The sequence below is a fragment of the Ochlerotatus camptorhynchus genome, unplaced genomic scaffold (assembly GCF_037179485.1).
Source record: "Ochlerotatus camptorhynchus isolate MF236.1 unplaced genomic scaffold, CSIRO-AGI_Acam_v1.1 ptg000303l, whole genome shotgun sequence".
In the NCBI taxonomy this organism is placed as follows: domain Eukaryota; kingdom Metazoa; phylum Arthropoda; class Insecta; order Diptera; family Culicidae; genus Ochlerotatus; species Ochlerotatus camptorhynchus.
Window position 1 is genome coordinate 377,755 of NW_027040791.1, and position 72,089 is coordinate 449,843.

Below are 72,089 nucleotides of genomic sequence, written 5' to 3' on the forward strand. Positions count from 1 at the left end.
CATGTGTCTCAGGGCACGGAAATTTACATGACTTTTTGGTAGTGTGTACCGTATCAGTTTTTGAATCTAGAAGAAATAAAAATCCACTGAGAAAACGAACGTCACGTGTTTACTAATTTTTTATCAATTCAGAAAAAAAAATCTGTATATTACTGGTGATGTAAACACGAAGTAGCGCTCTACCCTATTTCTTTTCACGCAAAATAGCAACTAGAAATATTCCATGAAACGACTCATAACTTTACACGATATTTAATGTGAAGTTATATGCTTCATATTGAACAGAAATTTACACTACTTTTTGGAACTGTGAACACTACAGGATTTAAATCATTGTTGGAGCATAAATCAGATCTACGGGACCGCTATAAAACCTAGATTGTTACTTGGGAGTGCATCGAAACGAAGTGATACAGCATCGTAAACGCGGTATCTAAACTCATAATTTTGTCAGAGTATATTTGTGAAAAATAATAATTCAAACTTACCGATCAGCATAGCTTCCCCAAAATGGAGCAGAAAGAAACTCAACGAATGGCCTGGTGCCAATCAGCAACCCACACTGGCCTGGATTCATTCCCATTTGCTTGAAGTAAACTCCCATCAGTGGAAACAGGGATCCGAAAGCAGCATAGAAGAAGAAATAGAACGTTTTCACTGGCAGTAGCTCTTGGTCTACGGACCCACAAAGCATTTCCAAGATGTCAGATTTGCCTCGGATTTTGTGCGTTGATTCTTTAGCCTGGGGGTAACTGTCATAAGAAGAAGAAAAAATAATTTAATCAATATATTTAAACCATTGCTATCTTTCTTTCCCACAAAGTAGATATGTAAGTACTTACAGAGTAGGATCAACTTCTCCCGCCGCCTCCGGGTCAACCATTGGTCTGGCGACGCCTTGCGGTTGCATCGGAATTTGCTGCTGTTGTGGATCATAATTTCCATATTCATTCCCACCATAGTCGTTGTTCGAGAATGGCTGCATTTTGATTGATGCCTATCAATACTTTAAGCACTCAGATATTCCCCTAATAATTAGCTTAAAGACGAGTTTATTCGCTTCGAAACACTTTAACTTCTAAATTTACGATTGACTAGTACAACCTTTATTTCATTCTGAATGAAAGACTAATTTTTTGCAGCACGCTCATTGATAAAAAAATACACTTTCATTCAGTTCCATTCACCAAAATGACATAACATATGCAGATTCCTCCGGAGCACTTAATTACTGTCACTATAGCATCGAATTCGAGCTCCCGAAATGTTCCTTGTAATCGCAATTATCTTCCTAGAAAACTGAATTACCCGTTTCGATGTACTCGATGGCGTTTAGCACCAGTTTTTTAAACTGTAGCGAATTTATTCCAGGCGAGTGAAAAATTGAGCTTCACTACATACGAGGCTACAGGATCAATAAGCACAATATTTGAAAAAGCTTCCCGTAATCGATAAAATCCTAGCGAATATATCGTTTTCTATGCGCATGCTTCGGAATTGGCCCGCCGTTGAGGTTTTTGGTGACAGTGCGTCCTGGGAGTGATACTTTGCCGCTTCTTCGGTTGATTTGAACAATGGGATTGAAATGAATGTTGGCAGTTGAATTGTTTGACTACAGTATATAGTTTGCGATGAGATTAATTTTAGAACTAGTTACATTAAACCCATACAGGATGCAATTTAATATATGTTCTCAATGTTTACGACACCAGGCTGATAAGGGTAAAACATTCGACCATTTTAGATGACTCCGGTAAACAATCGGAACAAAAATAAATGTCCATTTTTGAATCAAATTAGCTTTCAAAAACTGAATCATTGGCGATCAAATGTGTGATTTAATTTAAAAAAAATAATTATACATGAAATAATGAGTTTCAACACTTTGGATTATTTTTTAACTACTTACATGCTTCTCAACCGCAGTATTTGGTAAAAAATTTAAAAACAAATATTTTTTTTTATTCCAAATTTTAAATGTGTTGGTAACTATATCAATTTTAAAATTTGCTAAAATCCAAGACTGTTGCAAATATAAGAAACCGCTAAATTCAGGAAATTATTGCACCTCAAAGATTTCAAATGTTCCCTAAATCTCAGGGTTTTAAAATATTCTGAGGGGCTGGTCATAAACTCTTTCTGTCCCTACATGGAAACCATGAAATATCTTTAAATCTCTACACGGAAAACAACACGCATGAACATCAAATGTAAGAACCACTCCGTTTGCTTGGGACCAATAGGCTACTAAAGTGGTGAGCCAATTTAAAATCGTTAGTTTCGTATTGATTGTTGGTAGTACCATAGAGGTAACTCTAAGACTAGAAGGTCCCGAAATAACGTGCTCAACTTTTTGGCTCAGCTCTGGTACTCTCTTCGGTCCCAAGCTAATCGATTCACCCCTCGAAACATAGGAAAAACCAATAGCCCCTCATTTTATCTGTCAAACTTTCATAGCGAATCAAAACAAACATTGCGTAGTACTAGAATTTCGACTAGAATGGGGTACGTTAATCGTTTGCTTGGGACCAATAGGCTAGTCAAGTAGTGAGCCAATTTAAAATCGTTAGTTTCGTATTGATTGTTGGTAGTACTGACCCGGTGAGGGTCACACGAAACCAGAGGGTGGGACGCTTTTGATGAATATATCAAAATATTTTTTGATATTTTAATTTTTTTGACTAAGAATTAAAAACAAAAGTATCCGTAAACAAATATTTTACAGCACAAAAAGGTGTAGTTCGAGTGGGGTAAAAGTTCGTTTATAGGTTTTCGACACCTACACAGCAAAAAATAAATTTTAATATCACATCCAAGAGGATGCACTTCATTCATGTCGAAAATCTCATGTAATTTTTATGTTCACAAAAATAAACAAATGCAGTAAAAGCACCGTAATGTCAGTTCATGCACTGTATTAATGATAATTTTGTCCTTTTCGGGAAGTAATATTACCAACAATCAATACGAAACTAACGATTTTAAATTGGCTCACTACTTGACTAGCCTATTGGTCCCAAGCAAACGATTAACGTATCCCATTCTAGTCGAAATTCTAGTACTACGCAATGTTTGTTTTGATTTGCTATGAAAGTTTGACAGATAAAATGAGGGGTTATTGGTTTTTCCTATGTTTCGAGGGGTGAATCGATTAGCTTGGGACCGAAGATAGTACCAGAGCTGAGCCAAAAAGTTGAGCACGTTATTTCGGGACCTTCTAGTCTTAGAGTTACCTCTATGATATTACACCATATTTTCGCATAATTAAAGTGCATACACTTTGATGTGATATTAAACGAATTTTTTTGCTGTGTATGCAAAAAAAAACTCATTGTTTTGGCAATTATCTGGAAAGTCGTTTAGAGTCAGACTTTCCCTAAAAAAATTACATATATTGTCGGTGTTTTCGAAGAATTATAGGCAAAAGCAGGGGTTATGCCCTTCGGGCTTCATGTGATTTGTTGAATCGAATGTAAGGTTTTGAGTTCTCTAGGGTAAACAGTGCCCAATGCATTGTGGTCCTGAGCACTCAACATAATCGCCAATGGTATTGTTTTGAACATTCATGTGACTTAATGTGTCGCATAAAGGATCTGTCAAAACGGCTTGGGCGTTACTGGGCTAAGACATTGAAGTGTCGTTATACTGTTCACCCCAGGGGTTAAGACATGTCTTCATTTTGAAGACCTTTGGAATCCTGTGAAGATATTTTTCTACAGCAACGTCATCCAACTTACATATTTTTTTATACTCTCAAGATTTTAGAACATCTATAAACTTCCTCAAAAATACGGGAAGACCCTTAACCTTTTCTACTAATAGGTCTGAACATCTGGATAGGTCCATGCAATCAAACAAAATTCTCTAAACTTCTAGGAGGTTCTTTTGAAGTATGATCTTTTGGAGTAAGATCTCTGATTCATTGATTTTAAATAGAAATCCTTGATATTCAAAGAAAAGGTTGCTATTTTACAGCAAGGTTTGATTAAATTCTGCAAATATCACTGAATATTTACAAAATTCACTAAACTTCTATACAGTTCTCACCACTTCTACGGAGTTCGCTGGATTTTTAATTTTTTTTTATCTATACTTCTTCAGAATTTGCAATTTAAGAAAGTTTCCTGAAACGATATTTTCTGAATTTCTACGAGCTTACTTGATGTTCCGAAATGATCTATGAAGTTCCTTGAATTTTCATTTTTTTTCCCTGAAGTTACTGAACTACTACAAAGGTTCCTGAAATAAAAACGGTGATTCCTTGACCTAAGAAGTACCCTGTTCTGTAAGTCTAAAATATTAAGCAGCCACACCCTTTCGCAAATTTTTAAGTAGCGTTGAAAACACACACAATAAAAATTACTGCTTCTTCTTGGTAATCCAGTTCAATGAGTCACACGATGGATTTTAGTTTTATATATTTTTTTAAATTCACTGTAAATAAAATACAATATTGTCAAAGTAGTTGACTACATTGGATTCAATTTTGCATTGTTTTATTTTTGCCCCCTGATTTTTTGAGCCGATTTCGAGGCGGGGGGACAAAAACTTGATAAAAATTTGCAAAAGTGTTTTATTAGCTCAAACGGGTAAAATAAAAATAAATAAACAAAAACTTTTTATGTTATGTTATGTCTTGCCGTCCCACAACAAATGACGAATCGATTTTGTTTTTCCCTCTACAAATTCCTTGAAACTACGCAGTTTATTTAATTTTTAACGATAATTTGTGATTCTTTCTCAGTGTTTTTTTTTTTCTGAAAAGGCAATCCAGTTTCCTACAACTTTGTACCAGACGTAGTTTTGAATAAATTAGCCGTTTTCATGCTATGATTGATGGAATTTTTATTTAATTTTTCGGACGATGAAGTATTTTCTTCGGACAGATTTTTTCATCAACTTTCCCCAATTTCTTCTAACTTTCTTCAGGAGTGCTTGTAGCTATCTCCGGATGTTTCTTTTGATTTCCTTTAAAATATTGTTCAGACATCCACGGAAGATTTTTATTTTTATTTCCTCCGTGAGATTCTTCCAACTTATCCTGAAAGTTTTTTGTGTTCTCTTGAGAACGGCTGTCCAAGGTGACTATATATAGGTGTTCTAATGTGTCAAATTCATGATTCAGCCATGTTGGATTTTTGTATGGGACAGCGACCGAGTTTGTTTACAATTTGCTCTAAAACCGCACTCAACCCCCCCCCCCCCCCGCGACCTCCTCGCCTATATAGTGCAAAGCTGTATCACCATTTATATACCTACCATGCGGCTGTCCGCATTTCTCACAAAAAATTATTTTCACTTTTCTTGGAAATTGACAAGCAACTTTCATCCATGTTTCCGCGGAAACTTTTCCAGTTTTTATAGAGTGTGTTTACTTTCCTTTGGAAGGTTTCTCCGATTTCCTCTGGAAGATTCATTTGACTTCCACCGGAAGATTCCTCGGAAGATTAATACATTTTCTCTTGGAAGTTTAATCCTGTACACTTAGAAATAACTACTTTTACACGAGACGTAATCCATATTTGATGTAAATCATGGAACGTAAACAAACATCTCATGTAAAATTAAGTCAAGCTGAACATTGCATTAGGTCCTAAGTAACATTGACAGATTCTCTTCGCCGACTTTCTCTTTGTATTCCTACGGCCATGTAAAGACATTCCCAGGTATTTTCAGCACACATATCGATTAAAGAAGCTTTTATCTAGCATCTAATACGACAAACACAACACGAAACCTCGATGAACATTTCAAATGGTCCTATCTGCTTTGATCGATTCTCTTCATCGACTTTCTCTTTCGTCAATAACTCAGCTGCAAAACTTTTCCCTGTTGTATTTGACGTTTTGGACGCTAGATAAGAACCTCCTTTATCAAACTATGTGGTAGAATTAGCGCGAAATCTGTTTGCATAGCAGTGGTTATGAAAAGAGAAAGTCGATGAAGAGAATCGATCAAAGCAGATAGGACCATTTGAAATATTCATCGAGAAACCGTTATGTGCTCAAGTTATTAACGAAAGAGAAAGTCGACGAAGAGAATCGATCAATGTTACTTAGGACCTAATGCAATGTTCAGCTTGAAGTATTCTCAAACCGAAACATAAGCAACTCGACGAAGAGAACGTTTCGACAGTGAGCATGCATAAGGGCCTATACGCGATGATCGATTCTCTTAGTCGATATTCTCTTTTGTTAATAACTCGCTAGATTTAACGGTTCTCGGTGCGTTTGCTGTTGCTTTTGATAGCCAATACAACCTGTTATTAGTCTGCATTGAACAAATTCTAGAAAATTGTTTCGCTTAGCTGTAGCAATGCAAAGAGAAAATCGATGAAGAGAATCGATCATCGCGTATTCGCCCTTATGCATGCTCACTTTCGGTTTGATTGAATTGATTTCCTCGTTTCTTTCAACTGATTCTTATGTCAAAAGGGCCGTTTACATGTGTCAGTGGCAGGGAACCGAAATTTACATTGCTTTTTCGTAGTGTGTGTTTTCTTAAGTGCTTCTGGCTTCCTCCTGTAGTTTCTAACGACATCATGGGAGTTTTATCCACACTTAAAGTTCCTTCTGACTGACACCGTTCAATCTTACGATTTCTCCTCTTCTTCTCAATTCCCCAAAAGTCCTGCTGGCTTGCCTCAGAATTGTGTGCCGAGGAAGTTTCAATAAACTTTTTCTGAAAGTTTCTTCCGATATGCCCCGGAAATTGCTTCCGACTTTTCCTGGATGATTACCTCCCGACAAAGTTGGTCAGCTTCCAAAGAAAGTATCTTAAAGCTTTCTCCGGGAGTTTTTTTTTCTGACTCATCTGAAAGTTTTTTCTAACCTCTCCAAAAAGTTTGGTATATTCTGGTGATGTCGATTTGAAAGCATGACATAAAGGAATAAGATAGGGGAAAAGTTGGCTTCGGCAATACCTTAACCTATTATCGTCAGGGGGTAAACAACGTCCTTGAGAGCTCAATTTTGGCATGTGGATACATTGTGTTTCAGACAGCCCAGTGGCAGGCGCGTAGGCAACATGTTATACAGTGACAGCGGGCCCAGCACAGCAAAATAAATGATTTGAGCCCGGGACATGCTGCCTACTGTCAAACGCTGCTGTTGGTATAGACCTTGTCACTGGCCTGGTTTCAGAGCAACTATTGGCCAAATTTGAGTGCTCTAGGACTTTGTTTACCCCCTGACGATAATAGCATAGAGGTAACTCTAAGACCACTGGGTCCCGAAGAAAATCATTATTATTTTTGGCTCACTCAGTACCAGAACAACGGTCCCAAGCAGTCCCAAGCTATTTCACTCACCCCTGCATGTTCTGCATGAATCCACACACCCCTGATGTTATCTGTCAAACTTTCATAGCGAATCAAAACAAACATAGTGTAGTAATAGAATTTCAACTAGAATAGGGTACGTTAATCGTTTGCTTGGGACCAATAGGCTACTAAAGTGGTGAGCCAATTTAAAATCGTTAGTTTCGTATTGATTGTTGATAATAGGCTAAGGTATTGCCGAAGCCGACATTTCCCCTACATATTTTGGGTATCTCGAAAATCACGAGCGATTCTAGTGACTAAATTTTCTTATTTCAAGTTTCACAATCCATAACTTTGAAACATCACCTTGATAAATTTTGTTGAAATTTCCACCAGTAGCTCGTCAAAATGCTGTCAAAAATTTAAGGATGCAATTTCTAAGGACGCAATGGTGCATTGAAACTATCGTCCAGATTTAATTTGAACAAGGCTTTAATGGTTAGTCACAAATACATCAATAAGCGACCCGAACATGCAGCGGGAGCTGTCTAGGATATGGCGAAATTTGTCAATGGATCCTGTTGAATTTCTACAAAATACTTCTTGCAAAGCGAGTTAGTGCCACTTTATTCACCTTAGTCCAACACCCCACGCAGAAATGCCAACTGGTATATTCGGATCGCCGCCACGCGCCACCAGTAATCCAGGTTCCCATGCTCGGTAATGGCGACCTGTTTGTATGAATAAATGTACACGGTGCTTTTTAACACTAACTGGAGGGCGTATGTTGTTTCATTTTCTTCTGTTCCTGTGAGAGGGAAAGGGAGGGGTCAAAATCCGAACCTCCAGATAGCACAGTGAAGGATACATTTATTCATATAAACAGGCCACCATTACCGAGCATGGAAAGCTGGATAGTAGACTACAGAGTTATAACATGTTATAACGCTATCTTGATGGTGATTTCTGTGTTGTAATTATTTGACAACCGTTATAACATGAACAGCGCTTAAGATTATAATTACGGCATACTGGACGCAAGGATACACGATTAGATTTGACGCTGCAGGGCTGACAATGCTATTCTGCTCCCTGAGCAAGGAAGGGTGTCCCCTTAGGGGAACTGTGAGTAAGACGGACAGTGGGGGTAATACGGACAGTGGGGGTAATACGGACAGTGGGGGTAATACGGACAGTGGGGGTAATACGGACAGTGGGGGTAATACGGACAGTGGGGGTTGATTCTTTGGCGGCTCAGCTATTGAATTATATGATTTTATCACATCGACTATTATTTATTTAATTTAATAAATTTCAGAATACACAACTTGGTACGGGAGCTGCCAAATGTAAAAATATAAACAAAAAAAAATGGCGATGTGATGTAAATTTCGATGTGCAGTTCCTAAGGTTCTACGGCATTAAAACACGGAGAACAAATTCGTTAAGTTAAGATAACAATCCTAATAGTTACTTTCACATGGAAAAATATTGTTGTTTGAAAGAAACCTATAGTTATTCGAACATTAATTTGACCGTCAACTCAATCATATCTACCTAGTAGATTCAACTGTTCATCTTATACTCAATTCAAATATAACTTTGATCAATTATAACAACCGTCAAATGTAATTTATTTATATAATTTGGTTTCAAATGATCATCATAAATCCACATACTTTTAACTTGTGATGCGTAGAGCAGGCGATAAGATAGCTGGTTCTCACGCAGATGAACACGGTTCAAATCTAAGTTGAAAGTTCTTGTTCACTTTTTTTATGATTTTGCAGTTGTGTTTTTGAGATCGATAAAGAAGCAAAACAAACTTCCTTAATATGTCGATAATGAAGAGCAGTTCGTTTAATAAACATTGTAAAATTTTGCTTTTCTAACAATAGTTTTCTTGAATCAACTAAAGAATAGTTGTATTTTGAAGATTGACGTTTGTTCATCTACTGGAAAATATAGTTGAGCCAACCGAGGAGCCAACTATGGACTATAGTTGTTGCCCTCTATATATAGTCAAATCAACTATAGTTTCGGGTTATCTCTAAAACAATTGAACAATATAGTTATTTTGACCGGAAAAATAATTGCGTCTGCTATAATTTGTTCTCCGTGAACAGTGAAATACTTACAAAAATGTTTACGATCCTGTTCCTGGTTCATTTCTAGATTGATTGTTCAAATAAGAAATCAAATATTGTTTTTACACAGGGGCGTAGAGGCGGTTTGCTAAAAAGATTATCATGGTGAGTTTCGAATCAGACTCTGGTATCCGGGACATATTCCGATGTGACCAATGTATTCTTGGATCCTCATTATAATCTACAATAATCACACAGTCAGTTCAATTGTTTTTATAATATAGAAAGATTTAATTTTGAAGACTGTTCATCTTACCCCAGCATACAAAAATTGTGAATTTTTTGACCATTTATGATTAAAAAAAAGGTGTTATTTATTAAGATATGTCACAAATCTGTATACGTAGTTTCATTAAGCATTGATTTTACATTTTTTTTGCTGTGTGTAGAACGACGCACACACTTGCCTCGAATTTCTCCAGCAGAAAAGGCATACGAAGTCGAGTATGAGAGGAAATGAGCACCTCTTGTTTGCTTTTATGCTCAGAAGCATGGAGAGAGCAGTGGAGAAAGCACAGATCTAATAATCGCAACGCGTGGTTCCGAGCGAGGAGGGGGCCACTCTATCTACGATGCAGGAAAAATGTGTTTCGTTGTGGACGCACGCTGAGTAGATAGAAAGAAGATTAATGACGATTCTGAAGATTTGCTGCAAAAAGATGATGTGCAATGCAAGTAGATACGAAAAATGATGGAAGATTTTTCAAAGATTGATTCGCTAGTGTGAGATTTGTTGAGCATCTAGATTTGAAATTTAGATGTGTCGCCCCCCTCGGTTCCGAGTCCTTTAGTCCGGAAACCTTTTTTTTCGACATGATTTAATTTCACATTTTTCATTTTCCATTTTCTTGCATTTGACTGCAGCTAGGTATATCGTATCCTCGGTTCAAGCGGTCTCCACTAACATCCTCTGATGATGAATCCCACGTAATTGTAAGCGAATCTTACATCCCCCGGTTGGGTGCACTTCCAGGTTTGAAAATATTCTTTTCAAGCCTAGCGCGTATTTAGTTTAATTTTAATATTTAATTTATAAAGAATAATTGGCCCGGTCTCACCATGTTCCACTGGTCTGCTGCCGTTGATTTATTCTTTTGAAAGTCCTTGGACTTTTTCTCTAACGCTTCGTATTTCATTCCGTGCTTCACTGGAAATTTTCTTCCGTAAATCGTCCTTGTTCGGTTCTGAAATGATTCCGCCTTTTCCGGGGTTTTCTTGTTTTCCGAGGGAGATAAATCCTTTCCTGGTTCGATGTTGACTCCTTCCTCGCTGGTTGGTGTGGTCGGTTTCATGTCCACCATCTGTCACTGTATTGCCATGGTCATCTGGGACGAGGCTCACGTCCAAAGTTGCTGGTCCACCGAGCACTCGGAATGAGCGCTCCGTACATCATTGTGCGAACAGAGAATGAAAGAAGTACGAAAGGGATCAGTTTCAAGAAGTGACAGTTTCATCAGATTGCCCAACTAATCATACTCAAGCAAAGTAAGTATAATACAAACTATATGGTTACTTGGGTACTCATATGGCCGTCAGAATGGTTCATCGGTTGCGAAGTGAAGTATTTCTGAAGGTGATGCGTTATATTTCTCAATATTGTGATTTTATCCTAACGTTACCTCAATGTTATATAACAGACAAACAGACACAACACATTGAACATTTCTCATTGTAAACCCTACCGCCATCTGTCGTATACACTGCGATGGGCAATACACTCAACAGATGACTGTGGTGTGTATACGCAGTACTGGTGGTACTACCAACTAAGAAACATTTAAATTGACCATTAAAAGCGATTTCGATGAACATTTTAAGAGTGTCATGTCTGCTTGTCTGTGATCATACCTTCCCTTTTGCAATTTCGGGTAATCCTTGAAAGTACTTGCATTTTTCTCAGGCACTTTTGATCTAACTGCAATCACTCTCTCATACTCGAAATGTGCCACGACCAAATTGGCACAACGACGCCCTATACGCTCTCTGACCAAAGCACTGGGTCTCCAAGTCTCCCGTGGGCCCGGATACAACGCATACTTCGTTTAATTTAACATAGCATTTGCAATGCAAAATTAGACTAGTTAATGTTCCTTCGGATACAACGTAAAAATGAAATCGGAACCGACAATATGACAGATATGATATACAAGGCGATGGCGCGTGAACAGTAATGAAGGTAACCCAAATAAACTTCAATCATTGCGACACAGCACAACAACTGTTGTGACATTCGACAACGGAAACATGGTGCGAACTTGCAATCATTGCAGAGCGGTATGAAGTGACCAATAAAAAAGGACTGGCGTAAGAGAAAGAAGAAGAACGATCAAAACACTATTCATTGAATTAATTCAAGCATAACTTTTCAAAAGGACGTAAGTCGCAAAAATAAACAAATCGATATTTTGCATCTAACCGAATATAAAATACATGCTTTTCCTACGAAATAATGAAAAACAAAGTTTGGAGTTGTAATACATTATGGAAAATATATTTAATGAACGCCCTATGTGACATTCTTTGATTGTTTTTAAAATGGTGTTGATACACCCTTTTATTGTCAACATGACTTAACTGTTAAAATTTGATGATAACACAAAAACTGCAGATACGCTCACAGTGAAGCGTCGTTCGTATGTGAAAAAACAAAGCAACCACTATCAATCAGCAAATGCGTCAAGATTGTATGTTTGTGTTTGTATTTCTGGGAGCAACATGTTTATTATTTCAAAAGTATTCTAATAAAATTGCACTTTAATCTTGACTTTAATATTGAACTTCACATACCAATCTGACCAGCGCTTTCTTAATACGAAAAACACAAAACGTATAACATCTGACAGCAGATAATGCGGTGACCTCTCATCTCCGCTTTTAACATTGATTATATCACAACTCTGGGTAGTTATGTAAATAAATCAAACAACCGACAATTCCTCAATGCTTTTCGAGCAGCCGACGTATCTTCACTGCAAAACAAAAACCGGTGTATCTGACGTATGTGAAAACCCTTCTGTCAAATAGACGAATCATACAGGGTGTATGTAACAATCAAGGTGTGATACCGATGAATCAATCAGGGTGTATGTGAGTAGTACACAAGTATATGGTGTATAATTTTGTTTTATCAAAAGTATTGTCCGTGTTTGCAAAACTCGAAATTTTTCACAATTCCCTTAAACGCAATCCCTTTATCCAACTAATAGCACAAACAGATTTAAAAAAATAGCATTAACTTTTAAATAGCATTTAATAATTTCATATAGACATTGCTATCCGATGTTTCTAATTTACTATCCAATTTTACATACGTCCTTTTGAAAAGTTATGCTTGAATTGTCTTATGGGAAAATCTGTCATCACATGCAATACATGTTCATATTTCGAAATGTTTATTTCCTTTTTTTTTTTTTAAAGGCTATAAAACTATAAACAAATATTTTAATGCCAAAAATACGTTGGAGATATAAAATCTAGCTTCACTCATATCTTAAAATCTATATAGTCTAGAAAAGGTGTCTTTAAATCTCGTTCAGTCGGATATACTATTGATTTTTTTTAGTACTTTGTAACGTATTATTGTTTTTTTTATTAGCTTTGCATTACGTATAGTCTATTTTTATGAGTTTTTTTTTTGTATTAGTACACAAACTACATTGACATTTATTTCAACAGTAGATATAACTTATTGCTTGCTACAGTTATAAACTGGTTTCTATGGCATTAGTTCTGGAACTAAAATCGCTTATTCTTTTGAATGCGGGAATGGCTCATGGTGAGTGGGTACTATTAAAAAATAAATGTGATCAGTAGCTGTTTGATTGAATTATTGCATCATTATAGAAATCTTTGTAGCTGTGTTTCAAGACATTGCACATGTGATACATAGGAAATAGATACTTTGATGAATGAAAACCTATATTTATCAGGAGCAAAAAGCAGTTATGTGAGGCTTTTTCTTGTCACTTAAGTGAGTCGATGTTCTTTTTGGGGCAAAACAATTAGTGATGAGAGAAATTTCTGCTAAGGTTAGAGTTGTTTGTTTCATTATCAACAAACATAACTTATTATCTCCTACATACGCTGACATCACAGTAAATTCAAAGCCCTGATTTGGAAACAGGCAGTCAGTTTAAAATTATTAAACGCTGTATTTTTTGTTTGGGTATTACCATCGTAGTGATGCTGTTCTGTTTATAAAGTTTCTTCTCAATCAAAACATGTTTCAAACTAAAATGATTATGAATGTGGAATAGGAACTTTCCAAAATAGAAAAAATAAAATATATGTAAAAGCATTTTTTTCATATGGTTACAAAGCTAGCACTGAAGTCTTATTTTAAATATATGAATCATTGCATACAGCACGCCATCCATATGTATGGCACTTGATTGGATATTGCCTTTTCCAGTGCAATGTTGTGATTCGCGGTTTGTTTTAAAAATAAATAGGAAAGGTCGAATTATATTATTTTCTCTGCACCTCAGTTGGCAGATGTTAAGCATAAGTCTTATTTATTTGCAGTGCGTGGATGGAATAGCACCTTACCTAATCTTAGATTGTGACAAAGTCAACTCTATGCGATAACTTTCTTTTGATTGACGTGTTTTTATAGATTTTCTAACAATATTATTCAATGGATCTGAACTCTGAGTCAAGTTGTGTTGCAATTAAGATTTATGCTTTTTTTGGGGTGAAAAAAAGATGATATTCGTGTTCTATTCGGTAAGTACTTTAGATATCAGCGGTTCTGGTTGGATTAAATCTAGATTTACGATTGTCTACACTGCCCCTGCTTTCTTATTAGCAGCCCGCTGCTTCTCCCATTTGTTGACCATGTTCAATGGATAACACAGGACGGCTGAAATAGTTATCAATGCTCCACTTATGTAAAATGATACATTGTAACTGCCTGTTAGATCAGTGAAGTAACCTGTGAAAAAGATATACAGAATAGCAATTTTTCGAATCGTTTCTCATAATTGAATAATACTTTACCAGCAATAGGAGCACCGATAACTGCCGCCATTCCTTGGAATAGACAAAGAATACCGAATGCATTGGTGAGTTTCTCCAGGCCCATCAAATCCACAACCAGAATCGAACGTAATGCTGAGAAGCATGCTGTAAAGAAATCAAGGTATATGCTTAAATAACATAAATGGAGTTTTCGGTGACCTCTCAATAGCCTAGTCAGTCAAGATGTGGGATAGAATGCCAGAAGCGGCACTTCGATTCCCAATCCTATCCACTGTTTTACTGATTTGAATTGTTATTTGACTCTCCTGGCCGTCATGTATAACCTCTCAATTATTTAACAAGTGCTATTATTATTATTCAAGAGAGAAAATCTGCACAGATGGGGACTTTCGGGAATTTTTAATAATTTCTTGTACAATTTGTTGTCAGAAAAGGAAATGAACCTTTCCCTTGGACAACTGACAACTTCCAGAATTAGTTACATGGGCCTGCTCCAAGGCTCATGCCTCAGCCCTCTTCTTTATAACTTTTATGTTAAAGATATCGACAACTGTTTGGCAGAACAATGCACGCTAATACCCCGTACAGACTATGACTTGCATCATGTAATATAGGCTGTCTTGCAATGAGCACTCATACATAAGATTTCCAGTGAAAACTAGATGTATGAGTGCTCATTGCAAGACAGCCTATATTACATGATATAAGCTATAGTCTGTACGGGGTATAAGACAACTTACAGATGACGGTGTGGTTTCCGTAAGAGGTCCACATGCCGTGGACTTGCAAGGATCTAAGGAACTAAGGATAACTTGTTGATGATGATGATGATGATGGTCCCACCTCTTACCCCTACAAAGGTTTGAGCTGGACGAGTTATCTTTAAGATAATTAAATATAAACATTTTAACCAGGTTTGCAAACAAAATCGAGCTGGTTACAATTACAGATATAAATGTCCTGTTAAATATGCTATAGGCATCAACCAAAAACATTCAAAGGTGTAACTAGTTATCAAAAGTCCAAGTATAGTCCTCGACAATACTTCCATTTACACGTGACCTGGGATTTACACGTTTAAGCTTCCGCAGTGCCAGGACTATATCCAAGGAAACGACTTCCAGCCAACCCTTTACTAATTCAAGGCTTTTGCCACAATTTCCACTTGTCTTGTCTTCTTGGGCTAGGAATCTAGGGATCGAATTCTCGCCGCAGAAAACTGAACTGGTAGTGTTTAATCGAAAACGGTACCCAGCCCAAATGCAACTTAATCTTTTGGGCAGAAACATTACTCAATCATTGTCTTTCAAGTACCTTGGGGTCTGGTTTGATTCAAAGTGCACTTGGAATACCCATATGACGTATTTGAAGCAAAAATGTCAGCTTCGGCAATACCTTTACCTATTATCGTCAGGGGGTAAACAAAGTCCTAGAGCACTTAAATTTGGCCAATAGATGCACTGATGCTTTTTGTACACTTCAAGTGCGCCTTTGGTTTTCGAGACCTTATTTTGCATTCTTCAACACTTCGTCTTGCAGCTATTGAATAGAAGCATCGCTCCAAACGTTTGTTTGACACGTTTACGCCGAAATCATAGATATATTTGATACTTTGTGCTCGATAGGCCGGAAATGGGCGATTAGGCCTAATTAGAGTATCCTTTCGAGTTGGCAAACCGATTGAGACACTGGAAATCGTGGACGGTGGTAACATTCTTCGAGAGCGTGATTTAAAGGCTTGGGCTTAAGTCGTGATTTCATTCGCGTGGTTAGTAGACTTATGCGCATCTCCGTAGAATAAATCTTGTTAACAGCAACATCTGTCGATGTGGAAACAGTTAGGATTACATCGATCACTCAGTTTGGCAATGTACGGATAATGACGCCGCCAGAGAGCCACGAGGCCCAAGGAAGACAACCCTACATCCCTATCAGATACGTGTTGTTTACCCGCGATCTCTGCTATATGCAGTCGATTTATGTGTTTCTGCAAATGTGTAGCATAAGCATTTAATTCGTTTGTCTTTTGTATCTCTTTATTAGTGTTTGTTTGTCTTTTCCCCCGCCTCGATGAGTCTCATCGTCGCCCACTGGTCACCATAGCCAGTCGAACTCAAGACGAATCTAGAACCGCACTACCGTTCATACTGGCGACATCGCTCAGTTGAGACAACAAACCCCTACCCCAAAGCTCCTCCCATTATCCTATCCTTCGAAAATGTACCCCTCTAACCTCGGATAAGCCGCGAGTATTCGGCCCAATTCCTACTAGACATAGAATTAAGTGAATTCTTTTACAAACAATGAACAATGAAATATAGGCTCCGTAAAACTAACGCGATTGAGCCTTCCAAATAGCGGAACTAGATAAAAAATATTATTCAAGAGATTTACAGCCAATGTACAGTGCACAGCCCAAGTGACATTGCAATTTTTATTGAATTTTTAAATCAGTCTACAAGTCTAAATCTAAAATAACATAACATGGTCTATTTAGGAGTAGTGGCTAGAGTAGTGGTTTAGACGTTTGGTATCTTTGGTGAAGTTTTTGTGTTTGAAAATGCGTTCTTTTGGTGGTTGTGTGGCCCTTAACTTAATCAAAATTCAAAAACTACATTTTTATTTTTTCTAAATAAAGACATATGTTGTTAAACAACGTTTTACATAGCTGAGTTAATTTCGCGAAACTCCGCGAGATTGGTTGAAAATGATAAAAGTCCAAGAACTCTTTTCTTTGGAAACAATGTTTTTTTTTTATGAATAAGGAGTATGTTGAGTTTGGTCTTAGTTATTCTATGATCGATCTTATATAACAATATATTAGGGTAAGTGAGCCAGTTATAGCACTAGTGCTCCAGTTTTTGGGCCTAGGGCCTAACTCAAATTTAAAATAAATTATACATATTGCAAAATGTGTTTTCTAACCTTGCATGGAAATACATTTGGTAAAGAATGAAAAATATTGAAATTAAGATAGGGCCCATTAGGGATCTGGTTCCCTTTTCCTATTGCCATTAATATTTTTATGATAAATTGTCAAAAAAGTGCGTGTGTCATTTGGGACTACAACTACAGTGCTTGGAATATGCAGCATTATGAAACCATTGGCGTTGAAGTTGTGGTTTTTGGATCAATGAAAGATTATATTTACTGTCACTCGAACTTTAAAAATACAATAACATTTTGGTCGGTTTGGTTTGGTTTTGGTCGTTGACACTAGTAATCCTATATACAGAGATTCGCGGAAATATTATCAGACGATTTGGCAACGTGATTTATTTTTTGTTTACAAAAGCAGCCAACACTTGCCACGGAGCAAAAGGTTTCATCTTTGTGCGTGACTTTATCGTTGTCTACGCTACAAGTTTGTTTGTATACGTTGTTTGAATTCTCAGCAAACTGGTGAACTATTTTTGTCAAGTTTTACGCTAACCGCGGTCGTGGAAGTAGGGAAATGTAACAATGTAGCAATGAAGTATAACAATGTAACGGTTTCCAAAAAACCTTTTCATCAACCGACAACACTCTTCGGACACTTTCAGAAGAAAATAGAAATGTAAGTCCTATAAATAATCTCTCAAAAACTTTTTCGTCTTCTCAACAGAATGCGACTGAAATCCTGGTGTATTGCCAAAATTTCAATCGCATTAAAAGCTCAGCCAAAATGAAAGAAATTCAACAAAAAATGTTATCTTCATCTTTCAATGTTATTCTTGGAATTGAAACTAGCTGGGACGAAAGCGTAAGAAGCGAAGCAATTTTTGTAAACAATTTTAATGTATTCCGGCACGACCGAAATCTACATCTTTGTAAGAAAAAGTTTGGAGGTGGTGTTCTCATTGCCTTCAATGCAGACTTTACTTCCGAAGAAATACAAACTAATAAGAACACAACATTTGAACATGTATGGGCCAAAGCACTTATTGCTGGTGAAACACACATTTTTACTTCTGTGTATTTTCCACCTGAACATGCGAACAAACATTCTTTTATATTATTTTTCCAAATTGTCAAAACTGTCATGTCAAATATGGAACCAGAAGTAAAACTGCATATTTATGGTGACTTCAACCAACGCAACGCAGACTTTATCACAGACATTGAAAACGAATCATTTTTACTTCCAATCGTAGGTGAAGACGAAACATTACAATTTCTTTTTGACAAAATCTCATATTTAGGTCTACTAATTTGATGTGAAACGTGAAAAATCAGCAAAATGCATATTTAGACCTTTTATTTACAAACTGTACTGAAGACTTCTGTGTGTATGCATCATTATCACCTTTATGGGAAAATGAAGTGTTTCACTCAGCAATTGAATATTCAATCTTCATACAAAATACTTCTTCTCCCAGCGACTGGGAGTACGAAGAAGTGCCGGAATATCATAAAGCAAATTACGAAGAAGCCAAACGTAGACTATGTACAATAAATTGGCAAAATATAATAAGTATTGAAGGAAATGTTGACAATGAAGTTGGCAGATTTCATTCAATTATTCGTAACATAATTTCAGAAACCGTATCAATAAAAAGAAAAAGGCGAACACAAAACAATAAACTGCCAGTGTGGTTCAATTCACAACTAAAACATTTGAAGAACAAAAAGCAGAAAGCACACAAATTATACAAAAAGGAAAGCACTAGCACAAATTTACAACACTATCATAACATATGCAATCAACTCAACACAGCCATTAACACTGCACATGAAGAATATAATCGTAAAGTCGAAAATGAAGTCAAATCATATCCTAAGAACTTTTTCAATTATGTAAAAACGAAATTGAAAAGTAATAATTTTCCGTCACGAATACATTTTGATGGAAATCTAGGTGAAAATCCTTCTGAAATCTGCAATCTCTTTGCAAATTTCTTCAGGATGTATACACCACATTTTCTGATAAAGACCGCGACCTCGACTTCTTTGCATTCATTCCCGAAGTATCTAACAACATATCTGTCAATCAAATATGTCAACATGAAGTCCTCAATGCACTAAAAAATGTGGACGCATCCAAAGGACCAGACGGAATTGCACCTGTGTAGTTATCGGAGACGAGCCAGCCAACGGCTGAAAGTCTCCTTAATAAAGATATATAAAAAAAATGCACCTGTATTCTTGAAGAATCTTTCAGAACAACTTACCCTTCCTTTAGAACGCCTTTTCAATATGTCTCTGAAAAATGGAAAATTCCCTGAAATTTGGAAATCGTCTCATTTGGTGCCTATTTTCAAATCAGGTAAGAAATCTGACATCCGTAATTATCGTGGAATTGCCATTATCTCTTGCATCCCAAAACTTTTTGAATCAATCGTAAACGACAAAAATTTTCAGCAAGTAAAAAATCAAATTACAAACAAACAGCACGGCTTTTTTAAAGGTCGTTCAGCTACCTCTAATCTTCTTGAATTTTCATTCTTAACGCAATGGAAAATGGCAAGCACGTGGAAGCTCTTTATACTGACTTCAGTAAAGCATTTGACCGAATCAACATACCATTATTACTCTTTAAATTGCAAAAAATAGGAATGGAATCTAGAGTTCTGAATTGGCTCCAATCATACTTAACGCAACGCAAACAAATAGTTCGATTTCAGAATAAACTTTCAGAACCTATTTCGGAGACCTCTGGGGTGCCCGAGGGCTCTCATTTAGGCCCAATTCTTTTTATTTTGTACGTAAACGACATTTCCTACATACTTAAAAAAAATAAAAGTTCTTATATATGCAGACGACATGAAGCTCTTCATGGAAATAAGTAATTCTAGCGACACAGAAGAATTCCAGAATGAAATCAACTTATTCAACACTTGGTGTAGTAAAAGTCTACTCCAACTCAATGTAAAAAAATGCAACGCAATTGTATTTAGCAGAAAAATAGAAACACCTCTTTTTGAAATATTTTTAGGCAAACAAAAAGTAGAAAAATGTAAAATTGTAAGGGACCTAGGTGTGATCCTAGACTCCAAACTCACTTTTGTAGAACATTATAATACAATCATAACGAAAGCAAATAGTATGTTGGGCTTCATTAAGTGGTTCAGCTATAATTTTCAAGACCCATACACTATCAAATTATTATATATTACATACGTAAGACCTATTCTGGAATCCGTACATTGCCATACACGAGGAACGCATAGAATCGGTCCAAAAACAATTCCTTTTATATGCCCTTCTGAAATTGAATTGGACCGCATTTCCGCTTCCATCATATGAAGCACGCTGTATGCTCATAAACTTTGACGCCGCGAATTTGCAATGCTTTTCTTCATCAATGACATTATTTCACATCGCATAGAATCATCAGAAATACTTTCACAATTAAACTTCTACACACCCTTTCGGCATCTAAGAACACGAAAATTATTCTCAAAAAAATCACACCGAACAAGTTACGCAAAAAATGGCCCCTTCAATCTAATGATGCGACAGTATAATCTACACTGTGAAGTCATTAGCATCACTGACATAGTGATTTTGACATAAAAGAAGAAATTAAAACCCAACTAAAACATTATAGAAATATTGCATAGTATGTAAGTAAAACATTGTAACCATTGTATGTAGTCTACTTTGCTTGACGAAATAAATAAAAAAAAAACATATTGCCGAACTCGACCGTGCAAATCTCGGTAAAAATGGCCGAGCTAGCGAAATCGTTCATTATTCAATTCCAACCTGGAATAGATATCAAGATTTGGTCTACTTGTTTTCTGACAAACATCCAAACTACCACAGATTGAGGTTCGCACTGACAAAAAGTTCGGTTTCACAGTGGGCTGGAAGTGTGTACCTAGGAGTCTGCTGCTGTCCAACAAAGAAGAAAACTCACCAATAGCGATACCAAAAATTCCCGCATAGGTAAACTGGAAGGCTTCTGTGATGTACAGACCACTGAGCATTGTAGCGATTCCGCCCATGGTAATTGCAACGTTGTTAATGTGAAGAGCGTTGACACTTTTGAACGAACTCAGGAAACCACACACAATCCTAGCAATGGTGTTTGAGATACCTAAAACATATGTACAATATAGTTATGAATTAATGTATGAAATTATCAATGTACCATACCAATAGCAGACACAATGAACAGCGAAACATTTTGGTCCATTCCCCCGGATGTAGCTCTCTGGGTGATGTAGATGAACGGTACGAAGAATCCCATCATGGTGAAGAATCCACTAATGGCTAACAGCATAAACGACGGCGATCTAAGCAAAGTCATATCCAACATGGTAGCCAAAGTGCGCCTCACGGCCTCTGGACATATTTTGCATGATGATTCCTCAATTTCTTCGACATCGGCTTGGGTTGGTAGACGTGTGACAGACATATGGTATCCAAGGGAAGTCTGTGATTGGTACTGAGGGATACGAACCAATGATCCAGTGAAAAAGATATCGTCTCTGTACATGGGACGTGTAGCATCAGTCAGCGTACCACGGCGACTTCCTTGACGAGATCCGGATTCATTTGGTCTGCGACCAGATACGGTATGGCTTCGCTGTCTAGTTGATGCCGTTGTGATAACAGGTGTGGGCTTCTCTTCTCCAGTCAGTAGTGTTCCATTTTCCGTCTCTTCTTCTTCAGCGGCTTCTCCTACTGTGACCAGCTCGTGATGTGGAATCGGGAACCGTGGCGCATGAATAGTATCCTCGGGAGTAATTTGTCCTGAGAGCCTCTTCTGATTTTTTGATAATTGCTCTAGTTTCTTCGTCGTGTGTTGAATATTTTCATTTGTCAGCAAACCAGAGTGGTTGGATGGTCTTCTTTCAAGGTTGTGTCCACTACCCCGGAAAACCTCGGCAGCAGTTGGATATTGAGTGTTAGGACTTACGCCCATCCACGTGCTGTGGGAACTGTTTGGTACTGAATAGGCAAATCGGCCTTCTGGTAGTGGTTTAGTGTAAACTATTGGTAGCCCTTCACCAAGCAATGTTCCCTTTTCAGCGGGGGTATCTTCGTCCTTAGTGATCGTAACCTGAATCGGTTGAATGGGTCGGAAAAAGCATCCGAAAATTGCACATAAAAGGATAATTGCAGATTGAGCTAGTAGGGCTCCTCTCCATCCAAATTTCTCGATAAGCATTGCACTAAGCGGAGCGAACACGAATGTTCCCACACCTGAACCGCAAAGAGCTATTCCAGTGGCCAGAGCACGCCATTTTTCGAAATAATATCCAACCGTTATCACTGATGGCACATAAATGAAACAGAACCCAATTCCACCAACTACACCATACGTAATGTACAAATATTCCAAACTAGTTCCATAGTAAGAAAGAGCAAATCCAATAGAAGCTATCACCGCGCCCATGATCGTGACGGTTCTGAAGCCCCACCGATTGGCAAGAGCACTGACAAATGGACCAGTGAGCAGATAAAACCCACTGAGTAACGAGCTCACTAAGGCAACCTGAAATCGAGAACCACGTTTTAGTACATATTAATCATTAATAGTGCAACCGTAGACAAAATACCAACCTCGGCTTTCCCAACGCCAAAGTCCAACCGAATGGGGTCTTGGAACATACCGGCACTGAACACGATACCGTCAACTACCGTGTTGCAGAGAAATGAAGCGATCATCACCAGCCATCCCCAGCCTCCGTCCGGTGGAACGATGACCGATGTCGTTGGCGGTTCTTCCTTCATCATCTGAAGCTTGTTTGTGTTACCATTTTGAACCTTTTTGGTGCCGTTTTCAGCATCCGGTTTCGTATTCATCTCGAGTGAGTTTTGTGGAGGCATCTGCAAAAATTGAACATATGGAAAAGAATTAATGGTTTAAAAGCGTGTCATCAGCACGCGCTGCTCATACAGCCATGATTTTATGTGTGAATCACGAGATTTCCAGTTTATCGAGATATCACTGAAAAAATGTTGTGCTAATTGGTACTTCAAATATAATTAAATTGGTAATGAAATTCCAGTGAATTTGGTTATATATTGAAAAGAGATTAGTGTAAAAATGTTTTGAAGTAGAAGTAATGCAAAAATAATCAGGAAACTACAGACTACAGAGTTATGTTATAATAATTATCTACAGAAAAAATGTCATCAAGATACGCTTACAACATTTGTATCTGCTCAGTCTGGTCAGTGTTTAAATGATTTCACGGAATTACTCTCTCCTCTGATCTCGTCACTCTTTTTTGTAGAAGCAAAAAGTAGGTGGCTCCAGAGCAATTTTCACACTGTTTAGATGCAACCGTGTCGCAATGTCTTCCCATTTTTGGTAATGCTTTGTTCAGACTGCAGAGTTATAACATGTACCGTTTCTGACTGTTCTGGGTTAGGGCTACCGACCGAAGCGTCGTTCCGGATATATTATGATCTTTACCATGAGACACATCACATCGTGACCTATCGATGGATGGATCGAGTGATGTGCGTTGTCGGAGTTCCGGGGACACTCTCGAGTCCCGTCGAATCTAGAAGAGGTTTACGGGAAGGTGATGGGCTTTCGTATCTGCTGTTAAAGATAACTTTGGAAGTTATAATTCGAAGAGCGGGATAGACACGAGTGTACGTTTTTCAGGAAGTCTGTCCAGCATCTTGCCTTTGCCGATAAATTCGGCATCATGGCACGGATAGACGATGACGGAAATGTACATCAGATTAAAGGCTAAGCCAATCGGATAGAACTTGTCATTAATGCTTATTATGCCCAAGTAACAATTATGGTTTTATTAGCGTTCTGTAGACTATGATTTAGACTTATAGAATGCTTTAAAACCAAGATAAAACTAGCAATGTTACTTGGGTGGTTCAATAGAAGATAGTGTTAGCCTCCATCCCACCACGAGTACCACTAGTACGGATTGACAGCGATAAAATCAAGGTCGTTAACGAGTGCGTGTATTTGGGCTCACTGGGTGACAGTCGCGCTGATAAAGGCCCCCACTTTGTTTCGGTCACAATAACTACTCGGTGAGGTATGGGAGTGAAATCTTTAAATACTTAGTTCTATTTCTCAAGCAAAGCTCTTCATGAGTTACTTGAGAGACTTATTATATTACATATACAATTTTTTTTTCTAAATATTCGCAGAAAGTGGTTAACATCTGTAGGTTTTGAATTGAATCAACGAAAAAGTAATAAAATGTTTTTTTGAGAAATAGGGGAAATGGATGTAATGTTGGCCTAAATGCCCCTAATTTGGGCCCATAGATAATTTCAGTAATCGACTAAATTTTCAATAGCGACCAAAATATCCATTAGTACCGTCCCAATGACGCATTCATCTAGATAAAATTGATAAATAGCAGAAATATGCTTTGCATGAGATAGAAGTAAAATGTTTTCTATTCTGTATTATTGTTAGGTCGTTAGGTAGTGGTTCCGTTTTAAGGTTGTAGAGACCGACATTACATAAAGGTATTGAGAAGAAGAAGAAGAAGAAGAAGAAGAAAAATTAGGCTATACCCACAAAAAGGGAATACCTGTGTTCCACCCCGGGAGATCAAGCAACAACGAAGTATACATAAAGTTTCTTAGCTTTGTCACTCGCAACGATATATCTAATATTAAATTATTATTAACAATTCAACAACAAAATAATTTTTAATATTACATCCAAGAGAATGCACTTCAATCATGTCGAAAATCTCAAATAACTTTTATGGCCACATCAATAAACAAATGCAATAAAAGCACCGTAATGTCAGTTAATGCACTGTATTAATGATAATTTTGTCCTTTTTGGCAAGTATTCTTACACCATATTTTCGACACGATTGAAGTGCATCCACTTTGATGTGATATTAAAATTATTATTTTTTTGCTGTGCATATATTACCGTTCTATGCATAATTGCCCCATGTACTATGCAATCCTTATGGACCGAGGGACATTTATGTGTATAAAGGCAGTATACGGAACTGTTGGTACGGGATGTCCTTGCTTTATGATTTCCTATGGATAAAATGTAAACTACTGTATGTATATTGAAAAGTATTCGACAATGCACACATTGCAATCTATAAAATTTTATAAACGCTACACAGTAGGCCTGATCGCTTTAGTACTTGTGTTAAATTTCTAGAACACCATGAGAAAAGAGCGTTTGTGCCAAATGCAAACAATGGATTAATGTATATTCAGGTTAACAGCAGCACACGCTACCCATTATTGGGTTAAAAAAAACGCTATTTTGAAGAAAAGTGGCTTATCTAATTGTTGAGTAATTTTATTACCCATTAATAAGTATTTGATATCCATTCATGAGTAACTGTCATTCATTAATGGGGTAATAGTAGCTCATTAATGGGTAACAGATACTCATTAATGGGTAAAAAATTTACTCATCAATGAGTTATGCCACTTTTCTTCAAAATGTTTTTTTTATTCATTAATGAGTACTTTCAAGTCTGCGTGCATTCAATAGAGAAAGTTTGCTGTAACCAATGTTGAAGTTAGATTGTGTGGGCGTTCTGTGCTTCGTGTGTAATTGTCGTTTATACTTTTTTATACTGACACGAAAAATGATGGATGTATTTCTATAATTTTCCAGGCTTCATGTATGTGTAGACCAGACTAGAAGTATTCAAAGATTTCACTCCCATACCTAGCCGTATTAGACCTATGTATCCGCGTCCTTTGTTTAGTGTCCATAGAAGTATTTCAGTACTATGAAAGAGCAATGAGGTATTTGTTTTCGATGCGGGTATCACACATACTTGCGCTCATTCAATTGTGATACTTCGTAAAATTCTAAAAGTTCTGGGACCTCTAAATACGCGCCTGCTCATCAATCAAAATAGGTGTCCTTAGTGACAAAACAAGCGATGGCCGATGATACTGATATTTGACAGTTCCTCGGAGACAAGAATAGCTTATGGCCATAGTTCGATGTGGTAGATCTTACACCAGTAACGCACCACGCGAAAGGTGATCAACCCACGCTGCGGCTTACTTTGTACTCCGACGGACGCTCCGGTGAAATTGCTGGTCATGCCCATGAAATGGACTATGCTCGAGGAAGACAAAAGCGCACTAGGTGTTTTTAATGGAGTGCAGATGGAAAACGGAACGTGGAGGAGGCGAATGAAGCGCGAATTACACCAGCTGCTGGGAGAATCACCACCGTCGTCCACAACGCAAAAAAATAGGGGGCCATGGTGGGCACACGCAAAACAAAAATTTATTGCAATATACCATTTATTATCATCCTCTGTTCATGAACATCGCAGCGAATGTTAGAAGTTGACCTTGCAGACGATGCAATGATTGTTAATCTTTTTTTTATTTCGTGTTATGTATATGCTATTGTATAACATGGTAGAACGACGTACGCACTTGCCTCTTTTCTCTCCATAGCATAAAAGCAAACGAAGTCGAGTATGGGAGGAAACGAGCCTATACATATTCCGAAGCATGGAAAGAGCATTGTAGAAAGCATAGTTCTGATAATCGCAACTTTCGTGGTTCGAGTCCCCCAGTCGGCACTTTTTTTCGACATGATTAATTTCACTAATACACTCCACAGTTTCCTTTCTAAATTTTCTTGCATTGGACTGCAGCTCGGTATATCACATCTTCGTTTCATGCGGTCTCCACTAACATCCACTTATGATGAATCCCACTTAATTGTAAGCGAATCTTACATCCCCAGCACTGTAGAACTTTGTTGATATGTATATTATCATATAATGTTCAGTTACTGGTAATATTGTTGTGCAATTTTCTATGCAAATCTTATGTAACGTGGGACATTAATGCGTATAATGCTAGTGAAAACTAGTAGATATATTCAATATTGATGCATAAAATTCTTTGCTCGCAAATTTAACTAGGGCTGACGTAAAACAACTTCAATCAGGGCTATCCTAAGACCAATTTAATTGGAGTATACCAAAGGGAAGGGAAGTATATGAATAAGTGCAAATTATTAAATTTATCAGAGATTCTATAAGTCCTTTATACAAAACTATAAAGGAATGTTATACCCCGTTCACATTAAAACTTATGTTCCGTAACATAGCCTATCTTAATATCAAAATCCATGCATCGAGTTTTCACTGGAATTAATATGTATGACATTAGATATCAAGATACTCTATATCACGAAATATAGAATATAGTGTGAACGGGGTGTTACATTCTCCGGTTTGCTATACCTAGTAAATAAATGATTCCGAGTTTAATTATCCAGTAGTAGGCCTTGTACAACTGAATACGTTTTCAGATGTCTGCGCACACTATGCTACTTGTTGTCAATGATGAACGTCACAGCCTCCAGTGAAGCCGTTCGTTGCATTAGGCAAATAATCACGTTGATTTTTTGGCATATGCGCAAGGCGGTGTTTATTGAAACGCCACGCGCTATACTATACTCAGAGAATCTGAGTAATCCTGTGGTCGGAATATCACCAATTATTTATTCAGAGAAAAATTAGTATCCCACGCCTGATTTTTTTTGACGATCACGGCTTGAATAGGTTGTCAATTGTGATGGTATTATTTTTTTTAGAATTTTTACGATTTTTTGTGCAATTCATCTTTTTAAATCATTGTTAGTTGATTTCAACAGAATATTATTATATATGTGTAGCTAAAGTCCTCACGCTGCTCATTAACTGCTTATCCATTCCGGCTCCATGCAGACTAGGCTAGATTTAGTAATCACAGTCTAGACGCTTTTTATTTATTCATACAAATTCAATGCTAAAAACAACCTATCGACAGTTTCTACTAAGCAACTAGTGCAATTCTTGAACTAAATCTAAACGATTAGATCTAGTACCGGTTGCAGTGCTGCTTCATAAACTCATAAATACATATGTATTTACACATTAAAAACTCTCTGCATGCACGCTGCCACCATGCACAGGGGGGCATCGCATCGTGGGGTTCCTCACAGTTTCTCCGACTCCAATACATTTTGTTTTGCAAACGACACGATAGAAGGCATTTACCGGTACTACGGACCACGACTGAAAGTCAAGGTCAATGTGAATGAAGTTGCTCCCTGTGTATGTACGTGTTATGACCATACCGGTCCGAAATTCGCGTGTACCGAAAGCCACACTCCGAAACCGTAAGTCATAAATCCAAAACGATACAGCCAGTTTATGCTTCGTTTACACGTTGCCTTTTTGCTTTGGTAAACATACATATTGCTTGTTCATCAGAATGTGTTTTTGTGTACGACTCGAACGGTCTATGACGTCAAATGGTCGCTCGGGCTGTATTTACTTAATAATGAGGGGCTCGTTTTCTTACGCAGATCGTCGACCTACTGTTAGCGGTTAGATAATGACTCGTCGTATAACAGCTTCGTTGTATTGCTGGACTCTCATTGTACATCGGCAGCGTCATACTTCGAATAGATACAGGTTCCTCAGGGAAACTGGTACTACACAAGTCCAGAAGTTCCACACCGTTTGCATTACGATTCGACTCTTAAGTGACAAAGAGTAAACTTACAGTAATTGGCTGTGATCTGTTGGTTACATTCAGTACACGTGGTGTATTATCTGTTGCATGGTCCGTAGGCACAGCGTGATCGAATGATAGCTTACAGTTAAGATGTTTACAAACAATTTTGTTGTGTACGAGTTTCTTAGATTGTGAGAAAGATCATTAGTTGGAAACAGTATTTTGCCGAATCATATAAATGGGTGATAGACTTGAGTATATTATTGGGACAGTTGTCTTGTCAGTGTTGAGCGATTGGTTCAGTCGAGAATTTTACCTATTGGTTTTTTTCGACTCGTGCTTGTGATTTGCAACCTTTATCGACCCATATACTTTTCAGATAAGTCAATATCTTTAAAAATTGTACCTCCTCATTTGAAAACAGCTCCAGCTCCAAGGGCCAAAATACACGGTTGAAGTGGGTTGATTCCATTCACCCCCGATATCATGGCCGTGTAAAGAAATTTTCGGCGTAAATACGATATACAGCTCGATGAAAGAAGTCATTGTATCTTATACGGAAAACACGACTGAATACGTTTTTGACTGACATTTTCCTGATGAAAACATTTTGTGCATACATATACACTAGACCTGTTCATTTTAAACGAAATGTTCGGAATGTAACGGGTCAACCGTGATTACTGTTCGTCATGTTAATTTGAACTTTTGTGCAAATTTTCAGCAAAATCGGTGTTGATTTAGAGGTGCTTCTAGTTAATTTTATGTTTTCAAGGTAATTTACGGCTTATAATATTTGTATCCCGAGACTGAAACAACGAAAGCTGCTGTAACAACTTTCATAGCAAAGCTTAATGTGTTATCTACCAACTTTGTGGCCAAAGGTTGACTATTCGAAGTGATTTTATTGAATTTTCACTTAGTTTCATGCTAGAAGATATCTTAAAATGTGAAGAATTTTAAAGTATTTGTTCTACGAATTTTCCACCCATATGATATAAAAATGTGTAGTGTACGGCATAATGTTCCTCATATTGTTCTAGAAGTTTCGTTTCAACATAGTTTTCGTGTATATTTCATAGATTGAGAGATAAAAATCAGAAAAGAGGCCGTTTAGCTAAAATTCACAAGACAACAGAACCAATAAAAGTCAATTAGATTGACAGAACATAGTTGCATTGCTTTTCAATGACGACCGATGACTGTTTCATTGATATATGATTTTTTCATAAATATGAATCCTCAGTAGACGTGTTTTTTTATCAAAGGCAAGTGTCACTCGAGCCATTCAAAATGTTCGTTATTTTATAAATTGCTGTTATGGTTCGAGTGACACTTGCCTTTGATAAAAAACACGTCTACTGAGGATTCATATTTATGAAAAAAATCTCTCAATCTATGAATCTTGGCTTTGTTGAACCAGTCATATGCACGAAAGAGTGAAGGAATATTATTTCTTTATACATTTCAACCAATATCCCCATATAAATTTTAAATCAAAAGCGCCAGCTCGTGTTACATCCGAATTAGCTGAAATTTTCAGAGAGTGGTTTTCTCACGCAATGGCACAAATCTAAAGGTTGACACGCTGAAAAAAATGATAAAAATTTCCTCCATATAGATGTGGGCCAGTTTAATCACCAATCTTTACTATTTTTTCTACAGGCTTATATTTTAGGGCTATCGATCGAATTGTAGTTTGGCTGCCATGGTTGCAAGCATTTGTGTTAACCATAGTATCCATTCGAACCACTTTTTCAAAAACAAAAACCCAGGTGTTACAGAATTTATTTTCAAGATGAATATTTGAATAAATTTTATGAAGAGAAAAGTGAGGTACATAGAATTTGCATAATAAGTGCCTTTTATCCATGCTAAATCAATGCATACAGTCCTGATAGTAGTTTTGCACACACTGCTAAAATTAAAACAATTGTAAACACCAAAGTCCAGCAAAAATTGAATTCAAGTCTATACCCCAGTTATCTTGTCTTGTGCTAAGCGTCCGAACACAGCGGTCCATGGTACGGAGTAATATTTGTAATAAATTTGTAAGGAATCGAAACCGAAAACTACAAGAAATTTATCAAAATATTTTTCGATTGTTTTGTGTCCATTCAAAATCATCAGACTGGACGTAACATAAATACGTAAACGTATGTACTCATGAACTCATGACACATGTTATCCGTATAACGGTAGTATACTGCCCTTTTCAGCATAGTTGACCCGTGGTTCAAAACTACCAAAAACGTGCGTATTTGTTTTATTTGAGGTGTGTAAACGTTTGAAGTTAGTAGAACAATGATCTATCCTCCTAGACGGGCTCTTTTTCTTAACATAGTGTATTCACCAAAGTTGTGGGTAATGCAAATTCTAGCAACTTTGCTGGGGATGCCATCTTTTTTTTTTAATGTATCACAAATATGAATTTGTGATCGATTTTTTCTCGAAATCATATTTTAGCCACAAGATATGTTCTAGAAAGCTGTGAATATAATTAAATATGGCTGATTTTTTAAAGTAGATTTTAAGGTGATATTATGACAACTTCAAAAGTTATTTATTATTTATTCATAAAAATAGGTAAAATTCCATCAAAACTATATGGAAAACGGGGAAGCCAAACCATCTTCAGTTAAAAGGTTTGTCTTTAAACTGCAGAATACATATAGTTTCATTATAGGTTTTGTTAGGTTCTGCTATACATTTAGAATAGAGACGTTTAGCTTGGAAATGTAAAAATAAGTATCGTAACCATTTATAAAACATTTATTTTCAGTGCAATCAATTTTCCACAACTAAATATTGTAATATTGTCCTTTCATTTTTCCATGTATCGTTCTCTCCATAAGTTGATATTTCCACAAGTCGATGCATCTTTTGGTTGATGTTCTATGTAGTGTTATTTGGATTCTATCACTCGATATGTCGGAGTATCTTCTTTAGCATGTTTATAAAATTTAATATTTCCAGTGGGCTTCTAGGTGGATCATCAATCTAATAACTTCAAACGAAAGCTTATTTTTAACCTACCAACTTCTCTGAACAATTTAATCTTCTAAAATAACGTTTTCACATCTTCGTTAAAATACCAAGCTACATCATAGTTTTGGTATGTTTTACGACATTTTTTTAATAAAGTAGGAAAATGCTCGTGTACTTTATAAATGATGGTACTAGTCATTCCAGTATTATGGGCCAGCTAAATAGTCACTATTATGGCTTAGTAAGTTCTGCGCGCTAAACAAATGGTAGTGGCTCATAATTGTGGGTGACCCACAATACTGGGGCGACTTTACATGACAATAGATTCCAATGTACAGTCAACTCTCCCTAACTCGATTTTGAAGGGACCATCGAGGTAGCGAGGAGAGCGAGCTACCGAGGGACATTTTGGAAATTTTGTATAGGTGAAGTGGTCAAAGTAGTCTATTTTTCCATCGAGTATGGGAGGGTTGACGGGAGCTCTCTTAGCTCAGTTGGTAAATGCGTAACTAAAAAGCAAGACCATGCTGGAGGAGGCTCCCCGATTCAAATTCCCGGTCCGGTCTAGGAATTTTTCGCGATGGAAAATTTCTCGACTTCCCTGGACATAGAGTATGAATGTACTTGCCACACAATTATACTAATGCAAAAATGGTACAGGCATCGAAAGCTCTCAATTAATAACTGTGGAGAGCATCAAGAACACTAAGCTAATATACGATAAGCAATAAACTTGAAATGCATATAAGAAGAAGAAGAAGAAGAAGAAGAAAAAGAAGAAGAAGAAGAAGAAGAAGAAGAAGAAGGGAGAGTTGACTGCATTACTCATTTACGCTAAAAATGCTAATGGGACTGGGTTTTGAAAGATAAATATAATCCATCGCGTAATAATATATTTATTCCATTATCAACCCGCTAATGTAAGCCCAGTTGAACGATAAGATTAGCAAAGAACATCATGCGCCAGGTACTGACGAAAAGCAGTGACCAAGCCACATATTGCTTGCTAGAGAAAGATAACAACAATGGACGCACCATTTTTTTTAACCTTGATAACCTAGGGAGGATGTACCACATGGCTATATGCACTTATGGCTATACGTTCCTATTACCGTGTGTTCCAATTATGACCTATGCTATTCACATAGGAACGTATAGTCATGACTGGTACATCAGCCCTATCTATTAGGAGAAGTTTAATATCCAAACACCTTTGAATTTCACGCATGCGAATTGTGTAGCGCGTGAGAGGCGTTTCCGTCATTTCGGACACGTTCTCCGAACCCGAGCAAATTGGACTCGTGGAAAAGGTGCTTTCAACTCTACACAAGACGGCGAACGCGTTTTTTTTATTCTCGATTGCGAAAACTTTGGTTCCGGTCATGAATCAAGTATCACAGTAGACACCATTCGTTTCACTTCTCTACACGGTAAGCGCAAAATACCCAATAATGACTACAAAGTAAACATTTTCGAGGGAAACTGGGACTACCCATTAAATGAGTAAAATTTTACCCAATTATGGGTAATTACAACTACAAAAATAAGATAAGTAGTAAAAATTCATTTGTAAGTAATAAACACGCATAAATAGGTATTTTTTAAACTTATTTAATGGGTAGTCCCAGTCTCTCTCGAAAATGCTTACTTTGCAGTCAATATCGAGTCATTTATAGTCATTATTGGGTATTTTGCGGTTACCGTGTACTACATCCTTGGGCGCACTGAGGTAAGATCCGCTCGATCTTTATAATTTTTCGATTACCTTGACAAAGTTTATTGCTGAAGGATTGATCAGTCTTCTTGCTATTCTTCTTACATATATTTAATGGTTCACGACTGCTTCAATACAGGTCGGTTCGTTGTCTTCAATGTGAGTAATGGATTGATGCGGATCGAAATCTGTAGGAATGTAATCAACAACCTGTTTTCTTATTATCTTCTTTTATACCGCTTATAACCGGAACTGTTTTAGAATTTTAGAAGGTAGTGTTGTTTCTGTATGATCGCATCATTAATTCCGAACAATAATTAGTTCATTTAGACACCATGTTTTTATTTCGCAAATAATAGACAGCGGATTTCAACCTGTTCTGTTCCATACACTCCTAACTTTAAAGCCCTACGCGTATTACATCCGTTAGTGATCCGTTGAGCAAAATCTGACAGTTAGAAAATATATTTAGCGGTAAGTTTGTTGCAGGGTATCACAAACGGATGCAATGTAGGTGGTCCTTAAGGTTTATATGACGAATTCCGGGCAGTACCCAAGTAGCCACCAAGCCCGTCAATATGCCGATAAGGGCCCTTTTTGCAATATAAAGCTGATATATGGTTTTAAATTATTATATTATGTAACTCTAATGATACGTTAGTTCAAAGTCCATCGCTTAACCCTCATACCAAAAATGAAATCTCGGTATATTGTCAAAACTTTAATCGCTTGTGAATCGCTGCTACGATTAACGAAATTAAAAACAACATTTTAAGTTGTTCTTATACCGTGATTCTAGCAAATGAAACTAGTTGGTATGAAAGTCTAAGAATGAAGTGAAGAGATTTTTGGTATCAATTACAATGTTTATAGAGATGACCGCAATTGTAAATGGTTTGAAAATAGAGTAGGGAGTTCTAGTTGTTGTTTCAAAAAATTCCAATTCTGTAAACATCATAACTACAAAATTCAACTAATTTGAGCATGTGTGGTCGAAAGTGTAAGTGACAGGCGCAACACATATCTTTGCTTCAGTGTATTTTCCTCCAAACAATGCCTTAAAGAAATATATGTGGAGTTGAATTGTGAAACAACTCTAAACACTCTCTTAAATATTTTGCCTCTTTGACATGTTTTGCAGTGTACTCAAATGAAAGCCCAAAGGACCGGTCCTATTGTTAAGTATAGGCTGATGAAAATATTGCTTTAATTTTATATCCAGAAAATATTTAGCAAGGGAAAGAATAAAAATAAATTATTAATAAAAAAATATTTGTGTAGTTTTAGGAAAAAGCGCATAAAATACAATTCTGAATAAAGCTCAATTGTTTTGCCCCTTCAATATTTTGTAATGTAAAAAATAAAATTTGCATCAGCCTTAGTGATTTTTAATAAATTGTGAATTTGAAGTCATGCCATGATTCTTAGTAAATCCGAAAAGTTATTTGACCGGTTATTGTTGTTTTTTGTGAATATGACAAAGTTTTTTTTTACTATAGCTGAAGAAATTATGTCAAGCTTTCTCCTGAACAAATGTACATATATAGGAGGACTTAAGAAATGCAACGATGACTTCATTTCAGACATGGATAATTAAAGAATATTACTACCCATTCCTTGTTGTAAAAAAAATTGAATGTTGCATTGAAATACTTAAATTCGTGTTAAATTTAAATGTTCCCTCAAGTCACATTCGTTGAACCATTCTGAACGGCCGTCCCTTTGTCGTTATATTACAGTTTTGCCAAAAATGTATATATCTATATATTTTCCGGTACCAAGGAGTCAGCAAAGTAAAAAAGAAAAAAAAGCAGCAAATTGGAGCACATGCGATACGACAATGGAGTGATGCTCGTTGAAAAAAAAATCCGGATATGGGCACTACCTGTGTGTTACGGTTTTATAAAACGCAACAAGGAACTAAAGAACATCATACAAATGTAATGGACGTCGAAATGTCGTGGAACACAACGAATTCACAAATAGGCACGAAAGAGTGAAGAAATAGCGAAAGTTGCTGAGATAGCTATAGTTAGGAGAACCATTTACCGTGGACCCTCGGTAATATGACCGGTTTTAATCTGAACACTTTTTAATTTGAACCCCGCTTATCTGCACGGCATGCAAACTAAAAATTGCCTAAACGTCATTTTGCACATGGAACGGAGTAAAGCGAAATGGAGCATTGCAAAACGGAACGCAGAATCAAAACAAAACAGCAAATAAGGCAACCAGAAACACGCTGATAGGGTTACTAGAAGTTCAAGTTAAAAATAAACCCCGTTAATATGAATGAGGTGTCGTTCAGATTAGCGGGGGTCCATGGTATTCAATACTATTTATATGCTCATACATATTGTGCTACGACAGAACTGAGTGAAGTGAATTAGCGTATAAAAAATAATCCTACAGACTAGGGACGAACCGTAAAAAAACCATAGAGGTACAATGAAATGTATTGTAACCATAAAATAGAATTTATTGTATTTACAATACATCGTATTTTCCACAACGAGGGGTTTTTTTTTTTTTCCTTTGGTTTGTTTTTTCCGTCGATCTTGTTTTCCGTGCTGAGCACCAATGCTACCGACGTGCCAGGAAGGCAGCTCCTACACCTGGACCCTACCTATCGACCCATCAACTCATGAACCGGGGACCAACGGCTTTACTTCCCATCCGAAGGAAGGCGTGATCAGAGATGTTATGCCTCAGAACATCCCGGCGGCGCCGACTGGGATTGAACCCAGGCCTGTTGGGGTGAGAGGTAATCACGCTTACCACTACACCACCGGCGCCGTTGCAACGAGGGGGTTGTTATGTATCTTAACCATACGAAAAATCACTTTTTCCCGAACAAACTTGAGCCATTTACCATTAATTGTATTGTTGTTCGATTGCTAAAAAATATTGCTATATATCAGACGTATTGTACATCTATTGTAATGTCAATATGTTAAAATTTCTCGTAAAATATACGTACAATAAGATTGATCGGTGACAATAAATTTCAATGTGATAGTATTTTATTTTATGGTTACTGTATGGTTATTTTTTCCAGGGGCCCCGGCGTATTGGTTTGCATCGATATCTCTCACGCCAAAATCAAGATTTCAATCTCATCACCGGACAAGTCACGACTGACCCAAACATATTAAAATGAACTCATGCTAAGTTCCTAATTCTACGTTTAACCATACACTTATGCACATTAAAATCAAAACAATTATTCACTTATTGAATATACGGATATATTTAAACAATGGACTGATTTGACCGTGGGTGGTCCTGTGCGACCAAATAACTAGGAATTGTATACCACGAAGCTATCTACACAGCAAAAAAATAATTTTGATATCACGTCAAAGTGGATGCACTACAATCATGTCGAAAATATGGTGTAATATTACTTGCTAAAAAGTAATAAAATTATCATTAATACAATGCATGAACTGACATTACGCTGCTTTTACTGCATTTGTTTATTTATGTGGTCATAAAAATTACATGAAATTTTCGACATGATTGTAGTGCATCCACTTTGATGTGATATCAAAATTATTTTTTTGCTGTGTAGATGGAACGTAGAATCGTGCCTAGTTGACTAGTTCAGAACAATATATGTTACTAGTTAACAAATCGAATACAAACAGCCGTTGGGTTTTAGTACGCCTGAGCTGTAAGATTTCTAGATCATTCGGTATACAGTGACTTGCATACTCGGGAAGATTTGAAAGGTCGTTCCACGGAAGTAATCTCAACGTGTAATGGATAAAGCTTCTGTGCACTTTCCCAATGCGAGTTTATTTGCGTTGGATGGCAGGGAGACCACACACAAGCTGCGTATTTCATGGTATTAGGGAGCAGTATAATGCTTGAGTACCAGATGGTAATTACGAGATTACGGAAAAAGATAAATGTTCAAGATTATTGGACGTAAAAAATAAATTCTAAATTGTAAAGCCAGAACATATGACTTCGAAAAAAAAAATCAATTTGGGACAGTCCCTTATGACAAATTCGAACCAATTGTATTTGTTCTCGCTTTGCCGTCATTACCGAGCGCAACATACTGGATGCTGTTGGTTTGGAACGGAACCATCTTCTATCCATACATTCCCTTACTGCATCACAAAACATGACCAAAACGACAACATAATGAGTTAACGACGTCACCAAACCTTAGCGATAAGGCGTAACCGTTGAAGCAAAGTGAATGGTAGCGTCATCATCATTATCATTGTAAGACACACCTACCCATAGCGCGAAAAATGTGATCAAATTTAGTTGGTTTTGTCATATTAACACGTGATATGCTAGGTGCGATAATATCATTGATAATAATTGATACGAGTTGACACTTGGACAGGCGTTAATTAGAAACGAATGTTGATAATAAACATCTTAAATTGTTTCGATTTTTTGTATTGTATTGTATTTACAGATTGAACTCGTGACAAAATATGATGATATGTTAATTTTGTTGCTAATGCTACAGCAGTAATTTGAGTCTCCACTATAATCAACAAAGTTCCTGTTTCAAGTTGTAAATGTTATTGACTTCCTTGTTGGTTACTTTGGCACATTCAATTGTGACGCACGAAGAACGAATAGAATCAGTACAAAAAAACTATTTTTATTGTTTGCACTTCGAAAATTAGGCTGGACAAGATATCCTCTTCCATCATATGAAGCCCGTTGAATGCTCATCAGCATCCAATTGAAAGAGCGCCGTGAATTGGTGTAATGGTCTCATTTGTAAACGATATCGTTTCGCATCGCATTGATTCCATAACACTTTTATCAATATTAAAATTTTACTTTTTACGGCAACTGTGAAATCGAAATATTTTTATTACAAGCCACCATCGTACAAACTATGCTAAATTTGATCTTTGAATCAGATGATGGCAAGATACAATAATCATAGTGAAAATATTGACTTTACAAAAGCCAAATAGAAGCAATACTTTGTTTAGCCTAGTTTTTTGGATATAATATTGTTTAGAAGTAAAACATAAAATGTGATTATAATTGTATCAAAACGGTCTCCTCTTCATTGACGATAAATAAATAAATAAATAAATTGAGACGTAGTGAAAATCCAATCTAATCTAATCTAACACCAACACAGCCAGTTCATGAAAACATCCTGGTAAATTATAGATATACCACCATAATTTTTCTTGTCTTCTTGGTATATGTTACACTTCAGAGATGTGCAGCATTTAAGGGGCAAGATTATTCAGAAACCTCTGGCCTGTTTAAATCAAATATTTAAACAAGTTGCTTCAGAATCCAATAAATGGATGAAACGAGTACGTTCCGTTGTATTGTTATTTATAAAGCTATTCTTGATGCAACCATCACTCCAGCAGATCAACCTCGTGCTAATGGACTCACACAGCGTCATCCAGGCGCTGGAAGCCGAAGCACCGAGCCACCCCTGGATACAAGCCATTACGTGGTATGTCCCACCTTCAACTGTCTTTACGTGGATTCCCGGACACTGCGGTGTTCCCGGAAACGAGACTGTGAACAGACTGGAGGGATCTGGATCATCCGGTCCCCACCACACCTGGATACAAGCCATTACATGGTTACATCTTCAACTGTCTTTACGTGGATTCCCGGACACTGCGGTGTTCCCGGAGACGGGGCTGTGAACAGACTGGCGAGATCTGAATCATCTGGTTCCGGATCATGGAAGCCTGGAAGCAGGAATGGTTCCAGCCACGGGCCACTTTCCTGGGAAGATCAAGGAAACCGTTTGACCGTGTCTGGACAGCCACAAATACAAGGACCAGCGGATCATTTCAAGACTCCAGACAAACAAAGTGGCACAAATCTGAATAAAGGCGGTCAAACACATTTTCTACCTTGTTTGCCGTTTTAGAGACTAGGTGTATTCGGAAAAGTTGTTTAAAATGATGTCGCATGATTAAGCTAGTATTACACAACCAAATGCTAACTTTATCCATTTGCAAGATAACGGATTCATGTATGGAACAAAGTTACAGAACAGTTGATTTTATGAACATTTGCTAAAGACACCAAGTGCCGCCTCCAATCAAATTCATCGGGCAAGCCTGTCAATCGCCTAATAATAGTTCTGACGAAAAGCATGTTGATAAAAAAAAACACTTTGGAATTCATTTCACGCGATCACTTGCACTAAAGTTGTTTTCTAGAACTATGTTATCGAGTGGCACCAATGTCACGAAAATATTAAAAAATAATAAATCTCACCAATGCCCAAGATCACGCTTGATTTTCACTGATAAAAATCAGCAAGCAAGCAACTACGGATGATATTTCAAGCTGCGATATCGTAGCTACGAATATCAAGCTAACAAAACTTACCAGCTACAATTCTAACCAAACCGTGGTGAGTTTGAGTTTCATGCTTTTTGCTTTACATCCGAACGCAGCCCTAAATCACCGTCATTACTGGCAGCAGTAGCTTCGTGTCTGCCATCGGTGAAAAGTAAAGAGAGATAGTAAACTATACTTTCTCTTTCTAATAAAACGATGTGCAACGGAACCAATTTTGGGTCGAATCAACTCTCCGCTTCATGTTTAAATGTTATGAATAGTCTCGCTTGATATTGCGAGCTTGTAAAATCATTTTTTTTTATTAGTTTATTTGATAAGGCTCAATCGAATTAACTTTACAGAACCGAGGATTCCTGTTCACTATACAAAACATCTTAAAAGTATAGTCAAAAGGTACAACACAATAAATACTTTATCTTCCGCTATCCAATAAGCCTCCTCCTCCGCGGGATCCGCTTCCAGTGATTTCATTGTATGGCAGTATCGCCAACGGTGGACAGAGCGCTTTCATTTCAGCAATGGATGTCAAACGTGACCATCACTCACACACTCATCACGAAACGGTTGCTTTCCAAAAAAGACGACGCATCGACCGAAAGAACTGCTTTTAAAGAACAATGAGGAGGACCACACAATGGTTGCTGCCGAGTAAACAGACGATCGCGTGACTCACATCGAGAGTGGTCTGCTTCCGTCAATATCAAGCATAATATTTTGTTCAAATATCACACGTGTTATTGAGAGCGTATGAGAGCGGAAAAATATCATTTGATAGATGATTTTGCCAACTCTGAGTGGCACATTGTTTCGACCTAAAACGCGAAGAAAAAAACAATTCCAGAAAACATAAAACCGAAAATTTGACATTTTTCGCGTCCGTACAGCCCACTTCGATCTTCATTCAATAGTGATAAAAGTAAAACCACAAACGAAGTGACAGACGACTAACTGGCGAAGAAATCAAATTAAAATAATGTGGTTCGCTGTAATAGAATTTTCTTAGAAGCTTGTGCCATCAGCCACCAGATGGGCTAGTATTTTTGTTTTGATTTGAACATAATTGATTTTGTGTGCAATATGATTTTTGACAGTATGCAAAGAGTGTATCATTTTGTCATTTTTTTATGCATTTCAGTTTAGAGTAGAGTGAAAGAGATAGAACCAAAACATTCTAGTAAATTTAGTGTTGCCATGTGGTACAATCCATTAGTAGTGTTGCCATGTGGTAAAATCCAGTAGTAGTGGTGTTGCCATGTGGTACACTGAAAAATTGCAATAGCAGGTGCGTCACCAAAGTTTTCGAGCCGCTCCGTCTGTCACTTCGTTTGTGGTAAAACTTTATGTTTGTGCCGGCCTAATTGAACTTTAAATAATAATTTTTTTAGCTCAATCATATGGTCACCAAGTGAATCAAGTTAATGGAAACTAGTTTCCGGAAGCTTTGGCATTAATTTTTAATCACTCAAACATTGGAGTTCAATGATTTAAGTTTAAGCACATATTTTGATTTTTCAACGGCATTTCGCGAAAACTAAATGAAATTCTACTATTTTTTTTCATCGAAATCTGAGATCAGAGGCTTCATTTTATGAACTTTATTTATGAAATTTGTGTGACCATTTATTTTGTATGTACATCCTTTAAATTAGCGTTGAAAAATTTAATACCAATTTCCTATTATTATTTTATTGTTCGTTGAGTTAATCTAATCAACCGATATTGTAGTAGAAGTTTTATGAAGATATCGCGCACATAATTATTAGATGAAATTGAATATCGAAAAATAATCGTTTTGTCGTACAATTCGATGGTTCAATGGCCTTAGACAGTACGGTAAGGCACGGTATTACCAAGTCGGAGACGGCGGGTTCGATTCCCGGCCCGTTCGAGAAAATCTTTCATGTTGAAAGTTTGTTTGACTTCTCTGGGCATAGAGGGCTTACCCAATTGGTAGAGACATTTATTTTTGGTAGAATTTCAAAGTACAATAGACATCCATAGACATCTTTTATCTTTTATTCAAAAATTTAATTATAGCTTATATTTTTCTTTGAAGTGTAGCGTCCCATAAATGCTACAGCTAAGTATCTTTACACTCCCAATCAAAAGTTTGCGGTCACCCCTAAAAAAACATGCAAATTATTATTGTTCATATCTCTACCATTTTACGTCCAATTTTCATTCTCTTAAGTTGATTTGAAAGGTATGAAATCTAAAATTGATTGATGAGCGTTTTAGTAGGATAATTTTATACCTTATTCGTTGTTTTTCCTTTCAATTCTACTACTGTTGCATCACTTTAACTATTCACTATTCACTTTCACTATCACGTTTAAAAAACTATAACAGATACATACTTCGTTTACTACTTGCAAACTTGCAAAGTCTATGACTAGGCACTGAAGAAGTTTGCAAGTAGTAAACGAAATACGTATCTGTTATAGTTTTTGAAAAGTGATAGAGAAAGTAAATAGTGACTAGTGAAAGTGATACAATAGTACTTGAGTTAAAAGGAAAATAAAAAAAAACAACGTAATAAGGTATAATTTGTAGGTACTTAGCTCAATATTTTTTTTTTTCAAATTTTGTATACTGAAACTTCACATAAAGTTACAACATTTTCCAAAATTCACACTGATAGGCTTTGAATATCTGTAATTAGGTTTTTAAACAAATTATGACAATACAAATGTCGAAGGATGCATTTTTCACTCGAAATATATGTTGCCACCTTCCTTCAGCGAATTTGGCAAATAATCGATGGAAACACTTGTTGGTTATTTTCAATATATGTACTACAAATTCATGCATTGGTTGGCATAGAAAGCTCTCAATTAATAATTGTGGAAGTGAATCTATAACACACTCAGTTGAGAACAGACAAAACGCTCGCTACAGAAGCGTCAAACCAACAAGACTCGTCGAGTAACTAGCTAAGTGAATTTAATTATCAATTAATTACCCATTGATCTTCAATAAGCCATAATATATGAAATTCAATTTCCAGTGAATGAGTGGCAGTACATCATCCAAGAAAGAACTCGTAAAAGGAAAGCAAAATCCAAAACCGGCTAGCTAGTAGGATCCCAGATTTCTATTTATTGCTTAATTACTATTCAAAAAGAGCCATTATTGCCGAGTCTACTGAAGTGTACGAACAAGCGAAAAAAAAATATGTTCACCATGTCCAGTATGTAAAGTGCAATTGTACGCATTATTACCTTTCAAGCTTTTCACGAAGGCACCCACTATTAAGCTGGATTATCCAATTGATGGCTCGAGGATCTTTTTTTTTATGAATGGAACCTTTGAGCTGTCGATAAACACATGTGCGTAGGCCGGCGCTTTTGATGACGACGTTAATCACGCAGTTTTACGGAAATCTCACACGTCACTAACTAACTGAATACAGACTCGTTTGTGAAACCGATTCCTTGTCAGATACTAAACCACTGAATCGAATAACAAATATGTTAATTTTCAGTCACTGCCTTCCACTAGTAGAAACGTGTTCCAGCTCTCTTCGTCTTTTTCGGTGGCTTCAGAGCACACTCACACAGTTTAAACAAGTTGAACCACTTTTTTTTCGATACTTAATTATCGTCCGATCGCTACTAAAACACATTACCAAAATTGCGATACGTGTATAGCGAATTAAATTAGCGCCAGATTTTTTTTTCGTACACCACCGCAAAAAAAAACTTACTTCATGTGTAGATAAAATTACTTACACACAATATATCAGTACCAAAAAAAAAGCGCAAATATCAGATAGCAGCGCTCCAGACGCGTACCGAAATTCCAAATTTTGCAAAAAGCAAACTTCTCACAGAAAACACAGAAACTGTTTCAACATGAACCGGCGTCGTCAAGAAGTTGAAAGTCAATAAAAGCCAAATAAAATTCAGAAATGCGCGCGCGAGACTTAACGTGAAGAAGCGTTCCAACAGAGACAACGTTTCTGTACGACTATCAAAGCATAACTGAACTCCATCGGGTCCACCGGACGAATATTCTAAAAATAAAGTTTCGGAAAAAAATATGTTCAACACAACACACCGGTCAACAAGCCACACATCTACACATCGAGCGCCGCCACGAGGCGCGCGATGGGCACAGTAAGAAACACACGCTAATTTGTGGAGAGCTCATCAGGATGAATTGTCGGCTGGATTCTAATACTTAGGAACTTTTAGATTAAACCATAAACTTTTATAATAGTTTTTTTTTAGTTTTCACGATAATGTGTTGATCAATTCACATATACGTTTACTGGTATGTGAAGCAGAGAACCATGAATAGGGTTCAAAAGTATTATTTTCAGTGTCAGCGTATGGATTTATGTATTAGTTGCACATAAAGCAGATAAGGTTTCCCGATTCCGTGGAATTTATGTTATCAAGAAATGTTCAAGCTAGACCAACCCTTATTTCCCGAAAATGAATAATGATATGGCAGCCTCTTAAAATGTTCGATTTGGTTTGAAACCAAACATACTAAAATTTGAAGTTGGTACATTGATGTTAAGAGGCCGCTCAACGGAACTAACTCAAAGTTAGTATGGGTGATCCTCCACGCAGCAGCAAGTGCGCTACCGTAGTATACCATCCATAATCATCGATTAACTACTAGTGGATTTCGGTCTAACAGTTTGGCAAACATCAGATATTTTGTTTAAAAAACTTGACGTCCATAACACTGTGCAACAATCTTGATCTTTTTGTTCTAGAATAAACAAATTTGGCCATATTTGACTTTCATGTTGTCCCCTTGAGTTAAACTGCAGAGTAGACTTATGCTTTATCACGTCACGTTTTTTAGGAATCGCCCTCTTTATGACTGTTGGTATGTTTGTATGATTGCAGTTGTATACTGCCGAAGCATGTGGCGTTGTTACTGTTGAAGATTTTTTTGTAGGAAATTGATTTAGTTGTTCAAAGTACAACATATTCTAATACATTTATTAACATTGTTATTGATTCCCTTCTGCTACTAATAGCCTCAATAGCACAGGATTTGTATATGTGATGACTTTGACTTTTTGTTTTACGCTGTGTTCGAAAAAAGTTGACCACAATATTTATTCTCATGCGATTCTTTTTTTTTTTCTTCCCGTAGTTTTGATGCTGTGCTTTAAAATTGTGACCAAATTTAGTTTCAAAACATCAGAAAAATATAAAGATAAAGAAAAAAAAAATACGACGAATTAGGAGGTATTTAAAGCTCTGTTTCCCAGTACCAAATCGATACATCACGTGAATGTAGAATTTAGTTAAGTCCTACGTTTTTTTCTGTAGCTTCATGTCTCCGGGCATGAAAGATCGTCGGTCGCAGTGGCTTGTCGTGGAGTAAAGGGCGCCATCGTCGGATTTTAATTGTTATATGTAGCAACAACTCGATCATAAGTTTTTGCTTATTGAGCAGAAGATTGTGGGTTCAGTCCCAGGCCCTTTCATAATAACAAGTTTTGGATTTGCATTGCTTGCTCTTCGTGTGTTATATGACGCTTGTCGTCGTTGTCGCTGTCGCCGGGTTTGAATGGTTACAACAACAACTCGATCTGGATGGTATCAGTCTGCATGGTTTAATCAACTCGATATTTAAAAGATGCTCTCGGCTGCTTTACCGTGTGAGGGTGAACATTTATGCAAAGTTTCATGGAATTCTGAGAGGTAAAATCTAATTTTTTTTATTTTTTATAGAATCTAGAATGAGATTCCTAAATAAGCTTGTAGAAGCTTTTTCCTTAGAAGCTTATTCTAGACGTTCCTCTGACTCAAATAAACATGGGCAGGATAGTGAATCTGAGTAGATACGCAGTATAGGAACATTATTCCAAGGTTTAAGGAGCATTTTATCGTTTTAATATTACAAAAATGATTTGCAAAATATTAAAAAAAAATAGTTTAATTAGAGCAATATATATATAAAAATTACACTGTGCAACACAACTTTCTAGAACACCTAAATTTGACCATATTTTACTGTCACGGTTTTTAGATACTACTCTCTTTGTGAGACTGCGTATGAGACCAGCGACGGTCGTGCGTGCTCCGCGTACTGAAGGCACTGTCTAATTATTGGACATATTTATACTGTTACTGAATAACATTTCAATGCACAAAGGGGGCGGAAACTAAAAAACGCGACTTGTTAGAGCATAAGTATTTTCTAGACTTTTACCGAAGACATCAAATCAAGAAGACTGGCAACTCTGCCAGAATCCAAGCAACAGGTACAGTAGCGCAGCGCTCGAGTGAAGGTGGAAGTACTGCAAAGGAAAATGAGCAAATACACAAAGCTTTCTTCTGAGGTTGGAATTTTAGCTATCATATCTATCGAAGCATTTACCTTTGCGTGACAAATGAAGCGATTGTGTCGGTCTCATAGCGGTCGTATGAGAAAATGGAAGAGTTGCCAATCTTTTTAATGGGTTGTCTTCGCTTTTGGTCAATATATCTCAGTATATTCTAGAATTTTACTCAAGGGACCACAGTAAAGTCACATATAGTTAAAGTTTTGTGTCCTAGAATAAAAAAAAAACCAGTTTGTCGTACAGTGCAATTAAATAAAGTTCATCTTAACTTTTTGTATTTTAGTAATGAATTACAAATTACTAGGAACGGTCATATTAAAAAAAATCAGACTCATTCAAATTAACTAGATTATTTGTAAGCAGTGGTACTAGTATAGTACCAACCGGTGGAAACTAACGGTTTTAAATTGGCTCACTACTTGACTAGCCTATTGGTCCCAAGCAAACCGATTAACGTACCCCATTCTAGTCGAAATTCTGGTACTACACAATGTTTGTTTTGATTCGCCATGAAATTTTGACAGATAAAATGAGGGGTTCGCGGATTTTCCTATGTTTCGAGGGGTGCATCGATTAGCTTGGGACCGAAGAGAGTACCAGAGCTGAGCCAAAAAGCTGAGCACGTCTTAGAGTTACCTCTATGATAGTACTGTGTATCAAGTCAGCAATGCGTGGATTTGTAATATGTTAATAAACTATTTATTTTACCAGCACATTATTATTATTTTTGACGTTTCACTTGTTTTCTTCGGAATTTTTACCGAAATTACCGAAATCAAAGGTCACTTAATTTTTGTGATACGACTCATTATTTTAGAACCACATGATCGGCGATCACGAACGACTTTAGAAACATGTATTGAGTATGGTTGCGTGTGGTGCTCATAAAGATTGTAACATGTTGTTCCTTTTGGTTCGTTTTTTGGTTTCCGAGTGCGTACGTGCGCAAACAGTCGGCTCTTCGGTGCTGGTCCACGATTGATGCTATGCTTTATGCTGGCACTGGCAGTCTGGCATCAATCGTGTGTCGGTCGCTTCGAAATCGATGCCTCTGATCGCTCAAACAATCTAGTTGGGCGATTTAAAAGGAGGATCAGCAACAATTCTTCGAAGATACTTTGCTATCAAGTGGTACTTTGTGCTTTCATTCAAAGAAAATAAAATAAAGCAATGGTCGCTAATGCTTTTTTTTTGACCATTTTACTGTTCCTTCGCCTTTTTCCGGAATTCTGTCATTCTCAGCCTATTCACATTAAAAAAATAAGGAATTGCATAATTTAGGGTCCTTTACGGTTTTTATGCAGTCGTAATTCATTTTCGATTATCTATAAGTGAAACTTTAAAGAATCCTTTCCATATTTTTAACTAATAATTTAAAATATAGAATACTAAGATTGTTGTTATTCACAGGAAATAGCCGGTTTTATTATTAAATTAAGTACTTAAGTAAATTTTTCCTGGTGTTTACTTTCCTAACATATAAAATTATCTCCACCTCTTCAAATTACTGTTACTGTAGTTGTTTGAAAGATGATAAAGATTTTCCATGTACACAATGTTGAACATTTACCCAATATTTTAATGTTGATTCTTGCATTCTACTTGCATCAAAGGAACCCGTAAATTCACGTGACCTTTTTGTTGCATATTTCTTCCGAATTCTGAAGCACTGGCGAAGGTACAAATAAATGTGATGAATTGTATGGAAGAAAACTAAACATCCCTGTATGTGGGCATTTGCCACATGCATGCCGATCTTTATCGATTTATTGCCCTCTTCAACCAGCTTTTGGGTTCTCCATCATTATCGCCTACTTTATCAAAATGCTTTATTTGTGAAACAGATTTTTGCTTCTGCTGGCGTTTGTATTCGTTCGAGATAAAAGAACTCTTATTTAGATAGATGGTTATGCAATCGCATGGTATGAAGTTTCATCAGAAAGTGAATTGAATCAAATTATTTACAGCCAAGTTAGTTGAAAAGCCGTGCCCACTTATTGTTCCATGAATTAAATGACACCTTAATCAACCGTGTATTCGGTAGTTACCAATGTATTGGACAGACTACCAAGTATAGGATCCCTGGCTTCCTCTTTTTTATTACGTACCGATGTTCGTCTTATCATCCTCAAAGGTCATAAGCCAGCTTTCAGTTATCAGGCAATTTGAGTTTTAATTTTTACCAATCTATCCCTGCTCAAGTTGCTCAAGTCTAGCAAAACAAGATGATGGTTATTTGAGAAGACTGGTTAAGTTGTTATAAACAGTTATATATTTAGGTCTGACTTGGCATGTTTTACGCTAGTCTTGATCCCCGAGAGCGATCGACTGTTCCCTCTTGAAGATGCAATGGCTTGTATGTTGCATGTGTGGGACAGGTTTGCATAAGATCTAGAAGCATGTAGGTGCATGTACATTTCGCGACAAACCGGCTGCCGCGTAGACGCATCGGGAGTGTGAAAGAATGTTGTCTATAAATAACCCATGTAATGTGATGAACGCGTTCCTTTCTTGCATCCCACTGCGGATATTGTTGGAATATCACTTCGATAGGAGATTTGAACAGTAAATGTACGTACCAACACTTGTTGAACTTCAATATCACTTGCTATACGGAAGACTTAGGTCTAGCTCGTTTTATTAAAATCTAGAACATAGTTCAAGCCTTTGACTTTCACTGATAATGGAAATGTCAATCAAGCAATTGATAAGTGTTCAAGACAACGTAAACACAGCAGAATGATACTTCTCATGAAAACAAACTCATTTTTTACAGATGAGCAGTTTGAATTTCGCCAAGAGTTACTAATTCAATTCGTTCAAACAAATATGCAGGTCTCTCAGCTGGAGTTGTCTTCTAGACATAAAAGGAGCAATCGACAGTGTTTGGCATGAAGGTTTAATCACGTTTAATTGTCAAATTGAATAATATTTTTGTTTTAACTCTTTATTTGTTCCAAATTCAAAATTAATTACATTTCATTTTAACCTAGGCGCTCCTGCTACTATAGTAACTTACCAGCCCTAATTGTTATGATATGTATCTAAGTGTTTTTACATTGTTCCTGCCTTGGAAATTCAGTACATTTAACAGGTTTTTCAAACCTGAATGTCAGTATAACAATTGACATTTAGAAAGTAGAAACTAAAACTAAATCTTATCTAAGTATGAAGGGAATTAATCGTTACAATTGAGGATTGCAACGAGTTTTGCCTGAAATTATTAATTATTTTGTTGGACATTTATTAAGTTCAACATTTGAAATTCTATGAACCTCGGTAGTACCATCAAGGCAACTTCAAAATCATCTTCAGAACTTTGTTTTGAATCCTTTGAAGTGCTTTTTTCCTGGTAGAGCAACAACACAGCGTAAAGCATGGCCGGTTTAAAAACTTGTATAAATATTAGAAGTTTATTCGTCAGGATAAACTTTGGATTTCCTTTTTATAAGAGGATACAAACATTTTATATATTTGTTACATTTTTCGTGAATGCTCTCAATGTGATCTTTAAAAGTTAATTTTTGGTCTAGTACTAATCCAATTAAACTTAGTTTGACCAGGAACATGGAACTCCGTTCATAGTGACTATGTGACTACTAGTAGGTTTCAAAAACGAAACTCTCCGAAGTGAAAATGTTATACAATATAGGCCCAAGAATGCTACACCGAGGAACTCCAGCTCTAACAGGTAGTCGTTCAGATTTGGAATTTTGATAATTTAGCTGCAGAGTTCTGTCAGTTAAATAATTTTGAACTAATGTCATAATATAGAGTGGAAAATTAAACTTTTTCAATTTAGCAATCAAACCTTCATACCAAACACTGTCAAATGCTTTTTCTATGTCTAGAAGAGCAACTCCAGTTGAGCAGCCTTCAGATTTGTTTGAACGAATTAAATTTGTAACTTATAAAAGTTGATAAGCAGTTGAATGCCCAATAGACTTATGCAAAATTTGAAATTTTCGCTCCACAGTGCTCAAACGGTTCCAAATTGGGCCCTGATTAGCCTCCCAAAATTTGAACTCATTTAGTGATAAACTGACTTGGCACAAACCATTTGAAGTTTATATGGGAATTACTATGGAGAAACCATAATTTAGGTTCATATCTATCTCAAAATTCACCAGTTCACTCTACTTTAAAAAATGATAACTGAACTTGTTGAAAATTTTGTCAGCTACAACTTTGTGAAAGGCTTCTTTTCAATCAAATATAAGGAATAAAAGTTATTAATGAGAATAGAGGACAAAAATCATGGCTACTATGTCACACTGCAGAATACAGTGTTGCCCACAATACAGTTGCTTAATCTTGCCATAAGATTATCAATCTCTTAAACAATTAATAACTATTTAATTTGACGTTTGGCTGAAAAACGATTTTGTGCAAAGTTGTAGCTGATAAAAATTCCCATAAGAATAGCAATAGAACTTGTTAAAAGTACAATATGTAAAAAGGCTAGAAGACAATTAACAAAAAGTTTCGTTTTCCCATAGTAGTTTCCATATAAACTTCAAATGGTTTGTGCCAAGTCAGTTTCTCACTAAATGAGTTCAAGTTTTGGGAGGCTAATCAGGGCCCAATTTGGAACCGTTTGAGCACTGTGGAGCGAAAATTTCAAATTTTGCATCAGTCTAATGCCCATGGCAAAATCCAATCTGCTCATCTGCAAAATTAAGTTCGAATTTATGTGAAGCATCATTCTATTTGAATTATCTTTTCAAAAAGTTTACTTATTGAAGAATGCAAACCTATTGGACGGTAACTAGAAGCATCAGCTGAATTTTTATCCGGCTTCAAAATTTGAAAAACATTTGCATTTTTTTCATTTATTAGGAAAGTATGCCAAATGGAAACATCTGTTAAATAATTTTACCAAGAAAGACAAGGTACTCTTGGGAGTTTTTTGATGAGGATATAGAAAATTCCATCACCACCTGGAGCTTTCATATTGTGAAACTGTTTAGTTACAGATCTTACTTCATCCAAATCAGTCCCACAGGAATCATCAAAAATATTTTCCCGAGAGAAAATATTCAGATAATCCCGAGCAACCTGATTCTCAATAGGACTAGTAAGACCCAAAAGGGTTTGGAACTCGGGTCTAATTTCGAAACATTATTTTCAAAAGTTTTGTTCCTCAGGACAGAGAACCGGTTTTTAATTTGTTTTTGCAAATTCCGCAAAATAACTTTCATTTTTGATATTGTCTCCTACGGACATTTTTAAGGAGGATCAAGAACTGAAGACGGGTAAGTTTCTGAAGGTCACCATTGAGAAATTTTTTTGCTGGCCTACGCATTGGAATGGCAGATAAGCAGCTATAAACGTAAGTTGCCCAAATTTTGTCTCAACAGAAACTCCCAAAGTTTCAAAAACATTGGTTTCAAATGAAGAAAGAATTGTATGTTTGATTTTCCTATGAATAAATGAAATAATTTGCGTCCCTTTTAACTTTATGGTCAGGTTTAAGGAACGTTTCAGCTATAACGGCAATATGCACGTTATGAACTCTCAAAAAGTTAAATAGCTCGTCTTCATTATCTTTAAGAGATCGAGCATTCAAATTTAAAATATTTAATGATTTAAAATCCATCACTGAATTTCAAAGTCATGGCAATATTGTTCGCCAATTTTCTTCCAGTTTGAATAGCATACAACATGGAGTTAGATTTAAGCATCTCAGTAATCATGTCAATTAATGATTTCTGTAAAAAAATCAATTTTAGCAGTAATGCTTCCTAAGTCAAAAGTATCAAAATTTCCGTTAGAATTATGTTGGCTAGTATTTTGATTTCTACCCAGTATTTTGATTTCTGAATATTGTTAGCAGCGAGGGGAGCAGGTATAGATGAAGGATTTGAAGCAGTGATATTTGTACCTATGGGTACGAATGTAGAATTTGTTCCTCGCTGACCGTTGTTAACAGCAGAGGAATTTGTACCTGGTCGAGAACGTGGAGCGTTTCCTACTTTTCGCTTAGAACGAGATTGTACGACCGCTTTACATTCCTAAACATTGGATTTGTGGTTTTTACCACAATTTGAACATATACATTTCTTAGGATGTTCCTTCATAGGACAGTCGTCCTTTGCGTTGCAATTCATGCATTTAGCTGGCATGTAGCAATTTTTGGTTCAGTGACTTACGGCACTGGGTGAGGTTTTGGAAATTTCCTCCAGTCTTTCTGAACTGTTCCAAACTTCACTCGGACATGGAGCATAAGGCTAGCTTTTTCTAAGGCCTGATGATTGTTTAGTCCACTAGACTTGAAGTGAACTAAATAAAAATTATTAGAAATCCCGTTGCGTGAATCGCCAGGACGGGATTTCATTTTCAATTTGATTACTTGGAGTTGCACAACTCCAAGTAATTTTGGCAGTTCATGTTTGATCTGATCCAGGGATTCACCACTGGGCAGTCCTTTCATGACAACCTTGAACACACGTTCGGTTTTCGTGTCGTAAGTAAAAAATTTGTGCTGCTTCTCAGTAAGATACTTGAGAAGACATTTAAATCCGTCCAAGGTTTCAGCCAATACACGGCAGTCAACCTGACGTCCAATTTGTAGTGAAAACTTAACTTTCACGAAGTTCAAAAGTTCCATGCGAAGAGCATTTAAATCTAAAGTGGTTTACACAATAGGAGGAATCTTTTCCTTCTTGGCATTAAGCCGGAAGAGTTTACTAGATTTTTTTCTGGATGATGGATCATTCTCATCATCCGTGAGCAAATCAAATTGATTGCTCAATTTAATTTCATCAGATGGAGGATCAAGAGATTGCCCTTTTCTTTTGCGTTTAGGCGCCATGGCGGCAGTAATTTTTTTTTATCCAAATCGACTTCCAGCAGAATTTGAAGGATCTAAGAGGAATTTTCTAAATCGATATCCAAGAAGGATTACCTCGAGTAGGGTCCAAACAAGGATCGAAGAGGAATAAGAGTTGAACAAGGTAGAACTTTTACAGATTGAGCACTGAAAAGTGCTGTTTAAATTTGTTGTAGCTTTAGGTGGTAGTAACACTTCCTTCAGCAAAAAGCAAATAGATCCGCACGGCAAGAGAGCACTATGCGGACTGACGACTGCAATCACATTATTTCTTCTTTTAAAAGTGGCCCGTTGTTTTCGCACACTAATCCATGTGAATTGGATGTTTTTTTCAGTGTTGATAACATTTTATACATGCACTGAACTTTCGATGATTATGGTTTGAAAATTTGGCTTCGAACAAAAAGAAATGTTTTTAATTATTTTTCCAATCAAGTTTGACTGGTTTCGTGATTTCTAGCACTATGAATACAATTTTGAGAGAGATTAAAAACTACTTAGTTCTTCCATCTTTATTCGGACATACTTGGCTCTTTGAGTTTAATGTGGACTACTGTGTTACCTGACTCACAACGAATAAACGTTCTATTCGTGAGACCAGCTAAGCGCTAAGTGTTAAGAAATAATTTTCTGAGATTCGGCCCGATGACCCAGCATCCCTCCGAACAGGTAGTAGACGTTTAAGTTACTTAAAATCAACACGAATAGTAGGATATCGATCAACTTTCTAGACGAAATCTACCTGAAATTCTACATATACTTTTTTATGCATATTCACATTCGTGCAAAAATTCGGCCATTTTGAAACATGCATTTTTTGTTCTAAAATAGCGTATTCGACATTTCTCAATAAATCATAGCATGAAAACGTCACTTCTAAGCGAAATGGGTAATTTAGTTAAATATTCCTAATTCAATTATTTTTTGAGTAATTTTCAATAATATAATCGTTTTAATCGCTTTCTGTGCAAAAATAAAAAAAAAATAGTTCAACATAATTTTTATTTTCAAAAGTTTGCATATTTTATAAACTTTTTTTATAAAAATATAAAAAGAAAATATTGCACATTTTTCTCTTTTTTTTCGATGTATTTAATTTTCCAGGTTCAAATATTAAAAAAAACCCTACGGAGCCGATTAATACAGAGATTCATTTCTTTCCGGGAGGCGACTGATTTCTGCTTGCTTTATCTCGCGCCAGCAACTTTCTTCTTTCTTCTTTCTTAAGTAAGTCGCGTACTTCTGTTGATCGAAAAACTGTCGCTGACTTCCACTCGCTTGTTCTCCTTTTATGTTCTCTCCGGCCTTTTGGGTCATCTCGTCGATTGCCTTCACTGTAGCACATCCGGCTACCAAGCCTGCGTACTATCCAAACTGCTAGTAGCAGTCTGCTACCATTTCGATCTTCGTCCTGGTCGTGCTTCTGTTCGACCTGCTTTCTTTCTTCGTCCTGTTGTCTCTTCTCTGGCTGCTTCTGAGCCATCCGATAGAGTTGAGAACTAATCCGGAGCCCCTCCAGCTTACACAAAAAAAAACAATATGTTCTTGTTCCTTTGATAGAATATATTCCCCTTTCAATTGAAGTAATTCAGCGATGTTCAATTTTCTTTTTCACGCCCATATATACACCATGTACATCAGTGAACATGTCAAATATACACTGCTCTGCTCAAAAATTCTCCCGGATTACACGCTTCACTTTACCGCATTTCCCCAGCCAACGTTGGTATTGGGGATATAGCGGTCGGGAACTTCGGGCGGAAGATCATAAACTCGCACATATTGAACATATGCATCATGCGTACATCTACCACCGACAAACCGACATGACATTTAATTTTGACTTATGCTCGAAAATCGTAAACGGTCGATTTAAATGTGCAGTGATCCGTCAAAACCATAGGATTTTTTGATCTAGATAAAAATAATTTGTCCAGAATAGATCAGACACGAACCAATTCATAATTTTTGCATGCTGGTTCATGGCTTAGCTAAATATTTCCCGCGAACACGGAGCCAGATGTCAGTAGTGTGCTTTGGTCAGAAATTTTATTGCTTTTGCTATGGTCATTCATGTCGGTTTGTCGGTGCATCTACTGCCTTTCCCAAGTAACCGATAAGTATTTATTGTGATTGATGTACTACATGCTAATATAGGGCTTTTATTAATATTTATATTAATGCTAAAATGGCGAAATAGTGGGTCTTTATAGTGCAGGTACGGTAGCCTGTGTCGAGCACTGCTAATGTTGGTATGAGAAACGTCAAATATTTTCGCTTCCATTCCCGGGCGAAATTTGTCCCTTTTTATTTATTGCAAAATATTGTGCTGTTTGAGTATCATCAAATGGAGTAAAATATGATAATTTCTTTATTATGTCCAAATGACTTTTGTAACGATTTTCATCCTTTGTAGGGTAAGGTGGGGTAATACGCGTCATGGTTTAATATTATTTAATAGGTTTTCTCTCAGAATATTAATTAGTCTTTGAATAGTACGAGAAATAGACACTGTTGGTCATATTACCCACTGGCGCATATTACCTCACCTTACTCTATTTCCTATTTATGCTGCATAATATAATGATAATATCTGAAAGCCATATGGCACGTGCAATTTAATTTGTGATTAAGAGTTCCCTCAAAGAAAGATTGATTTTCATTGGAGATTTTACTTAAATAATAAACTTTCACCTACACCCCATTTCTTTATTCTCTTAGAAAAAAGTTTGAACCTTGCAAATTAATCAACAACACTCGTCCCACATGTATCGTTTCCAGTGGTGATAAATACAATTGTGGTTGTCTCCCTCTCTCTCTCCTTCTTTTCTCTAAGCGGTGTTACGCAAGCTTCCGCGAATCATGGTCGCAATGTGATTTGACCCCTTCATTCGTCGGTTTGCGTTTTGCTGGATTCCATCCTACATTGCCAAATTTTTGCACATGAAAGTGTTCGAAGAACCAGCTTCACGCTTCATCCGGACTATAAAGAGGGTATTGCGTCGTATTTTATTACTTTTGATGCCATACAATCATCGAGTGAACGGAAAGCGGTATAATCGAATCTGAACCATGCCTCCTTATACTGATACTTGGTACACGCCATTGATCTGCACAAAGTCACGCATATGCTAGCTTAGTTCTATTAACGGTCAGTCAATTTTTCGCAGGTAATCATCAAGGTATCTATCGAAATTCACAGAAAAACTCAGCTGAATGCTTTGAGCAAAAAAATGAGCTAGCGCTGCAAAATTCAAATCTTTACATTGCATAATTTAAATGGACCGTGAAATGCATTGAATATAAATACAGTGAGTCATAGTTAATATTGAACTTAAAGAAACTTTCGTAAAAGCATGGAAGAAGAAGTGGTTAATAAATAAAGCTATGAATTTTGTAATAATACGTTGAATTATCAACACTGAATGATTATCGCTTTGATGTATTTCTATGTTTTGTTGATTTTAATGAATATTTAGAGTGTTTATGAGATATAAAAACTATTCCAAAGTGAAGCTGATGTAATGTGCAATTAAGTGATTTACTAAAACATCCCTTTTTAATTATTGAGCAGTTTATGAATATAAAAAAGAAAACAAGCTTGTGAAATATTTTGACAGTGACTCACTATATGTTTTGTTTCTGATTCAGTAATCTTTCCATATATACGGTGTGTGGTACCAACTCCCACCGCTGTTTTTCAGCTGTCCTTCAACCAATTACGCTGATTTTTTGTATGTGATTAGTGTCAGAATCTAATCTAATATAATATAATCTAATCTAATCTAATATAATCTACAGAAAATCAGCTCAAACGTTTCGATACACAGTCACTTACACCTAATACTTTCGGCAGACATGATTGTACTAGATTGCAGGAGTACAACCATAGAGGTAACTCTAAGACCAGAAGGTCCCGAAGAAACGAGCTCAACTTTTTGGCTCAGCTCTGGTACTATCTTCGGTCTCAAGCTAATCGATTCACCCCTCGAAACATAGGAAAATCCACTAATCCCTCATTATATCTGTCAAACTTTCATAGCGAATCAAAACAAACATTGTGTAGTAGTAGAATTTCGACTAGAATGGGATACGTTAATCGTTTGCTTGGGACCAATAGGCTAGTCAAGTAGTGAGCCAATTTAAAATCGTTAGTTTCGTATTGATTGTTGGTAATACCATAGAGGTAACTCTAAGACCACTGGGTCCCGAAGAAAATCATTATTATTTTTGGCTCACTCAGTACCAGAACAACGGTCCCAAGCAGTCCCAAACTATTTCACTCACCCCTGCATGTTCTGCATGAATCCACACACCCCTGATGTTATCTGTCAAACTTTCATAGCGAATCAAAACAAACATAGTGTAGTAATAGAATTTCAACTAGAATAGGGTACGTTAATCGTTTGCTTGGGACCAATAGGCTACTAAAGTGGTGAGCCAATTTAAAATCGTTAGTTTCGTATTGATTGTTGGTAATACCGTGCCATTCTACAATGCCGAAATACCGGTTTTTAACCTTCTGAAAACATGTTTTTCCGATAATTTTTTTGTATCCAATGTTTGATGTTTATTAGTTCAATTACTTGAACTAATACTTGAAGATCAATTAGAGCAATTATAAAGATTACGTGAATTCTGATAAACTCTAATAATCTAACAAATATCAAATTAATCAAAAAATCTAACATAAGATTAAGATTCTTTAAATTTTATTCAGCTGTATTTATAAAACTTGCATCAAAAAATGGCTTTCATAGCACTATTTTGAACAAAAAAAGGATTGTAACTTTAAATTCTTAGAATGTTACAGATTGGAGTAAAGTTGATGTTTAATAAAAGAATTGCCAAAACTATATGACATTGTCTAACAGTCATAATATTTGATTTTATGAAATAGTTTGGGCTAACAGTGCACTATTTGGACTGTTGAAAGTCTTGCAACAATATTTGGTAGGATTAGCTGGATAGTAGCTTATTCATCCAAAAATGTATATTTATCTTCAAACAAACTAAAATGCTTGCGGTAAATCAAATAATTCCTTGACAATGTATGTCCAGATAGTGGTTAGAACCTACGTATCTATTAACACTTGGCCCAAAACCAGTATTTTCACTTTGTAAGGGTCTGATTGATTTTAAGCTAGTCATGCTTTTAAAACCAATGCCAAATGAGTATCACTAATCATATTTTCATTAATAGTGTTGCTAGAAACACCCATAGGCAGTCAAGGAAGCTTGTTTTAAATCCGCTCCTCTCTTATTCTAGAACTCTATTGCTTCATTTTCGCATATTTTGTTTAACAATCAGCCAACACTTAGTATTTTTTTAGACATTTAAACAAATATATTTAATATCTTTATGCTAGTAATTTCGAGCTTAACAACTAAAAGCTTGAATTGTTATGTCTACGATAGTATACATATGATTCTTTTTGTGTAAGAGTGCCTATATTGACAGCCAACATTTTTAAAAAGATCAATTATTACAGCGTTGTTTTTGTTCATCAATAATTTCAGGAGTGGCTTCAGCCGCTCTTATGTAGAAGTTACCATATGGTATGCTAAAGGAGGACATGTCCTCCTTTTGGAATAATTTTTCTACATCCTCCTTTTGCCCGAAAATGTCCTCCTTTTTAATCCTTGCATTTTTTCCAGTAACATATTCATAAAATTGTTTTCAAAGAGCGTTGTTTGCAGAGCTTATTTGTTTAATTATGTCGCAACCTCATCTTATCTAGCAAATACCAGTTGATGGTGGGGCTAGGAGTATACTATAGCGCTATAGCTGTCAGTCTGCGGTTCATTTGGTGAATTTTAACTTATATTTGACAGTTGGAAAATTTTCTAATAATACTGCTATTCCACCAGACTTATTTCAGACAAACCAGGAATCAATTTTGATAAACAATTTCTCAAAAATTGGACAACAACAGAGGGATTTTCGAACATTATAATTTATGTTACTAAAATTTGACATTTCGAAAATAAATTATAATGTTCGAAAATCTCTCCGTTGTTTGTTGTTGTTGTGATTTTCGAATAGGTGTTTGTCAAAATTTACTCCTGGTTTGCCAGAAATAAGTCTGGTACAATAGCAGGTTTATTTGAAAATTTCCTAACGGTCAAATGTAAGTTAAAATTCACCAAATGGAACACTGCCACACAGATTGAATCTAACATGTGTTCGATTTTGACGTTCTGGTTCTATGGGATTTTAGGTATTTTGTTTAGGCCGCTGCCATACTGAGGCCGAAGAGGCACGCAAAGCGTGAAATCGAATGTCAGGAATAATATCAATAATAGGAATTCTTTTGTATAGAACACTAATCACGCCTCTTCGCTCCCACTATGGCAGCGCCAGCGGTCTCAGCGGTCTCTGAATCAATAGTAAAATTAACAGGTTGCTTAGATGTTGGTTTCTATCAGCGATGACATGTATCCTGATTTGTGTACATGATAAAAATTAGGATGGTTCTAAGGCTGTAAAGCTGTAGTATTCATGCAAATCAGCTAGACTAGATCATTTCCAAGTATCAAAAATGAATTATGAAGGCTAGCTTGATGCATTTCTCAGAAGAATAACGAGAAGATGCATTGAGTTGTTAACGACTACAAGTTATGAACAATCTCAATGGAACCTTTACAAATCATAAATTTTGTGATAGCGCACATATTATTAAAACGTTTGATAAAAACTCATTGTCCTCATTTAATGTTTAGAAAAGGAATCATTGTCCTCCTTAGTCTCCAAACCTCAAATGAAATGTCCTCCTTTTCAAATTTTTGATATGGTAACCCTACATGATGCGTGTCTTTCCTCCGACCAAGAAATTTTGTGTCAAAAACGGATCCCTCCTTGTACATCAAATTTTAGCGCTAGATCCAGGATTTCGATACATAATTCGACTTCATAGTTATTCCTTACCTCTTGTTTGAAAAAATACATATATTTAAAAAGGAACAGAGGCAATTTTCTCCTCAAAGAGAGGTATCTAAAGGGAGACCGCTTAGAGCCAAGCTTGCAAATGCTCATTACAGCTAAAATGCTATTTTGGATTTATGAAGCTATGAGATATTTTAATGGTAATTCTTATTAACTACATACAAGAAGAGAAGGTAAAGTGTCTGTATGACACATAAAATCTGTTAATTTAGCTTTCAGAGGGTCACAATAGCAATTAGCTGTAACGATGAGCGAGCAATCAGCGATAATAAAATCGCCAGTTGTGACCTTTTGAAAGCAAAATTGAAAAATTCATACATAAACTTTCCCACCTCTTCTTGCTTCTTAAAAATTAAAAATTATCATTTTAGTATCTAATAGTTTCATAATTAGGGCCCATGCATTAATTATGTCACGCTAAATCGAGGAGAAATTTACCCTCCCCCCCTATCGTGACGTTTTTCCTATACCTAATGCATTGCTTGTCACAAAATCTTAGAGCCCCCCCCCTGAAGCGTGACATGATATATGCATAAACCCTTACGAAAAATAGAATTTTAGCTGTAATGAGCAATTGCAAGCCTGCTTAGAACTAAGCAGATACCTAAGATACCTTGTTAAGCTGGCTAAAGGATGATGAATGAAAAATAATCTTAATATAGGGCTTCCAAAACTTAAATTATTCATATAGGGGAAATGGCTCCAATGTTCGCCTATGGATCTAAGATTGGATTGCTAAAAATCTGCTATTTATCAATTTTATCTAGATGGAGGCTAGGGGAAGGCCAGCTTCAAGTATAAGCATCAATACCGATGGTGGAAATATTAAATATTTTAATATTTGTGATATTTGTGAATGTCATACTTAGTCTGACAGTTGTTTTTTTTTTTGACTATTTTTGGTTTTAAGTGTACATTTGACATTCGTTTAATGAAAAATGGATTTCACACGAGAGGCAAGTTATTGCCTTCACTATTATTCAAATATTATTTTTTTAAATTTGAATATTTGGTTCTTTGATAAATAAATGTGAAATATACGGGATTTACGCAGAAAACTCGGAAAAATTTACTTTTCTCAGAGGGGAGAAAAAACTAATCCTGAAGCTGGCAAACACCATTCGTGATGCAGGCTTGGATCAATTCATGCCATCCAGCAAAACGAACAATTCGAAATCCGAGTCAATAAATTCATTTGAAACGGAAGTGTTAGAAAGAATCCAATCATAATTCAAAGAACGGTATACATTTGTTTGAATTATTTTTCCAATTATTTATCAAATGCTGTGGATCTGTGTTGATCGAGGTGTTGATTGATTCCAATTGAATGTCAAATTTTTTGCCGGACTCGGAAATCTATCGACAAGTGTATCTCTGTCGAAAGGAGGGTACAGAATAGCAATTCATTACCTGTGTTATCAAGTTCTCAATTATTATTCCCTATTTATTTATGAACACGCAGATGCACATATAAAACAAGGAAAAATAATCGAAGTTGAAGAATGGGGCGGAGGTCTTATCTGGATGGGATGACTGTAGCCTGTCTTTTACCCACACGAAATTTAAAAAAAAAACATCGACGCGCCTAAGCCTCCGTGCATCCTCGGTGGAACACAACACTTGATCTTACTGGCCGTCACCACCGAAATCCACTCCTTGTCCTCCTAAATTCGACATTCCTTGGTACCTTGGTACATGATATCAATATACACGTTCCGTGGTCGTTTTCGCTTGATTCGCCATGAGCCGTTAGTCGACATTCAAACTTGATGTTTACAACCGAGAGTATATTACCTTGTTTATGTATACCGTGATTGAGTGTATTCGTTATAGCAGGTTATAGCTACACTGTTAAAATTGTTTACTTTGTAGCTTTCCGTTTGACAGTTAATATCATTAATATTTATATTAAAAACTATAATAATTACTAATTTGAGCAATTTTTACACCAAATATTACTTCAGATCAAGTTGTACTTCCCCTAGGATGGAGGCGTCATTGGGACGGTACTAATGGATATTTTTGGTAGCTATTGAAAATTTATTCGATTGCTGAATTTATGAATGGGCCCAAATTAGGGGCATTTCGGCCGACATTACATCCATTTCTCCTATTATCCTCAAAAATATCTCAAAAATGGCGGGCTTCTTGGTGACTTGGTGACTATAACTTTGCGGAGAATGCGGAAGTTCGTGTTGAATTCAATCTAATACATAGAAATTTGGAAGAAATTTGATACGATATATTGAATTCAAATTTAGTCTTCCATTTTTTTTGTAAGGCAACAAAACCAATTTAGCTAAAAAAAATCTTATGACTACTAACTCAATTACTGCAGTTTTGTGAATGTGAAGGTTTTAAAAAGAATAATCATAAATCCCTCTCACCTGATAATAAGAGACTGTGGGGTAAGTGAGACCACGAGAGAAACGAAGCGTTGAAGATTTATTTTTTTCTAAATATAACTTGTGTGTGTGATATGATGGGCACTAGGTTGGGTCAACTTTACAACTCCAGTTCCCCACTGCTCTTTCAATGTGTATTGTGTTCCAAATAACTGTGCAAAATTCCAACAAATGTGGTAATGATCTGAATTTGCGGGATAATTTTAAATTTTGTATGGTAAAATGTATAGGATACGGAACGATCCTACACACTTAGGTTTTTTTTACAGGAGTCAGTATTTTTTTTACTGAGGTTTTGAATTACTGAAATACTCAGTTAAAATTCAAATAACCGTTATGCGTAAAGATTCGATAAAATCGACAAACTTTATTTTTCATCATTAAATGGGGTTAACAAAAGTAGGCCTGTAAATTTTCGTAACACATTTTCTCAACTTTGAATTTTACAAAAAAAAAACAAAAAAATTACCGAACAGTTCCGCAATTCAAAAACTCGGCAAAAATTACTGACTGGAAAAGTGTGTATGCATTTGCTTACCAAAAATCCAAATATTGCTCAAATTTCACTAAATTTTAGATTGAGAATACTATAGAAAACAATTTTGTCCAAGACTACAAATCGATTTGATCTTTGTACGAAAAGTTACTAATCTTTCACTTTAGACCATGTGTTCCACAAGTACTTACAAGCTCATATACGTCTGTAGGTATAGGTCTAAATTAATATAATAATAACTTTTTTCTCAGAAGTTTAATCGACAAAGTTGTTCTGCATAGTACTTCCAATTCGTAAAAAATGATTTTTTTTTGTGACAAGCAATGCATTAGGTATAGGAAAAACGTCACGATAGGGGGGGAGAGGGTAATTTTTTGCTCGATTTAGCGTGACATAATTAATGCATGGGCCCAAAGGGTTGGGTTTGCAGCAGGATTCGTTTTGGTAAACGATAAGCTGAATTGATATCCTAACAATCCTATAACGCGAAGGAGCTTAGGATTGAACCCACGGTCTTCTGCCCAGTAAGTAAAAACGTTTGTCACTAGACAAACGAGTTACTTGTATTACAACACCCCAATGATTGAATTGTTGTTATTCCAATATATTCACATTAACAAATAAAGTTATTAACGAATCTTGAATGTGGAGGTGCTTGAGATGATGTTCTACTCAGTAAGCAAAAATGGTCGCTCTTTGGCCACCAAGCCCCTCATATCACTTCATACAAGCTACGATCCTGTTGTTATTGCAACCATTCAAAACCGGTCTCGACGGTAACGTTGATGATGATGTTAAGTAAGACAGGAACAGAATCCATAAAAATTTCACATTTTTGGGCTACCGTACCCCTTACTTCACAAAGGAAACTACGACTGATGCAACAATTTTACCAGCGTACAAATATTGCACATCTTTGAAATTTGTATTTATTTCCTAACTTTCTAGGATCGTCTTTTGAAGTATACAGAAATTATAAAATAATGTATTATTGAATTATAAGAGACGGTGGGTGACATTCACTAGCCCGTGCTCCCCCTTGCCCATTCATACACTGGTCCTTACGACATGAGAGACGCGGATGCTAGCTTCTTTTTAACAGCATGTAGAAGTAGCGCACTCCTCCATCTAAATAGCACCGCAGCTGACCTGCGACCGAGTTCAATGAAATAAAAGGGATATCGGCTTTTTACAACTACACTCAGGTCTTTTTTACACGGGAGATATATATCGAGATTTGGATTTTTCACATGCTTAAATGTTTTAAAAAATCGGATTTTGATGCCATTCGTAATTATAGCATGCTATGGTCCATATAGACATAGGGGAATTTACGTATTCTCGGCAAGCTAAGCAGCGACCTTCTTTCTATAGCCTTTTTCTCTAAGGAACGCACACATATGCAGTATTGGTTTGTTTACAATCTTTTGCTGCCAGCTGCTCTAACAATTTCAGTCGAAAGAATTGTCGAAAACATTTTTGAAACGCTTTTACAAAGCTCCAATCTTCTCTAGTGAGAGCGAGTATTGTCGGCAACCAGTTTTTCTTCGGCAACCGTTCCATTTGAACTGCATGTAAATCTGCTGTTCTATTATCGGCAACTCGAAATCAGCTACAATTTGTAGTGCGTGTGTTGCATTTCAAAAAAATCTTGCTAGATTGCTTTTTCTCAGTGGTAAAAATATAGTCAAATTGAAGCTGAAAGCATAAAGAATCGTTTGCATGCATTCAGCGAAGTGTTTTCGTAAGAAAATCCAGTGAAAATAGTGTTTCAATTTGGGTTGCCGAAAATAGTCTGTCATGCCGAAGCCGTCATTTCCCCTATTTGTATTTACACCAAAAATTGTAATTGTAATTGAAATCAAGTCGATAAGTTTGAATCGTTGACAACGATAATGTCGAGAAATCGTTAAAAACGTACCGTGTAAATCGTGACTCAGCGGCAATTGTGTAAAAAAAACCGTGTAAAAAAAGACTTAAGTGTACCTACTTCTCTCCCTCCCGCTCTCAGGTTTCGGTGTCTTTCGTTGTGTGTTCTAGTAAAACTGTAAAATTACGCCTAAATCACGAATCACTCCGACAGTCTTGCAGTACCTATCTAAGTTCTTATTTTTTGTTAATTCTCGTTCTCTTCGGCCGATGCTATGCAGAGATAGTGAGTGAGCAAGAATTTCCGTCAAGCGGAGCTCCAAAGCTATAGCCGAGAACATATTTTTTTAAGCCCGCGGTGGCGTGGAAGCAATCAAGCCATCTTCAGAGAGCCGAGCGCACCCGAATACCCGAAGGCCGCTCTGCAACTCTCGCTCCCTGTCAGGTCTGAATACTCCTTTATTTCGTTCGATCTCAAAAATGGGACATCCTGCCTTCCCAAAGCGAGGTAGCAAAAGTTCGGACTGGTCGAAGAGAACCTTCTCCGTTGCTCGTTCGGCAATGTGTAACCGTTCTGTTACAAAGGTCCAATACAATATTTTAAATATTCACCATGTGATCGAGCATTCAAGTAAATTTGTATAACACTTACGATGAAACCCACTGGGCAGACGATACGGCCATAGAGGTAACTCTAAGACTAGAAGGTCCCGAAGTAACGTGCTCAACTTTTTGGCTCAGCTCTGGTACTCTCTTCGGTCCCAAGCTAATCGATTCACCCCTCGAAACATAGGAAAAACCAATAACCCCTCATTTTATCTGTCAAACTTTCATAGCGAATCAAAACAAACATTGCGTAGTACTAGAATTTCGAATAGAATGGGATACGTTAATCGTTTGCTTGGGACCAATAGGCTAGTCAAGTAGTGAGCCAATTTAAAATCGTTAGTTTCGTATTGATTGTTGATACGGCCATCCTTTACGGCTGACTACTGAATTAGGCGTGCACGGCCGCGGCAAAATGGTGACACGGGGTCACGGGTGATGAGCTGAAGGGTTCTGCGATGCTTATAAAACGGCCATCGTTCACTTTATCTCAGGCGAACGTGTAGACCAGAAGTGTCTGTGGAGTATACTTTAACGGAATACTAAGTGCAAATAGTGAATCAAGGTGAAGTGTAAATCACCAATTCAGCTGATCCAGGTAAAGTCTAAGTCATCCTCGAAATTGGTCGAAGAACGGCACTAATGGATGTTACCTACTCGCTAGGACCTTTTTCAACCAATTCAGACATCGTTCTCGGGCTGAAGGCCCTAAACGCCAAAGAGAATTTCCCTTCCCAGTTCGACAGAGGGCGGCCTTGCCGTCGTCGACCGGCTTTGTCAGAAGGAAGCGCCTGTGCATCGAAACCATCTCCACAAACCGCTATACCAGCCCCGGTAAAACCAACCCGCCATCGCACTACAGCCGACGTTCGGTCAGCCTTGCTTCATCCGCCATTGTCGGAATTGTACCGAAATTTCACCGAGCGGTGGTACCGCCATCTTGCCAACAAGATCGGCCTTTAATAGTCCTCCATCGACTGAATCATTCCGGAACCACAGCGAGCGTCCGCCGGACTGCAGTCGTCGTAGTCGCCATCGTCGTCAAGGGTATGTGCCAGAAAATCGATCACAACACCACACAATCCACACTATCGTTAATTGAAAAAAAAAATACAGTGTTTAAGTTGATCCACGCTGTGTTTCAGTTCATTTGAAAGCTTGAGTGCCTTTTCGTCCACGTAGCCCCTCCAGTTTGCCCAGTAGTGCGCCGACTCTGAGACACAGTTCAAGGAGTCTCGTTTTTGACGTAGGACTACGTCTTTGATTTCTATATGGGGGTACACTTTGTGAAAACCGAAAATGGAACATGTAACAAATTAAGAAAGATTTTGAACGTTAATAACTCAGCTGCCACTGGTCCAATTTCAATAATTTTATCACCAATCGATCAGATATATGGCTACGGATCGATAACAATGCTTCCGAATGTTGGTTTTCAATAAGAAACTATTGAAAAACTGGTAAATGTCCAGCATTGTCCAAAAGCGTCGAATTAACTAACAAATCCACCAATTACCTACATGCATATGCTGCTTCCCCAGCACAGTCGTCAGAGAGTAGTAAGTAGACGAAACAAGTCGAATTGGCATTCGCCTCCGATCCTCGGGCACGTGCGAATAGGGAGGATGAAATTGCGTAATATTTTACACTCATCGCCATATTCAGAACCACACGCTCCCAACGACCACACAAAATGCTCTCCAGAGTTGTAATCTTGTAACCAAACTTGGAAAAAATATATCACATAGGGGATTAACATTTTGCATATTCTGCATAAAAAATACATAAAAATTCTAAAAAATCAAAAAATACAATTTAACAAAAATTTCTAGGAAAAACTCAAAATCTCGAAATCAACCCCGCACAGCTAAAAAAAAGTAGTGTAAATTTCCGTTACTATGATGCACATAAATGGAGCGTCATATATCATACAAATTTAGATTATAGATAATGTAAATTTATGAGACATGTCATGCAATATCCCATATATTGTATGCAACTGTCCACTTTTGTTTGCAACATTTCTTGCAAGTTGCTAATTTACGTGAAAAGGAAGTTTACATATATGAATGTTTGCATGCATGCATGTTTACATTGCCAGTAAAATTCAGATTTTTTTGGTGTGCGGGTCAGAAAGCGAACGTATGATCGTACATTTTTGAGAGCATGTTTTTTAACTCGTACACGAAATAGTTTTGCTCCGTTACTGATTGCATATAATCCACAGAACAAACTTAGCCGATCTAAATCTGAATTTTAAAAGTTCACTTAAATAACTCTCTTATGGAATCTTTGTAGTGGCCCTGAAAAGGGCCGGTTTTGTAGATTTTCGACGGGGAAAATAAGCGCGTTCACCACGGATACGATGTTTGTGACACGCTTGGCGTGGATGACACACAGGTTGGTATCTTCGAACAGACCGACCAGATAAGCCTCGCTAGCTTCCTGTAGAGCCATAACAGCTTAGCTCTGGAAGCGCAGATCGGTCTTGAAGCAATGGGCAATTTTATGCACCAGACGCTAGAAAGGCAACTTGCAGTTCGGTCGATTTCTGATAACGACGGATTTCACGCAGGGCGACGATGCCTGGCCGGTAGCGATGAGGCTTCTTTACTCCTCCGGTGGCTGGAGCGCTTTTGCGAGCGGCCTTCGTTGCCTACTGCTTGCGAGGAGCCTTTCCTCCAGTGGACTTGCGAGCGGTCTGCTGTGTGCGAACCAATTTTAACGGGTACGATGTGGAGTCGATGAAAGCAAACTGTAGAATAAAAAATAAAAAGTTTAGTTTTAGTTTAAATGATCTTTATTTTAGTTTAACTTGGACGATTACCATATAAATTTTTACTAAGTGATTTAATTGCTTTCTTCATCTTTAGGTATGGGCAAAATTCAAAATTTGTTTTACAGAATTAGTCCTAGACTTAGTACACGGTCGACCACCTTGGTGGGATTGGTTTGTTTTGTTTTTAGAATTTGAAGAGAAACTACTTAATACTACTATTTACAGCTTAAAACTAACCTACTCTACTATATACACTTAACCTACTATGTACAAATTGCTTATTAAAGCATGTTCAGAAAGATTGCATTTTTGAATAAATTTAGTTGTCATATCATCAATTTTGGAATCTACTTTGGGAATTTCTGCCTCTTGATGGAGGTCTGCTATTCTTGTGTCGAATGGACGATCTAGGATCATCCTCAACACTCTATTCTGTGCAACCTGGATTTTGTTCCTGTGGGTCTGAGCGCACGATTCCCACACCGGGGTGGCATAGAAGATCGCGGGGGCTATGATCTGTTTGTAAACAGCCAGTTTGTTTTGCCTTGAGAGGCGGGATCTGCGGCAAATGAGCGGATACAAACACCTAACCAAGGCGGAGCACTTAACTAGGGTTTTCTCTATGTGCGAGCGGAACAGGAGCTTCTCATCGAACAACATCCCGAGATAAGTAACATCAGTGGACCACTCGACCCTTGTACCATCCATTATTACGGTACAGGAGGGAGACGGTTTAAGTTTTAATGATTGTCTGTGAAGGAACATGATCGCTTGGGTTTTCGAGGCGTTGATTTTGATTTTCCACGTGGTGGCATAATCAGTAAAGGTGTCAAGGCATCGTTGGAGCTTGTTCGTAATTTCACGAGGCATCCTACCCTTGACGGCTATCGCGGTGTCATCTGCAAACAGAAAGAACACGCAACCGTCTCCTAGAGGAGGGATGTCCGACGTGTAGATGCTGTAAAGCAGTGGTCCCAGCAGACTCCCTTGCGGAACACCTGCTGGGATCGGAAATTGTCCCGAAAGGGAACTATTCAACGACACCCTGAACGACCTTTGCTGGAGATAGTTACGGGTGATTTTCACAAGGTATGGTGGAAAGTTGGAGTTACAAAGCTTGTATATAAGTCCGTCGTGCCAGACATTGTCAAACGCCTTTTCGACGTCTAACAAGGCCATGGCTGTGGACTTGGATACAGCTTTGTTATTCCGGATGTTATTCATCACCCGCACTAGCTGATGATTGGTGGAATGCCCCTTACGGAACCCGAACTGTTCCGGAAGAAGAATGTCATGTTCCTCCACAAACTTGTTTAGTCGGCTGAGGATCAATTTTTCGAACAGCTTGCTCAGCGCTGAGAGCAGGCTAATCGGTCTGTAGCTTGACGGTAGTGAAGGGTCTTTCCCAGGTTTGCGGATCGGGATGATTTTTGCCACCTTCCAGATGCTTGGAAAGTAGTGCAGCTCCAAGCATCTGTTGAGGATGGCAGCCAGCAGCGAGTGCACCCTCGCGCTGAGATTTTTCAACTCTAGGTTGAATATTCCGTCAAACCCGGGAGCCTTCATGTTCGTACTGTGTTTCAGCGCTGAGCAAATTTGTTCCTCTGTAATCCGTTCTTCTGGAGGGACGGCACAAGGGGAGGTATCTAACGTCTGGACGCACTGCGCAACCTGGTTCTCGAGTGGACTTGGGATTCTAGAGCCAAGCAAATGCGACTGGGCAATGTGCTCCCCAATTGCATTGGCCTTCTCTTCGTTGGTGATAAGCCGTTCGTCATTGACTCTAAGTGGTGGAATGTGCTTGAGGTGAGACTTCAGCACCTTGGCAACCTTCCAGAATGGTCTGGAACGGTCGTCCAGGTTCTGAACGAGCCGCCCGAAACTCTCGTTCCGGATTGAGACCATTCTGGAAGCGATCTGCCGATTCAGATCGACCATTTCGTATTTACGCTGCAGATCCCCAGTCCGCTGAAACTGGCGTCTACGAACATTTCTGAGCCGAATCAAGAGTTTGGTGTGGGAATCAATTGCTTGAAACTTACCCCTCACAGGAACTCGTCGAACGCACTCTTCGTCAGCCACGGATATGGCTTGATGGAGACCCTCCAGGGCCCCGTCGATGTCATCCACTGTGTCGAGCGGTGGGTTGTCGTCGATGTGGCGGTCGACCACGCGTCGAAACTGGACCCAGTTGACTCGATGGTAGTCCTTCCGCTGGCACGGTGCAGGGGCCACGTTGTAGCCCAGCTCGGTCAGCACCGGTTGGTGGTCCGAACTCAGGTCGTTGACGGCAACCGGCTTGGCTAATCTGGTGTTTGCCAAGAACAGGTCCAGCGTCGATGGGTTGCCCGTCGGTGATGTGAAGGTTGGTTCGTCCGGAAACCAGACGGAATAGAGACCATGCTGGGAATGGTCGAATAGCAGGCGGCCGTTCTGGTTCTGCTGGTAGTTCCGCCAGGCCTCGTGCCGGGCGTTCAGGTCCCCTCCGATTACAAAGCGGGCATTGGTGTGGGTTATGATGGCAAGGTCGTTCTTGAACTGCTGTGCTGTACCATTGCTAACGGTACATTGCCGGGGGCAGTAGACAACGATGAACCGGACGTTTCCGGTCGATGTTTCCACCTCAACGCCGACGGCCTCGATGATGGAAGTGCGGTAGTGGGGTAGGGTGCAGTACTTGATGCCTTTCTTGATGATGACCGCGACACCGCCCCCCCTGGAGCTGGTGCGATCAAGCCGGACAATGCTGTGGTCGGGCAGCCAGAAGCTGTCACCGGTCTTGAGGTGGGTCTCGGTGAGAAGGCCCACGTCGATGTCGTGCTTGCGGAGGAAGTCTGCAAGCTCAATGTTTTTCGCCCCTACGGAGCGAGCGTTCCAGTTGGCGATCTTTATGGGTTCACGGTCCATAATTAGCGACGAAGGAGATGATAGCTTGGAGCTGTTGTGTTCTTGTTGCGCAGGTGCGCTTGATGATGATGGCCTGGGCCAACAGTGTGACGATCTCATCCGTTGACAGCGGAGAATCGTCTGTAGCTTCACCGGTTGTACCGGCCAATTCCGGAGCAGGGGGATCCGTCGATGGCCCGGAGGCTTGACCGGGTACTGCAGCGGCAGCCAACTGGGCAGCAGCCAACTGGGCAGCAGCCAACTGGGCAGCAGCCAACTGTTGGTTGAGCGGGAGCGGCGGCAACACTGGAATTGGCCGTGATTGGACCGGTGATAACGGAGGAAAGTTCTGCGCGTTGTTTTCTGGAACCTTCTTGCGACCGGGCTGGCTGTTGGACGAGGCCTTCTTCCGGATCTCGGCGTATTCGGCCCGCTTCGGACAGGCCTTACTCGTGGCCTTGTGGGCGGCACCGCAGTTGGCGCATGTGGGAGTGGCTTCCTCGATGCTGTCGCAGTTGTCGATCTTGTGGTTTTTGCCGCATTTGATGCAGCGGCTGGCCATGCGGCAATTCCTGGTGCCGTGCCCGAACAATAGGCAGTTCGAGCACTGAGTGACACCACGGTGGGTGGGTTTATACCGCTCCCACTTCACTACGATGTGGAACAGTGTGCGTGTCGTCTGGAGATCCTTCACGGTTGTGGAGTTCTTCTCCAGATGGACCAGGTAGAGCTGGTCACGATACTTGATGGCCTTGCTGCGGGTCATCTTGTGGACTTCGACCGGCTTGAGGCCGTTCGCCTTAATCTCGTCCATTAAGGTGGTGGTGTCCATGTCGTGGAGCCCGCGCAGCACCACTTTCAGCGGCTTGGTGGCCTCGATGTCGTGGGAGAAGTACTCCAGCTTCATTCTGTCCAAGAGGGCCTGAACTGCGTTGAAGTGTTTTTCGGCCGGGACCATCAGTTTGTAGCCTTCCGTGCACCGTTGAATGGTGCAGCGAAGGCCCTGCTTAATGTAGAAATCCAGCTGCTCCCATAGCCCGGGAGGGAAGCCCTTCACATAGAAGGGTGGCAACTTAACTTTTTTCGGCACCGTCTCAGGGTCCGACTGCGGCTGCGCTCCGTTCTGCAGGGCGGAGAACG

General features: G+C 37.6%; 2 protein-coding genes across 2 annotated transcripts in view; both read right to left on the bottom strand.

Moving 5' to 3' along the window:
• The window catches only part of jef (major facilitator superfamily domain-containing protein 6 jef), a 19,233-nt gene extending 17,820 nt beyond the window's left edge, over positions 1 to 1,413 (bottom strand). The window contains exons 1-2 of the mRNA XM_065228805.1: positions 843 to 1,413; positions 489 to 752 (exon numbers count right to left, since the gene is read on the bottom strand). Of these exons, the coding sequence (XP_065084877.1) occupies positions 489 to 752; positions 843 to 985 (407 nt within the window). The 5' untranslated portion in view covers positions 986 to 1,413. The remainder of the gene's footprint in view (positions 1 to 488; positions 753 to 842) is intronic.
• An 11,424-nt stretch (positions 1,414 to 12,837) lies between these two features.
• LOC135707069 (monocarboxylate transporter 12-like) lies at positions 12,838 to 43,804 on the bottom strand. The gene is made up of 6 exons (XM_065228807.1): positions 43,036 to 43,804; positions 22,882 to 23,148; positions 21,469 to 22,813; positions 21,230 to 21,409; positions 14,407 to 14,532; positions 12,838 to 14,341 (listed from the first exon to the last, which is right to left on the bottom strand). The coding sequence occupies exons 2-6, from the start codon at positions 23,146 to 23,148 to the stop codon at positions 14,190 to 14,192; spliced, it is 2,070 nt and encodes a 689-aa protein (XP_065084879.1). The 5' UTR covers positions 43,036 to 43,804; the 3' UTR covers positions 12,838 to 14,189.
• Positions 43,805 to 72,089: the final 28,285 nt, after the last annotated feature.

Excerpts from the sequence above, each read along its gene's own strand:
- LOC135707069 (XM_065228807.1), bottom strand. The coding sequence starts at position 23,148 with ATGCCTCCACAAAACTCACTCGAGATGAATACGAAACCGGATGCTGAA. Across the intron at positions 21,410-21,468 it reads GTTCATTGTGTCTGCTATTG|GTATCTCAAACACCATTGCT; the intron begins GTATGGTACATT and ends CATATGTTTTAG. Across the intron at positions 14,342-14,406 it reads TATCGGTGCTCCTATTGCTG|GTTACTTCACTGATCTAACA; the intron begins GTAAAGTATTAT and ends TCTTTTTCACAG.